The sequence below is a fragment of the Anoplopoma fimbria genome, chromosome 23 (genome assembly GCF_027596085.1).
Source record: "Anoplopoma fimbria isolate UVic2021 breed Golden Eagle Sablefish chromosome 23, Afim_UVic_2022, whole genome shotgun sequence".
Classification (NCBI taxonomy): Eukaryota; Metazoa; Chordata; class Actinopteri; order Perciformes; family Anoplopomatidae; genus Anoplopoma; species Anoplopoma fimbria.
In genome coordinates, this window is record NC_072471.1 from 7,549,338 (window position 1) to 7,621,426 (window position 72,089).

General features: G+C 40.5%; 2 protein-coding genes across 3 annotated transcripts; both read right to left on the reverse strand.

The window, feature by feature from the left end:
* Positions 1-12,386: 12,386 nt before the first annotated feature.
* Positions 12,387-57,959, reverse strand: apaf1 (apoptotic peptidase activating factor 1). 2 transcript variants are annotated; one of them, XM_054625006.1, is made up of 28 exons: positions 57,818-57,959; positions 56,650-56,831; positions 55,576-55,765; positions 55,083-55,280; positions 54,677-54,866; positions 53,838-53,950; positions 53,572-53,703; positions 53,014-53,252; positions 52,652-52,819; positions 52,417-52,548; positions 52,012-52,125; positions 51,077-51,261; positions 50,051-50,177; positions 49,745-49,870; positions 49,464-49,604; positions 48,830-48,955; positions 48,592-48,738; positions 47,675-47,803; positions 47,333-47,458; positions 45,778-45,897; positions 45,366-45,491; positions 41,978-42,094; positions 39,120-39,245; positions 37,125-37,256; positions 36,840-36,965; positions 34,916-35,041; positions 32,527-32,673; positions 12,387-14,095 (listed from the first exon to the last, which is right to left on the reverse strand). In XM_054625006.1, the coding sequence occupies exons 2-28, from the start codon at positions 56,791-56,793 to the stop codon at positions 13,949-13,951; spliced, it is 3,894 nt and encodes a 1,297-aa protein (XP_054480981.1). In that variant the 5' UTR covers positions 56,794-56,831; positions 57,818-57,959; the 3' UTR covers positions 12,387-13,948. The 2 variants fall into 2 exon arrangements, with proteins under 2 accessions (XP_054480981.1, XP_054480980.1); XM_054625005.1 differs by lacking the exon at positions 41,978-42,094.
* Positions 57,960-59,266: 1,307 nt separating this feature from the next.
* tcp11l2 (t-complex 11, testis-specific-like 2) lies at positions 59,267-66,984 on the reverse strand. The gene is made up of 10 exons (XM_054625007.1): positions 66,888-66,984; positions 64,398-64,578; positions 63,982-64,114; positions 62,823-62,943; positions 62,418-62,641; positions 62,131-62,267; positions 61,805-61,989; positions 61,306-61,487; positions 60,710-60,882; positions 59,267-60,584 (listed from the first exon to the last, which is right to left on the reverse strand). Exons 2-10 carry the CDS (start codon positions 64,564-64,566, stop codon positions 60,322-60,324), a joined length of 1,587 nt encoding a protein of 528 aa, XP_054480982.1. The 5' UTR covers positions 64,567-64,578; positions 66,888-66,984; the 3' UTR covers positions 59,267-60,321.
* Between the last annotated feature and the right edge of the window lie 5,105 nt (positions 66,985-72,089).

Genomic DNA, 72,089 nt, shown 5'->3' on the forward strand with positions numbered 1-72,089 from the left:
ACAGCATGCTGAACAAGTCATGTTCACAGCCCCACACAAACCCCCTTCCTTTGTCCTTTTTTTTAAGTCCAAGACAATTTTGTGTTTTAGCAGAACCCTGTAATGTCTTGTAGCATTATTCAATGCTTTGCTGTTGTTTGACATGGCTTTAGGTAATGTTGTCAATGCTGTCAGCAAGAAATGTGATGCCATAACCAAGCATATGCAATAGTGGAATGCCTTACGGCAAATTGTACCATTTCTCTTTTTACTCAGAGAGATGACTGAAAATTGGTTATGTTTGCTAGTGGAAAAAAAACACAAACATATCCAATCATAATATATCTTGATCATTGATTCCATAACAGGAACTTGGGACTTCCACAATCATTACTGATACATGGCTAATCATATTCACAGTCCTACCGACAGAACTCCCACTGTGTACTCCTTCACAAGCAATATTATCTATACATTGTAAAACATTTCTCTTATCCACAGCATGTCCACTAGGGTGCCTTGGTTCATGCATGTCTTTAGATGTGTACCACCATGTAGCAGATCTTTTGTGTCTGGGTAATATGGCGATGTCTGCTATGGCCATTGGTCCAGATTTCACAGTTAGTGGTTATGAATCGCTGCGATTACTTTTCATCTCAGGTGGATGTCCCAAAGTTTGAATAATCTGCAATACAATAGCGACGCTGAGGAGGGACAATAAACACTGTTCTTCAGCCTAGCCCATCCAAATGCAATGTTTTAGGAATAAGGGTATTCCCACTTCCACTGTGTGTGTTCTTATTGGGATTAGTGGTGGAAGACTTTGCTCTGGCCTCAAATGTCCCATCAGGTGTTGAAGAAAGAACTCTTCACCTGTCAGCGACGGATGGCGTTTCCATCTAGCTTGGACTGGTTTGTATTGTTTTACTTCCACCTGAGCAGTTACAAACCTTTAAAGGTTATACATCCTTCCTTTTTGAAGTAGGGATGTTAATGTCATGTCTCTTCGTGCTGTATCCACTGAAGGAACACGGGCCGATGCTCTGGCTAGTTGTGCAGCAACAGAACTTCCCTCAGCCAGGTGTGGCAGTGTCTTGAGTGTTGCTGTCCTGTGTTGGCTCCTCCTCTGGTTCTGGAGCTTTTTTACAGAGGTTTCTGTCATCAGGAGCACCTGGAACGGTCTTTTCCACCCTTTCAATCGAAAGTCTTTCACCACGATCCAGTCCTCTATGTTTAGATTGGCTCCTTCGGCATCTCGCGGTAGGTCGTCCTTCACCTGTTTAGGAATATCACAAAGCACATAGGAGAGGTTTTTACAATAATGCAAAATGTCATCATCACATTCATCAGTGGTAGGGAGTTGTCTTTTCTAGAGGCCAATGAAACCATAGAAAATCTCAAATGGACAAAGTACATTTCTTTCCTGACCATAGCTCTCATTTGAGTGAGGACTAAAGGAAGCCCTTTTGTCCAGCTTAGTCCTGTCATGGAACAGCATTTTTGCCACTTTATTTTCTCAGGTGCTATTCTCTCTTTCCAAGGCACCTCCACTCGCTGGATGATATGCGCAGTTGTGTTTCACATTTATTCCAAAGAATTCACCTGCAGCCTTAAGGGCTCAGCTCGCAAAATGTATACCGTATGTAATTATTCAAAGGGTTCTGATTGTGCTGGGTGGCATTTCTCAGCCCACGTCCCATATTGTGTTGTGCACAAACTAAACACTCTCTGCACCTTCGCTTTCAACCGCAGATTAATTACACAGTGTAACCATCAATGTGTGAAATAAAGTTTTACTGCCAATCGTTACCGGCTGATATTCAGTAAATAAAAAGTCCCAGTCCCCCTCTCCCTCGACTTCAACTGTAAGTACAGCTACATGACTTGAGGCCTTTCTTCAAAGTTGGAACCAAGGTTATTGGTGGAGATTCAAAATAAACTTAGATATGGGTCAAGTTTGTATCACAGAATTTGCACATTTGTATAGAAAGCCAGCACCAAACTACATTTTTATTCATGTGTTTGCTTGGGCAGGCTTAGAGTGCCAAATGGGCAGAGGATAAGCATGTAGGTTAAGTGCTACAAATGAGATTTGACAGCGCAGCAAAAAGGCTCAGAGGAGTATTGAGCATAACCACAATTTGCTAAATTTTGTGCAGCTGAATGCAAAGCGGAAACATTTCTTGTGACGTTAAAGTGTGTGGGAGAGCTGCACCCTGATCAACACTAAAGAACATAAAAAACTACAACTGGCATGTCTGTGATAAGAGCTGACGGGCTCTCGCTAACGTCTTGGCCTGTATGTCTGAGCTTTGAAGTTTGATGTCTGCTCCCAAAAACACCTAAAGCTGAGAAGACACTGTTGGCTCATAGCAAGCCGTCTCCCTGCAGTCAAACCAACATGACAGCGGCGAAGCCATGCACTCACATAAAGCTGCTTATGTCACCTTTCCAATACACAAGACTCAGCATTGAAAAAGATCACAAACTCATCATCTAAGCATGGTGAATTAAGGAAAACACAAGTTTTAATACCAAGGGAAGAGGAGTGGAGGATCATTCTGCACTAGGATGTTTATTATAAAGAAAACACTCATCATATTACCTTTAATTGCAAAGAGGAGCAGCAATAAAGAAGATCATCCACTTACTAGAACTATTCATTTGTTTATTGTGTTGTTTCTCTCTAACTTAACCTAACTCAACTTCGGCGACCGACTGTCCCAGCTGTAGCAACGTTAGCCAGCCATGATAACATGTTAGGATTAGAGAGCTTATGTTAGCTAGCAAAAGAGCCAGCAGTAAATGAGCTGTGCTGTGATTGTAATGCTACAAAGTGGTTATTTCCCTTCAAACTCATTGACACATTAAGTCGCTCTATTTAATGAGCATCCTTCTTGGGGAAAGTTAGCCTTAATAGGCAGAAAGGAGCACCTCAGAACAGGGTGATTAAGCAAAGTCAAGCCATCTGTCTTCATGAATGGTTACACTTAATGAAAGGTATGAAAAACAATCGCTGCCTTTCACTCAATCGTCAAGAGTCAAAATCAGCATGAAGTCTAGCTCCTGTGTGCTTGTTGCTGTTTTTAGCAGCGCCACAAATGAGTTAACAAATGGTTTTTTTTTTGGTTTTTTTAAAAGCTCATGAACAGATAAGCAGATAAACTGCACCAACACACAGAAGCTTCCTGAGGCTAAACAGACTACAAGCCCACACAGCTCATCAGCCTGCTCCAGTGACTCGGCTCCGGATCTGTCTGCCTTCATTTCAGCTCAGCGGCAGAAACACTAATTGTTTGAGACAACTAATGTTTAATGCTGCAAGAGAGCTGCCACAAGTAAATACAATAATGTTTGCTTTATGAAACTATGTTAAAAACATGCTTGGTCAAACCGGAAAGATAGCAGAGACGACCTTAGGGACAAGTAGACTGCTTTTGTTGTATAAAGTGATTTATTTAGGGTTTGTGACAAACCATATACATTTTGATGGTTCTCATGCCATGCTAGTCTAATTCTGACTGATGCCAATAAATGTATTTTATTAAAAAGGGTAAAGTACCAAAAACTTAAATGTCTGGTCAGATTCGTGATTTTGTTTAGGCTACATATGATTTTATTTGGACACATTTTGTTGCTTGTGTTGAGACACGGGCTGCGAAGAACAATTATCATTATCGTTTGGCCTGTAAAACGATAATGATAATAAATCATCCCCAACTGACAACATTAAATGAACAAGAAAAGCAGCAACTCTAATTATTAAAGAAGTTTTTGCCCCAAAAATGATTAAGTGATCATCAAAATATATATATATTTTTTTAATAGTTGCAGCTCTAGTTTAATAAACTTTGGCTTATTCTATTAAATAAAAGAGGGTTTTGTGGGAAAAAATGCTGATGTTTCTCAAAATAGGACACCGAAACTCTGGAATCTTACCAACCTTTAATGTGAGTAATTATACACAAAAGTTTGATTCCAAAATAACTTCCACTCACTGATGTAAGTTCATATATTGCAATAAATCCTGCAAAAGGTCACTCAATAAATATAGCAGACTAGACACTGAGGACAAAAGCAGCCACTGAAAATTTGAAAAAAATTGCTTCAATGGATTCAGCGATCACCTTCTACATCCAAGCGAGAATCTTATTTGAATTAAAATCAGAACGTGTTTCTCCATCTATAATAAATCATTATGAAAGCTGCCAGTGTGCCCACAGCCAGTGGAGTCCCTCCAATAAGAGTCTATTATGGCACCATGTACAGAAGCTTGGCTCTATTGATTCTAGCTTTCTAAATAATTAGAATGAAATGTGTCATGACAATAAGCCAAAGATTTATTCCAAAAGGAAAAGTCCATCGTTTGAGTTGGCAAGGAGTTGGCCTTTCCGTTAGACATTCCAGAGAAAATTAGCATCTTCTAAACTCTTATGCGTATCACAGGTCTTCAGAGCCAGGACCATGTTACACCCTGTTTCATTTGTAAATTGTATTAATATAAACCCACAAACCCCTGTTATTCCTCAACCTATCTGTTTTAAAAATGATCTTGTCAAATTGCTTAAAATCATTGTTTTTCAAGTGTTTTTCCTACAAAATGTTTAGGATTTAATTTGATATTTTAAGCCACCTATACTGTAAATGAATGCTGACATAAGACGTTTGTTTATGCTGTCTCAGTAACATGATGGAGCATGGGGGCTGAGCAGCACTTATCAATGAAGATGAGGATTCTTCTTTGGTCCCAAATGACGAATCACTTCGTTTAGAAGCAAACCTAGAGCAGGAGCTCACAGGGCACCACAAGACAGTGATTGTTAATTGTGATTACAGCGCTGACTCATTTGTGTTAAGTGCCAGTCAGTTACAGTAGCACACAACACAGTGACAAGACATTTTTCAAGAAAAAAATAAATATATATATACAAGGTTATGCTGAAACGATAAGTCAATTGATAGAGAGTCATTTGTATTTGAAATAATGTTTAATCTTGTGAATCATTTTTTCTCTCCAGCTAAAATATAAATTGTTCCAGCATCGCAAATGTGAGGATTTGGTTATTTTCTCTTTTTTATACTATTACTATTATTTTATACTATTTTTTATACTAGTATTTTATACTACTGAATAAATGTTATACTGGACTGTTGATTGGACTAACAATACATCTGAAGATGTTCCCTCAGGATTTAGGAAATGGTGTTTGAAATTGATATTTTTTTTGCATTTTAAACCAAATGATTTATCAAGAAATAAATGGCAAAGCAATTTATGATGAAATCATTACTTGAAGCCCTAAATCTTTGGGGAAATAACATTTTTGGCACTTATAATTATTGGAAACAAATTGTGATGATATTGTTATATACTATAATATTAAGTTTACTAGCTATATTATCTTAATTAGTAGCTCAATCCGTGGTACATAGTTAAAAGTCATAAAAGTGCGATGCATTTGTTTTGACCCGTCACTTGCTCATCCTTTGATATTTTTCTGATAATGACTGCAGCCTTTGGAGTCTTAAAGATCATCTGCTTTTAGATGTACCATGTTTTCATTTCATCTAACAAAAGCCCTTTATGTAATACCTGTATGATGGAGATATTAAAGAGCTCAGGTTTTCATTTAAGTGCAGCTTTATTCAGTTCTCCCTAAGAGGAGTTGCATCTTGGGACTTTAACATTTGATCAGCACACAATTTGCATATCCCAGTCATAATGCTGGTAAGAAAACAACTCATCGTTACTCCACTCAGCCTTAAGAGGCTTTTAAAAACTGCTGCTGAACTTATGATGGCCTGCACTTTCCCTCCCGTCACGAATCTTGTTCATGTGCACAAAATCAGATTTAAGCATACAGCTCTGTCTGGAGTCGTGTGTGTGTGTGTGTGTTTGCATGTATTTAAGGTTTATCTGTTAAGAGCAGCACCTTGCTTCATCCTAAAAACTGCAGCTGTGAAGGTTTGGATGGTTCCAGCCTCATAATTCTTGAACACATCTGAGCTGAAATACATTGATGAGTGACAGAGTCTGAGTGATTGAGGAGGCAGCAGCGATACAGTGGGGACAAATGAGTTGTCAAGCAAGACAGTTTGATTGTCCGCCTCAAAGAAATGTTGAATAATGTCTGATCGCAGGGTGGCCAAGTGATCTAGAGAAACTGTTTTGTAAGCAGACAAGTCAAACAGCCAGTATATGCAAACACATCAACAGCAGGTTGAAGTGCCCTTGAGCAAGACAATGGACTTTTTTCTCTGGATGAATATCTACTTACTGCTGCTTTTATAACACCTCACACAACACTCACAGTAAACTGCAGGCTTTAATGGGACTGAAAACACACATTTAAAGAAGAAAATGTAAAAACTAGTAAAAAAAAATACTCTGATGGACAATCTTGGATATCTTTCCATGTTGTATAATTGTCTTAGCGAAGCAGTTATTCCTGCAGAAAGATAGTTCAAGGACGATCAGAACTGTTTTCTCGTGACCAAACACAATTTTTATCTCAACCCTAAATACTGTTACAGTATATTTCGTATTTAAAATCAAGCCTGTTATGTCAAAATCATTCTAAAAGTACTCAACATAACTATTTTTGATTTTTTACTTTTATTAATCCACCTTAGCTAGAATTATGAAAAATACTATTATATTCATATCTTATGTTCTGTTACGCTACAGCAGGGCTTCTGCAACTTACAAATATTTTCATTATTGGTAAATAGTTTTGTCTATAAAATGTCAGAAAATAAACAAGAAATAACAATTCTATAAAATTTACATTTAATGACCTAATATACAATGGCGGAATTATTGTTTGAATAAAAAACTATTTTACGCAATCTTTTTTCACAGCAGACCTTTTGAGATTTATTTTGTACTTTACTGTAGACTCCATCTCTCTTTCATTCATTCATTCATGCCTTCCAGCTGGACAGATGAAGAAGAGGTAAGCCATCTCCCCCTCCTTCCCTCCCTCCCTCCCCTTCTTCCTGTGGTGTGTCAGTGTGGTGGCTGCTGGTCCGGCTGGGTGAGTTACTAGACGAGGTGAGACACAGGTGACCACAGGCGACCACAGCATCTGCTCTTCCTGGGCCCCATTCCATTTCAATTTCCACTTCAAACCTCTATCTCGCATCCTGACCGGTAATAACCACAGTCTAAATTTCTTTTGACATTCCTCCATCCTGCTCTGTGTTTACGTAGCCACGGCTGTGCTTCAAAAATCAGCCCCGACCATCTGGGAAGGTGGGTGAGGGAAGGTGAGGCAGCTAAGGAGAAATGGGAAGTGCCCCAAACATGGAACGACTTCTGGCTTTCAGCCCTCTGGCTCGGTGAGGGAAAGCAATAAAGGTGGTGCGCAGCTGAGCCAACAGCTGACAGAAACAGGAACCAATGTTTGGCCAAGGTCACGAGACACACACACACACACACACACACACACACACACACACACACACACACACACACACACACACACACACACACACACACACACACACACACACACACACACACACAGACACAGACACGTACATCCACATGGGGTGAGAATGTAGCAGCAGAACAGGGTCAAAAGACACAGGGGAATGATGATGTAGTGACCCAATACTCAAGGGTGCCAGAGAGCCAGACAAACAACACTGGTGTGTGTGTTGAGTTGTGTTTTAGAGCTGGCAACTGAGAGAGAGCAGTAATCAGTGTAGCTGCTGTAGTTGGCAGGCGTCACCAGGCCTGTTACCAGGTAGAGATCACAGTTACACTCACACATAACACACACACACACACACACACACACACACACACACACACACACACACACACACACACACACACACACACACACACACACACACACACACACACACACACACCGAACGGTAGATAAGGTATTTCATAGTGTCCCACAGGTTCATTCATCCTAATGTGTGTTACTTATTCTTTGTGGAATTAATAAATATCATCACTACCCTTTTTAAAAAGAAACATATAAATGATTGTGGAAAAGATTAGTTGTAGAGCCCAACTTTTAAATCAGTTGATATTAGTTTATTGCAGACATATCTGCATCTGCCGATGGGTAAAAAGAAATTGCCGTACATAAATGCCAAAGACTAATATGCAGATATTTTCAAACCTCTAGATAGTTTTTCCAACAGACAGGACGACAACTTTTCAATTGTAAATTTATCCACTACTTGTTCATATCCTGGACAGTATTCTTCAATAACCAAAACTATGGAATTTGGGGATTTTTCCAATCTTTTTTAAGGGAGTTTATGTACAATCTAAAGAATCAAAAGATAAGTAAGCACAATTTTTCTCATCAATTAATCATTTTTGTAATTTTTAAAGCAAAAATACTACACATTAACAAGTTCCTCCTTTATAAATGTGAGGATTTATTGCTTTTGGGTCATTTATAGTTAATCTGAAAATGTTTTGCTATTGACTGCCATTTCATGGACAAAACAATAAATCAATTAATCAGGAGAATAACTGACATGCTAATTGTTCATGAAAATAATGATTAGTGATTCATTATTAATCTTGGTTATTACTCCGACCCACCAAGCACAAACTAACAACTCACACCTCTTTCTCTCCTGACATACATGTGTGATTGTATTTAAGCTCCCCATTCCTCACTTTATCAAAGCGTACGTGTGTGTCGGTATTTCTGGCTGGCTACCAGAAAACTTGCTTGCACAATTGCACTTTTGCAGAGCCACAAGCTTTAGAAACAGCAAGCAGTGAAAAATTAATGAGAGGAAAGAGAGGGAGCGGAGAAAATAATAACAAAATAAGTCTTAGCAGCAGACGGAAAGCCGGAGGGAAGCTAAGTTCTTATGAAACAGAACCTTTTTAAACCTCCTGGGTGTCCACGTGCGACTGCAGACCTCCCACTGTGAAACTAGGAAGGTTGAAATATCAGCGAGGCATTAGCCTACACACCCAAACCGATACTGCTGTTCAGGCAGGCTAATTAGGCTTGTAGGCCTCTGAACTTTACATTTTAAATGGTTTGTTCAAGCAGACGCTGTTATCAAAGGTGCTAACAATCTGATATATCCAAAACAATTCCCTGATTCCATCTTTTAACATGACTTTGTATTCTGTGTTCGCCTTTACCATCCAAACAGTAAGCCTACACATCATTAAATCAACAAGAGCTCGGCATCCTTCATCTGCCTTCACTCTAAGGACACAATCCATTTAATACAAATGACTCTGAAATCAAATAATACAGTGAAACACTTTTTGGAGATTTTAAACGTTTTGCTGCCACTCATGAGTGCAGCAGCAGACTTATTTTTTTAAATTATTTCTCTAATTATTTGTCTAAAAGGCAGACAATATCCAAAGAGTTCAAAGGATAAATCCTAATCTCCCTTTTACTCCCGGTCATGCCACAGTGAATAAGCGCTTTCAGTATGACAGTCATCAGAGACTGCGGGAGGGAAATCCTGGCCCAGCTGCAACCGAGAGGCGAAGGTGGTGTCAGTATAGTGTGTAGACACACAGACAGCCAGATAGCTGTAATTACTTCAGAGGCAGACAAAGATTAATTAAGCAGGAGCGAGCAGAATTAATGAGGTTAGCGCACACTTCAACCAGACTTTAAAAAGTTCACACAAATTCCCCCGGAGACTGCAAGGTGTTTAAATGCATGTGATGACGGAGATGCACCAAAAAAAAAAGAGGAAAAGAGTCATGGAATTGAACATTTCCTGGTTTTCCCCTTTTTAAAAAGCCACATGAGAGATGTTGTTGAACACATATGCACTCAGATTTGAAAGAAGAGTACGCTTGGTTTTGTTGTGCATATAAAGACCCTCCCTCTTCCAGGGCTGAAAGTATCAGACATGTTTCATTTACACTTGAGGGCAAAGGGATCACTGCTGATTATCTTGGCAAGGCTGTCCACACCGTTGTAATTTTGAGAAAAAGATGAGGTCAGCATGATGCTTATTCTTTCCTCACGCATGGCTAACTGCATGCTAAAAACAGACAGCTTAGCTTTCTTTGCTCTAATGCAAATATGAGTAATCATCCTGGCTGGAACATGACTAAAACCTCCTCTAAATCATTTGTGTTGTATGGAGCATTCATCCAATTCACCATCTATGAAAGATGTCACCTAAATTTGGCACAATGATTTATTCCCTTTGTTGAAACCACTTACAAATTCTGGAAATATCTAGCTCAGACGTCACTGAGAATATACTACCCGATGTATAGGTTTGCGCAGCAGAAAGACAGGCCGTCTTTACATCACCCACTAAATGAGAATATATATAAATAGAAAGCACCAAAGTCTAACTGACAGCTGGCGACATTGCATTAGAATGTCATATGGCTGCTCCAAGTATTGCACCACGATTGGACGAGTTCCCAAATCTGACTGGCAGCCATGATGCTCTGCAAGCGCCCAGAATGTCTAAAGACCCCGAGACAAATGGTTTCAAGTTAACTGTCAGGAGGATAAGAAGGTAATGTCGTCCTGTTTTTGGCCAGATAACAAGGCCTCTTGTTGTGTGCTGGAGCTCGCCAGTATTCTGAATCTATATAAAGGACAGATTTACCGCAAGCCTTCAAAGCTGGTCCTCGTGATGAAAAACAGGAGGTGAGATCATGACAGACACGTTTTACCCAGGAAAAGATCTTGATACAAGGTCAGTCAGGTTTTTGAGTGGCCTGTTTTTCAGCTTTTTATAACATCGTCATTCATGTTCCTGCAGGGGATGGTTTTGATTTTGCATAACTGATTTTTGCGGATCAAGTAACCTAAATCTTCATAAACCCTGATGCTATACTTCTACACTTCCTCCTCCAGTAGAATGAGGTGGTAACTGATGGCCACCCTCACCTTCAACGTTAGCCCTCCACACACACACATCTGTCATTACATAGAAATCTAATTAATTAGGCACTGATGAATCACACTCGAGCTTTATCAATCACTTACGCTAACACATAACTCAGCCGAGAATTGGATCCAAGCCTTCAACCAGTGATACAAGTCTACTCAAAATCAAATGATGGATGTGATGACAGGGAGGTGTTAAAGACATACATCAGCTATATTGCCTCGGTAAATGTAAACACCTCGTGTCATCGTGGAGTCCAGTCTTCTCTTAAGCCTGTGTGTAAATAAGTAGTGTGATGTCAGTGTGTTGTGGAATAAAAGCTACACCTGCTGTGTCTGGTTTCAAGAGGGAAGTTTTATATTCAGCTACCATTTAAATGTCATCACCACCAGTGGAGGCTCCAGGATATTTAGACTGCTGTGGCTTAGGTATTTGGAGAAGGATAAACTGTCTTTAGTGCAGTAACATGTATTCATTGAGTCCCTTGGAGATCAGGAAAATAAAGGTCTGAATGGGAAGAATATGACATGGTTTTCCACAGATGGATAAAAGGGGCAACTTGAAGGATTAAATCAAGCTTTTTCAAAAATAATAAAGTACTGTTGACCCATAATCCTTCAGAAAACAGACCAATGATCACAGCTCCTGTGTATTTATAACACGAAACCCTATAACTATTTATTTAGGAGGTAGGCCTCCACCTACATGATCAGGTTTGCAAACACCAACCATAACCACACAGAAACATTCAAAAATCAACCTTATTATATACACTTCATCTCTGCAATGTCTCAGAATGAAGATATGAGGTTTTCACCAACCACACAAAAAAGTTGCTAAAAGAAAAAAAAACAGGTGTTGTGCAGAAGCTCTTCCACGTAACGTTACAAACACCCAACTCATCTTCTTGTTATAATAGTTCATTATTGATGGTGAGTTCATTGCTTCTTTTGGGGGCAGCTTTCACTTTAGCGGGACTAGCTTAGCTAACAGCTAACATTAGCTAAGGAACTTCATATTAGGAGTTGATGTGATGCTAACTTTTTACGACTGTTTCTCTCTTTTCATACGTTTCCCCCCGACTTCGTTTCAGCTAGCCCGCCATCAGTTTTACGCGGAACAACCACTATGTTCGTTACGCCGTGTTTGTGCCACAGCGCCCCCTTGTGGTGGGGGAAGGCAACACAGAATTGCTCAATATGATGACTTAATAGAGGTATTTATTTTGTTTTAACAGGCTTTTATTTTCTGCATAAAGGACAGCTAATTTTCAACCTCTACTGAATATACAGTTTTTTCATGTACATGCGCAAACAGATAACAGAAGACATTTTTTATCACGTTATTAGGTGGAATTTCAAGACCGTTGTCAACTCAACCGCTAAAACACAACAGAAGACATGAAAAGCAGGACTGATAGATTCACAGCTTATTGGTCAATAAAAAGACTGAATCATCAACGAAAAATAAATTAAATAATTGTACTTTTGAACGGGGACAAAATCAAGACAGACACATATAATCATCATAGCATGTGTAGTTTAATATTTGATAAATTACACTCATCACACATAACACACCGTATACAACAAAATCAATACATCCTGAGCAGACATCAATAATTCAGCAATTATGTTGTCATAACCCTCCTCACTTGAAGGAAATCTGTTGATTGAATTTATGCCGACTTTAAAGCACCAATCTGGAAGAGCACAACGTGAAAATGACTGCAGCATTGTTCAGAAATGTTGAAATGCATCCTTACTGTTAGAATATGTTTGATAGATATGTGAAGAGACACTAGCTCCTCTGTCACATACTTGAGAATAAGCACTCATCTGTATTGTCAAAAGCAAGTAAGGAAGCTTTATTGTGTGTCTGAACAAAGCTACATTGGCAAGCGCTTCATGAAAGATTGTAACTCCTGCTTCAAAGTGCTCAGAACAGGAAAAAGGCTCAGTAGTTAGACAACGTGCAGATAAAAATGTGTGTAAAAAGTGGAATAGAGAGATAAAAAAGTCACATTTAATAAAGCACTAAAAATGCCCTTTAACATTAGGAAGTGGAGATTTGATTATGAATTATAAATCGCATACTTCTGAAGTACAAATAGCCTTGATGTACAGATCGACTTGCAGGGTTTCAAAAGATTTTAGATTTAAATTCCAAATGCCTAAATCGTTAAAACTTATCAAAGTGCACCATAAATGTCTATGCTGGTGGATTGAGAAGGCGAAACCCATGTACACAAAACATACATACCCTCCAGTACCTACAGTACTCACATTCAGACTGCTGTGTCAATAAGAGGCCAAAACTGTTCATAACGATGACCAAGTTTAGACCGGACGCACAAAATAAACCCTCAAACGCAAACATGGGAAATTAAAGTTTCAAAAACATCACAGCTTAGACGAGTCAAATGCACTTCTTGACTTCTAACAGATCAGCGGACGAGCTCGATAGCACATATCACATGCGATGATGTTCAGCCCTAATGCAATATGGATTAACATTTATTATTCACATTTCATGCAAGGAATCGCATATCTTTAGCCTGTTGATATTAACCTCTTTATTAGGCATTAACGATTCAAAGGCCTGATCGTCACGAACGCTGCATGTGGCTTCTTTAATGCACTTCCTTGATTTTATAGAGAGAGCTTTTGCTCCATTTTATCTACAAAAGCTATGTATTTGTATCTACTGTCATCTTAAGACTCTTTGAGCTGTGATCGTGCATCTTTACTCCCAACAGCTGATTATCGCTGGTGCAGTTTTTCCATTTAAAGCTGATGTTACTGGTAACTGGTAAAGTCACGTTATGGGAGTAAGAAGTAAAATAGAATGCTCAAGAAAGAGTGCAGTAGTAATGTAAACGTAGTATATCTGAGAAGTGTGTGTTTCTGGGAGGCCGCAGCTTTAAGTTTAGTCTTCTGCAAGTGTCCGTAATGCAACAAAACATTTCTACCTGTGTACAGTCTGTCACACTGTACACGTAGGTTTTGTAAAAATACAAGGTAGTGTTTGGTTGGATTGTGGCCGTTCTTTTCCTTTCTTGTTCTTTTGGGAGCAGTGTGTTTGCGTCGTCTCACACCACCCTCTGCAGGATGTAGAGGATGCCCATGCTGTCAATGGTGACGAAGGTGGAGAAGTCGGATGAGACGTGAATCCTCTTCAGCGCCGTTCCCGACGGAAAGAAGGTCTGCAGGGCCTCGCCTTTCTCCACATCCCACCACTGGACAACAGACAGAGACAGAAAGACACACACACTGTTGAAACGCTTCAGGCTGTTAACAGACAAAAGAGTTGTTGCTTATCTGGAGAGGAAACATAATCAATTCAATGTAAGGATGTTAGTTAGTGAGCTTTGGAGGCGTTTCTGGTTAGAAGTTAATGTTACCTTTGGACAAAGGTACGCTACCTGTTTATGCTAAGCTAACCTGCAGCTGGCTCTAGCTTCATATTAACCGCCATGTTTCATTCTATTGTCAAGATTTACCAATTTTGGCACAAACTTTTATTATTTTTATTTAACCTATTTATTGTCTTAGCCTTGTTTCATGTTTAGCCTTTTCTACATTGTCAGCATAAGAAACTTTTTTTCATACAAGTGAAGCTTTACGATGCTGTTTTTAAGCTTTTCTTACCCAAGATTATTCCAATTGGTGAGATCTTGTTGGCAGCAAATTATCATGAAATTCATGTTTATAGGTGAATGTTTCCCTCTTCTTCCCGCCCCCTCTGGTTTCAAGTTCCACTCTCATTGGATACCGCTTATCACAGATTTTAGACTCGTTTCCAAGATGCTCTAACTATAAGCTCATCTATTTTTACTTTTGGCTATTATAAAATCAAACATGTTTAAAATCTTAACGCTAATGCATGACCTAGTTGATCCATTGTAACAGGCACAAGTGGAAGTTGGCGGTTATTTGATGTCAGATCTCAAAATGTAAATAGACTTTCACATTATGTCAAAAGTTGAGCACTTATCTGAATTAGAACTCTGGACAAAGACAGGAAGAGACAGACTGACTAAGAGCTTTATATTTGCTGCCAAGCAGACCATGATGAATTTAATAGTATTATATTACCAGACTCACACTCACACACAAACACACACACCCACCCTCAGGCTCCCTCAAACACACAGATACACACACAGACACACACACACACACACCTCCACCCCCACCAGTTTTCCTGAGTGATTCCGTTTAATCTCAGTTTAAAGATGACATTTTCCATTGAAGCTCCCTCTCGCTGGGATGAATCATCAAAGGCACATCAAGTCAATCATTTAGTTTGAAGTGAGTGTGTGTGAGTGTATGTGTGTGTGTGTACATTCAACTTTGACAATAACCATGATAGCTTCACATCAAAATTGTCCCTCTTCCATCTGAAAAAAACATGAATTTAGTTTTGTTGTCTGTTTTTGTTCTAAAGCTTGAGTGGCAAGTGTGTGTGTGTGTGTGTGTGTGTGTGTGTGTGTGTGTGTGTGTGTGTGTGTGTGTGTGTGTGTGTGTGTGTGTGTGTGTGAAAGAAAGCAGGCCAACTCCTCAGTCTCTCGACAGACAGGCGGACAGTCATAAGAGGTGGCGGCAACAGATGTCTAGCTTACAGAACAATCCTCACACACACACACACACACACACACACACACACACACACACACACACACACACACACACACACACACACACACACACACACACACACACACACACACACACACACACACACACACACACACACACACACAGAGTCCATTAATCATGCAAAAACATTCCAGATCATTAAACGGGAGCTCATTTGCATATCCCTGATATGGCAGCGAAACACGATGTATGCCTAGGTTTTTGACATTTGTTCCCCCCAGATTGTCATTCTGTACATATACTGCACTGAGTCTATGTCCATGTGTGTGTGTGTGTGTGTGTGTGTGTGTGTGTGTGTGTGTGTGTGTGTGTGTGTGTGTGTGTGCACTGAAAAATGGCCCAGCATATTTTTGATGCTGCAGGGGGTTGGCCATACTTCTGCTGATTGGACTTCCTCCACAGCAACCATCATCACACACACACACACACACACACACACACACACACACACACACACACACACACACACACACACACACACACACGCACACACGCACACACGCACACACGCGCACACGCGTTTGCCTGCCTAAAAATGCAGCTGGGTTAACTGGAAATGGAAAAGGCTTCACTGTACCTTTGCCATCCTTGTCACAACAAATAATGGCTACTGAGAACTTGGTTAAAATAAAGTGGACGGAAATATCTTCAATTACATTAAATGGTAGGGATAAAAACGGTGCTCTGGAATAAATGGTACCATAATGTATTTATATAACGAACCAGACTCCAAAAGAAACAATTCTGCTCTGGTTACTCTAAAATAATACTCATCATCTCCTGGTTTGCTGGGCAACATTTATTTTTAAACTAAACCATTAATTCATGAAGTAGATTCAAGATGTTTTCCTGCACATTCACAGTTTTGTGGGATAAATAAGACTATAGTAGTCTATAGTCCCATTAATATGTTTTTTTTTACTAAAAATAACCCATTATTGTCCCTCCATTTGCTTCTTTCCTCACTCCTGCTAATCAACATTACGGTTGCACTGATTTCTCCCTCCCGTCCAGTTAGATTAGTATGAACCATTTGTGACATGAGATGGTTTGTTGCACCAGCTTTACATGGTGCAAAGAACAGGTCAAGTCCCATCAAATATAAATATTGGGCATGAGCTGGGTTACTTCCTGGTTTGACATCTTTACGCAGGTCAGATCCAACAGTAAACCTATATAAATGTTGTGTTTAAAAAAAGGCCTTCAGAGTCAAAGATCTGCTGACCATGAGGTATTAATAATTCACCGTGCAATGAGAAATCATGGTTTCTCCCCTCATACATTTGTCCTTCTCTGGCCCTTCACTAGAATCCCCCAGGAAAACATTTTAAACAGCAAGCTATGACAAATACTTAATGTAAAGTTAATGTATACAGTACAACTCATAATTACAAACATAGATTGAATCACAGGGCTAAACACGATTAATCATTGTTTTGTGCGCTGTATGACAACATCCTCTGAAGATAACTGGACTCACAGCATGAGGTCTTTGATGTACAAATGGTGAGAAAACAAATACAAAACAACAGCATAGTCATAATTTATGTTAACACGGGTGGCAGCAGCAGTTTCAGCATGTTCTTATTTTATCTCTAAAAGCTGACATACACTATACACTCATTATGACTGATTGGGCCATTTGTCTACTTTTCTTAACTTGTAAAAACTCAGAACGTTTTCTTGTTTCCCCGACGGATCTCAGCTGTTATCAATGTAGTTACTGTATGCCGGTTTCAACGCTCATTAAATACACATTGCCTTTACGAAGCGATGTAACACCACACCTCATTTTCCTTTCAGCTAAATATGCAGAGTTTGATATAATATTGTAACACAATAGCTCTACACTGCATGCTCAACAACTGATTTGAAATTTGAGAAAATCCCTCTTAATGTGCACAAAGTAACTTGCATTTAAAGCTCTTTTTTTCCGTGCGCCTCCACTATTAAATTATTTATATGGACAGTTTTGACGTCTAAGCGCATCCAAGTCTGAAATCCTATTCGCTCACCCTGTGGCGTGTGCAATTTTTAGGTTGACTCTGTTTAAAGAGATCAAGTTAAATCAGAGTGGGTTAAAGATGAGTGCTAAGAGGCTGCTGCACCAGCAACGACAGAGAAGCTAAAAATCAAGTACTGACCATCTGAAAAATAAATAATGGCTGGATTTCATCTCGTGTCTGAGCCTAGAATTTTTCAAGGTCACAGAAAGAAACCTACGGCATCATGTCGGCCTCAATTTTAAACACTGAACGTCACCGTGTATGATTTAGTTGGCCTTGAAAAAATAAAAAATGAGGTAGTCTTTGTTGAAGGTAGATAACACAGAGCATCAAAGGATGCAACATATACTCTTTTTTTTGTACAGATCATTAAATATAATAAATCTAGGTTGTTTTGTTCAGTGATGAAGAAAGGGGGGGAGATAAGAGGCTGGATGAAAAAAAAGAAAAACAAGATAAAAGGTGAGATTGATAGATATAATAAGGATAGAAACAGAGCAGGTATTACAGGAGGGAACGAGACACTTGGTTAAAGCGTAATTGCATTTGAATGCATGGAAAGATGACTGCCGGCTGCTGAAACCCTGACAGCTCAGACAAAGAAATAATACTCAGATGCCTGCATGTATAAATACAGAAATAAACAGCCGAACAGACAGACTGAGACGAGGGAGAGAACAAGTAGAGTCGAAGAACAACAACACTGAATCCCGGGACAAACAAAAGCAACAGACGAATGATGAAACCGTGTGACAAAACAGGAAAATAAAAAAAAGGGGGAAAAAAACACTCCATAACTCCAACTGGCTATAGAAAAAGGATTAGAGGAGAGATTGCGATGCACGGAGAGAAAGGGCTGGTGCAGAATAAATGTTTGAAAGCATCAGTTGGCTCGACGTGGTGGGATGGTGGGAAAATGTGTGGACGGGAAAGTGTGAAAATGATGTTAGCTTTGGAGTAAAGATGGGTTTACTACGAGGGGGGAAAAAAATTACGGAAAATCACTACGTTGAATCTTTTACACCAGAGGATGGTGATGACACTAGACTGGATGACATGCATATTTATGTTCTGAATGCGAGACCTAAATAAGGAGACAGAGGAATGAAGAAACAGTGAGATTTCTTTGGTTCGAGATAAAGAAAAAGCGGAGAAAAAGGGGCTAAATAAAAGGTGCACATGGGATATAATGGTAAAATAGAAGACATACAAACACAGAAAGCTGCACTAAATTCAGGTTAAAGATGTAAAGATGCTGTTAACAGAGAACACACATTCATCATAACAACAGCTACACACCAAGACAAGTCCTTTTCCATAAGGTTTCGTTCTCTCTTATGGGAATACGCAGCAGTGTTTTTGTGTGTGTCACCGGGTGCCAACATCCCAGGAGCAGATGGCTGATGTGCTGATTTCAACACCATCACTGTGGGGCCGCTGATTTATGGGAGAGAGAGCTAGTGTTGCGCTAAGATGCTAAGTGACCACACAGTCGGTGTGTTTCTGCGTCGTTGAGGTTGTGTAGAGGACAAAACCCCTGGACGTGTTTACTCGGTGTATTTGTGTGATTGTCTTGGGTTCTTTCTTTCACGGTTGGACTAAAATATTTCTAAATATCCAGCGCATCATCCTCACTTTACCCCTTTGCTGAGGCTGCTGAATTTAACTCAGAGGATGGTTTCGGAAAATGGGTTTACGACAATGTTCAGCTCTATGCTACGTGAATACTAATGCAAAGTACACACAGGTGGGACTCAGTGGAAATATATATATATATATAGAAAAGTCATGAATGCATTAGCATGTAAATGAGTCAGTCGTAATTTAAGTGTGGAGATTATATCTAGAATTAATTTTACGAATGCAGGTAATAGAACGGAATAATATAATTGAGATTTAATTGACATTCGTCCCAGATGACACATGGTCAGTAGGGGTGAAAACTAAGTCATTATTATCATTTATTGACTTTCGGCGGAACGTAGTGTTATTGATTTACTTTAATTTATGTTTGATTGTTTTATTCTTTAATTATAAAATGACTTTTCGTTTTTTAAGTTAGTGAAGTTTTTGATTGAAATGTCCGAAGAGTTTGGCAAACTGTAATCTAATGCTAATAATTCAATTCTAACTAAAACTGCATTCCATTAAAAGGTCAAATGACAGCAAAACAACATAAAGAGCACTATAAGACCAAAAAAAAGTAAAAAAAAAAAAAAACAATCAACAAAGAATCTTTAAATATAAAAACACCTGCAGACAAAAACACGATAAAAAAAAGAGACAAAAAAACAGTCAAATAGCAACATAAGGACAACACCGGTAACACAACAGAGCTGATCATGTAACAAGGCTTCTGTTGGTCGGACCTGAAGGTTAGTTTGTAGGTTTGTGGTGCTGTTGAATTGTACTGTGTCAGGTGTTTTCTAATATTAAGTATTAATCAATTCAAGAGCCCCACAACCTGCCACACCCAAAATGATCATTAGCACCTCCCTCAACATTTCAACCTTCATGAATTTAGTATTTATTGTTGTAATAAGCTGCACTAATTTCAGCTAGGTGTGCTTTATAGAAAGGCAACCGAGTGCACATCGATATTGAGAAAATATCAAGATATCAATTTAACCCACATCACCCAGCCATGCGGGGAGCAAATGAGTTAGAAAAGCTTTGAGAAAACTAAGGTGTGGATTGTATTTTAAGAATATTGATTTCAACATACTGGTATGTCATCTGCTTTGTTGGAAACGTGATGACAAGACCCACTGGTCACTGAACCCTTATCTGTAAAGCCACACCATTCTGCATGTTCAGATAAGCTCTCCCTCAGTGTCTCACACACACACACACACACACACACACACACACACACACACACACACACACACACACACACACACACACACACACACACACACACACACACACACACACACACACACACACACACACACACACACACACACACACACACACACACACACACACGGGTCAAAATGATATCTGGGGAAAGCCGGGAATGCGAGTAACCCTGATTCATTTCAGCTAACAGTGGAGGAGCACTAAATCTGCTCCGACAGGCCCTCGCTGCTGGCTCTCCTGAAGCTAAATAGGTCTGCTTATTCAAGGCTACCTGAGGGGAAAGTCAGCCGCCGCTTACATAACCGAAATACCTGTCCATGTGTGTTCTTGTGAGGGCCGGAGAGATGCTTTGGGTGTGAGTTGGGGGCTGCGGCGCACAGTAGCGTCTTTCAGGAGGGTTGGAGGGGGAAGTAATTCATCTTCCTCTAACATAAATAGCTTGATACAGAGTCCAGGGGGAATAGGTACGGTTTTCTACACTTTTATAGAAAATCATAACGACCCGACAGCCAGCAGGAGGCACACAATGGATGGAGGCAGGAGGGGAGGGAGATTAAAGAAAGAGGGGGAACCAGCTGGAGTAGATTCAGGCGATTTTGTAAGGCCAATCCATTTTAGAAAGAAAAAGTAGGGGGATTCAGTATATGTGTGTGTGTGTGTGTGTGTGTGTGTGTGTGTGTGTGTGTGTGTGTGTGTGTGTGTGTGTGTGTGTGTGTGTGTGTGTGTGTGTGTGTGTGTGTGACCAGGCCAAGAGTCTTGCAGAGAGGGAAACAGTGTGACACTGAGGTTGAATTATTCATCCAAGGTTCTATCCACTGAAATATTGATGCTCAGACAATCCTTTACGCATAATTCTCTCACACACACGGTCTCTTTCTTTCTTCATTTTTCTGCCACTTGCATTCCTTTATTTCCACGGGCAACACTTCTTCATCACAGATGCGACCAGGAAAAAAGTGGGAGAAAAAAGGAGGCAAAATGAATATGGAATGTAGGGTACAGGGAAAACTAAAACTGATTTTTTTACATCCTTGGATTAGAGAGGATGTTACTTGTTTTCCCAGTATTATTTATTGTTCTTTCTCTCACACATCTTGCGGCACACTGAGGAAGAGACAGATCCAAAAAAAGAAAACATAGAGAGAGAACAAGAGACATCAAAAAGAGAAAGGGAAATGAGAAAAAGTGAGCTGGGAGGGAAAAGGGGAGTTAAAATAGAGATACAGGAATATATAAAAAATCATGGGAGTTAGAAAATGAAGGAGAAAGAAGACAAAGTACAGATTATTGAGCTCTTTCACACCGGAACTTTACTGCTTTTCCCAAACCAAGATGAACCAGGTGAAACCTGTTTCAGTCAAACTGTAGTGACTTTGTCTGGAGTAAAAAATTTTGTTTTGATTAGAAAACTCAAATATGATATAGTTCATTGATGACTGGAACATTTTTCTTATTGGGCTAGTAGAATAGGGGTACTTTTTATACTTTTAAACTATGCAGGTTGTTGCACTCCCTTTCAGTGTATGAACATGCAAGTTTTTGCAAAAGCACTTTAAAAAATAGATGACCTGTTGGGTAATTGGGCTTATTCGTATTCTTGCCGAGCTGGAGCCGGTAGGAGGTAAGCTTAGCTTAGCATAAAGACTGGTAACGGGGGGTAACTGCTAGCCTGGCTCTGTGAATAGGTAACAAAATCTGCTTACTAACACCTCTAAGGCTCACTTATCAAAACATTAGCTCTTTCTTTTCATCTGTACAAAAACCAAAGTGTAAAGATGAATTGAATATTTCTTGGCAAAAAAAGATCTAACTTTTCCTTTAAACAAAACACCCTACCAACACTTTTATGGCAAGAACAACAGCAAAGGAGGCAGACCAGCTGGTTTGTTAGGATGGAGGGTATAGTGTACATAATAAGAATATAGTGTGTGTGTGTGTGTGTGTGTTCGTGTGTGTGCATCCATGCATTTTACAAAGCATACACCATCAGCAGCCCCCTCCACCTCATCCTCCATCACTGATCTCCCATCTCCACTCTGCCTCATTCTGTCTCTGTGTGATTTGCACACACACACAAAGGCCCTTCTTCTCCAGCCAGAGAGACAATTAACCCTGGCTTAATGAGCAACGCAGGGGGAAACAACTACCTCCTAGAGACAGATAAATATTTCACCAGCCTGTGTTTATACCCAAAGCCTGAAAACAAGAGCACGGAAACCAGGGCACATGCATTCCAAGCTTAACTCTTTCAAAGTTATTCACTCCTGCTTTTGTCTCATGTGGAAGCCAAGGACTGTGAAGTCAAGGACATATTAGAAACCATATCTACTCTGGATGCATTTTGACCGCATGAGGAAGAACGTGTGCGTGTTAAAATATGTCTCTGGAATAAGAAGAAGAGAAAATGATGGGGCAAATAGGACAACAGATTCTGAAGGAAAAGATAAATGCACTTTCGTGAGCTGTTTTGCATCTTATGAGCTTGTGTAGGTATTTTTAGAGGCAGATCTCGCTGCTGTGCTGGAGCAGCACTGCGGGGTGCTTACTTCTGAAACTGCGTGACGGAAGAAAAAGCACTGAATGAAATCAAAAGTGCGAACGCGGCCTGAACCGACACGGTGGCCTGTTACACCGCCTCATTTACATACACGTCCCCTCGGAAACAGCAGTCATCAAAATGTGTTATTTCCATCTACGGACCAATTTTGAAGGAGGTGGGGTTTGCAAATATCAAAGTAAAAGCCAAGTGGTGCAACTCGCACGTAAACCAACATACAGCAGCAATAACACCCAAGAGGTTGATCTTTATGTTGCAACGCAAATGTAAAAAGCTGCTGGGGGATCAGATGAAAGGTTAATGAACCCTATGAGGGAACTCAGTCATTGCTGTTGAACATAATGTGTCTAGGAAGTTTTCTTCAAAGCAGAGCTTAAACATTAAAAGAACAACAAAGAGAGAAAACAAAAAAAAGTCAGCCAACTCCCTGGTTGAAACAAGAACTGACGCAGCTTTTAATAGAGTAGATCAATAGACTACTTTTAAAGCTTCTTGTGTTCATGTGTTAAAAAACAATTGCTGTCCCCTTAACTGTCTCCATGTTAAGAGCCATTGAGAGGAAATAGATATGGACAATTTTTTTACGTTAATCAAAAAATGTACTTGACACTGCAGTAGATCTTTCCTTACTACAGCACCAGACATGTGCAAAACTCTCCTGCTGGTCTTTCCTGTATAGACCGCTAACCCAAGGGGATAAAATATTTATATATATATGGCACTTAAAGTCAGCCATACTGTAAAACTGTAACACAGCAATGAAAGGTGAACTGTAGTCTGTAAGTCCAATTCAGTCAGAAAATGTGGCAGTTTTACAATATATCTGACTTTAAAAGCCCGCCAAGATTTTCCTTAAACCACTCAGGTCTGAATGGGAGTGTGTGTGGTTGAAGTACAGGCCTGTCGACATATAGTTTGAGCACTAGAAGTGAAATGTTGACAGGATAAATCTAGAGTCTAAAAAGTGGCATATCTGTATGAGGGGAGAGACTTTTAACTAATGAATTATTACTTCATAAAAATGCACGCCCATTGACAGCTGGGATCGGCTCCAGCACCACCGCGACCCTTAACTGGATAAGCGGTTACGGAAGATGGATGGATGGATGGAAAAATGCACGTGTGTAGTTTCATTTTACTGCTTAAATATGTTCTTGCGTACACAGGGGTTTCACTGTGAGAAAAAAAAAAACTGATCTTAAGTACTACTAGTTGTTCATGCTGGATGAATATACTGTTCGGTACTGAAGGTGTAGCTGCTCAACGGCAATGAGGATGGGGCAATCCATATAATTTAGATGCAAAAACATTTGTTGTTGTTATTCTACCAGTTTTGGCATCACAAAGTTATTTGACATTCTGTCTCTCTGATTCATATTCTGCACTCTGTACATGTTTTCACTTTACTTTCCCAATATTGTCAAGGTGTTTCTCCTTTTTAAAATTGTACTACTGGTACTATGAGATATATTTATTGCATCTCTTTGAATCCTGACAGACGTTCCCTCCTCGTTTGCTCTTCTTCCTTTATTTTTAATGGAATAATTTGGCCCAATATTTACAGATGGCAAAAGGTTGATCATGTGGCACTGTCTCGCAGGTCATTTACCTCTGTTCTCTGTTTCTATTAGCAGCCTTTTTCTCCAAACTTCAGCTGACACTCTTAATTTAATTAAAACCTGAACTACAATGCATGATGTTCATTCAGTGATGACGCTGCATCACAAACAAACTCTTTGATACATTAAAAAAAAAAAAAAGGTCTGTTATTCCCTACTGAAAGAACTTGCATATGAATCAAGTCATATTTCTGACCCCTGGAACAAGACAGAGACAGCTGGGGGCAACATTACTCTAGCGTAAGAAAGAGGAATTCATTCTTACTGATGTGTAGCCTGGAGAGAGAAAGCACTGAGGTCTTTGCCAGTAAGGAGGGAGATTGGATACACATTCACTTATGGCTTAGTCAATCTCATTACACGAGAATTTTGACTTCTCAGTACCCCATCAACTGTGTCTTAATCTTTGACAGACACTCCGTCCATCAAATGTCTCTTGAGGGAAGGTCAACACAACCTTGGCTCCTACATTTCATCACATCTCCCTGCCCACCGTCCCCGCTTCACTTTGAGACTTGCTCAGAGTGACGACTGGCTGTAAACGGTTCATTAGCTGCTGAGGCCTCGTTAGGATGTGCTTAATGGTGATGGCTCTGGCAGAGAAAGCAGGGGAAGAGACGGACTGAGACCTGATGGGTGAAAGAAATCTCAAGCGGTCTGAAATGGCTTTAATCTGTCCCACTGTACAAAGTCAGTATAATTAAAAAAGATATATATTTGCAGGCAGATCCATAATGAACGTGTGGGATCATTTAAATAGCTTGGGAGCGTTAGATTCCAACGAGGGAGGGCGGCTTTGACCCTGATGGTCACCACAAAAAGTGGACAGACAAAGGAAATGACAGCAGAAAGACAATAAAAATAACAAATGCAGGTGTGAAACAGAGAGATAGCATTGGAGGAGAACACAGAAGGAGCAGGTCTGGTGGGAACTCTGAGACAGAAAAATAAGAGAATGAAAGTGAAGGGAGCAGAGGAAGGTGAGATAAGGTGAAATTGTGTTTCTCCCTTTCTCCTCCATCACAGGCTCGGCTGATAAGTGATGTCTGACAACACTGGTGGCAGTGGAGAACTGTCATCTAAAACACTCCCATCCATCTGGGGATACACTGTTTGGAAGAGTGTGTGATCTACAAATGTCAGTGTGGGAACATGGGAGTGAATAAGAAAAAGCAACAGTGAGTCGCTTCCATCCTGTTCCAGTTAAGAGTTGACATGATGTTTACTGGGTTGGACACCATCTATGAATCTACAGCTCAGGTTTCGACATGGTATCCCTTTTGGTCTTTATATTTTATGGGGTTTTGACCATTACTGGCTCTTTGGAGAAATGTTTTGTTGAGCAATGTCTCTCTTTTTTCGTATATTGTGCTCTACTAGCATACTATAAGCATGATGCTGTTGTGAGGCACATTGCTGCCAACTGCAAAAGGGCAGAAAAGGAAATATATAAAGCATATACGCTAGATGTTGTCCTTCAGTTTCAGGCCAACGTCAGGTCAATTGCGCAAATTCTTGTGATTCAATCGAAATTTGTTGATTTTGTAACAAATGTTGCCATTGCATGTGTGATCAGGCCTTAATAATGATAGACAGGTATTGGCAGTTCCTCACCAATAAACAATAAAGTAAGGGAAGAAGAGGAGTGTCGTCAATCCATTTTGTATGCTACGAGTGTCCTCTACCCATAAACTCAGAAGGTCTCCACCCAGAAGACATATAAGATTACCTGGACATAGTTACAGGTCCGTGTAATGTTGAGAGGTTGATCAGCCTGTCAAAAGCTTGCCAGGTCCCATCTGTCCCAGCTGGCAATACAGCAGCACACATTTGACACCGCGGTTGTCTTTGAAATGGCGTACGAGCTCCTCCTTGGGGGTCACATTGCAGCAAACAGTACTGAAGTGACAATAATATTAATATATTTCCACAGCAACATCCCTTGGGAGACCGGGTACAGTCAGTGAAATCACACATTTTCAAGTTTGGCTGTGGCTGACTAAAATAATCTGTGGTTTCCTCACATCTTTGCTAGAAAACTCTCATCACTAAAAGGTGTTATTTTGAAATTGAGATGCCAAAATAGTTTTCCAACAGCGAAGGACACAAGTTGCTTTGACATTAACAGATTATTACCAAATCAAATGGATCATATTTCCGCAACGGTGGCTTAGGTTGAGACGGCGTTACCAGTTAGCAATGCAGAGAAGCGCCGCACCGATTAGCTAGTCATTGGGGCTAACACGCAGGGATTCACATGCACTAAGAAGCTTGGATAAAGGATTCCTCTCCCATATTTGAGGTCTTTTAAAAAAAAAATTCTAATAAAAAAAATCATTCAAGGTAAAATGGTTGCATCAGTGAGTCCAATCAAATTGAAACAGGAGGACTTTTGTGTCTCTGTTCTCTCAGTAAAGACACATTTGCATCTGAGAAATTGTTCATAATGTCAAAAAATAAATAAATGGCAGTTTGAAAGCTCTGTGTCAATATCTACAGTGTATTGCTGTTTTGTTGGAAACCTGACGACTTGGTGTGAATTACTCTGGGCTGCAGTCAGGATGAGCCTTTTCACACCAGCCGCCTCCCTCTTGGATCATGGCACTGTGACAGATCGTCTCAAAGCTTCTTCTTTTTTCCCGAGGTTGTGTGTTTGCGTGTCCGCGAGTGCGTGTGCGTGTCAAGGCCAGGTGTGAGACAGGTACAGCATTTCCTGGCAGGACCTGTAGCAGAAGGGGGCGGAGGACTGATGGGAGTCAGTGTAGGATGTAACAGCCTCTCTCAGAGGGCTGGACCGCATCACTTCATCACACCCCTTACGCACACACACACACAGAAACACACGCACACACTTATCTGCTCAAAAGCATGTGAGCTCATAATTTGACAATCAAATGCACCACTACACGCCCATGTGTTATGGTTTTTATCATGTGAAGGGAAGAATTGGTGATAAGAAGCGTAATAAATGTTTAATTAAACACTCTACACAGGTACCTCCACCCAACAGGGGATTGGACAAGCACATATACCCCCTCACAATAGCCCCGCTGCTTTTAATTACACTCACACCATTCAACCCGACCATACAGAGAGTGGAGGGACTGATGAAACAGTGGAACAAGAGAGGAGGAGACGAAGCGAGAAAAACAAAAAACAAAAAAGGAGCTTGAGAGATGATTAAGGCAGGAGTCCTGACAGATCAGAGTTAAAAAACCACAGGGACAAACCAAAAAAAACATCACGTCAACACAAGGAGCAAAAGAGAGAGAAATGGAAAGAGGCAAACAATAAGGACTCGTCACGCTACAAGTCTCACGTTGCATCATATCAACGAATCAACTAAGAGAGAACCATGGGAGACATCACCCGCTGTCACTTCTCCTGCTCTTTTGCCACCAATAACAACATCATTCTGTTGAGCAGCACACTGAGTCATTGTGTAGAAGGGCTTCTGATTTTCAGAGCTGCGACATGAGAGGATCTGAGGGCCGAAAACTCTCCACTGAGTAACGTCGGGATAACAAAAACATGCCTGCTCTGCCATGTTCTGCTTATTTCATTTATTTTTCAAACAGTTCTCTTCAGGAAATTAGTCGAAGAGCAAAGAGTGTCGGTGAATTCTTAACATATACTTTAGTTAGTATATGTGTTTATGGATCTTTAGAAGACTGCCTTTTCTGAATGGTGTGTATTTCAGGATTAGGAGACAACTTTTAATGGATCTAAATTATAATCAATGAAATTCGTTGCAGTTATTAAACCTAAAATGCTTGAACACGTAATCAAAATGTATCCTATCTTGCTGGTTTTAGCAAATGACTAAACAGATTTGCCAGATTCTTCAAATTCTAATTAGTTTTCTTTCTTCTGTATATGCTTAAATATTCACTGGAGCTTAGGGCTATAAGGTAATTGTTCATGTTTGCTGTCTAATGAAGTCTCCATCTTCACTAGAAAATATCAACTCTAACACAAGCTATTAAACACAACGCTGACATATCCCGTTATAAAGTTCACTCTCCTTTCAGCTCTGTTTTGTTCTCCACCATTAGGCCTGTCATAATAATTACATTATCGACCTGTCGTACAATATAAGGAAATTACTTTGATCATTTTACTGACTGTGATATTGCTTGTTGTGTTTAGAAGAACCTACCAACATTTTTAAGCCAACATGATGGCAGAATAAACAGCAATGTTTTAACAATAAAACTCGGACATTGCGCAGACATTGTACTTTTTTGTTAACAGTGCCCAAATGTCCATTTAATTTATTGTTTTGGTTGGTTGGTATTAAATAAAAGATCACTTCCCTTTGAAGGGGGGGTCCTTGCATTATTAGAGTATATTATCATTATAACGGTGACATAAAAATGGTCCTAGGACGTTGTGTCATCCAACAAAAGTATTTAGCGTAACAGGTCTATCCACAAACTCCTGAAGGAAACATCTGATTCGTTAGCTGCTAAATGCTCAGCAATCTTTACCAGCTAGTTGCTAACTTTGTCCATGATTGCTACTGGTGCTGGGCAGGCACCGTAGAGTCGGGTTTAAGAACTTTTTTTACTGTAAATCAGAAAATGACACTGATGAGAGCTTAACAAAGACAAAGAAAAGAGCTGTAAAATGAATAAGTGAGCTGAAAGATGCTAAAACGCTCTGTTAAGCTGAGGGGAACTGCAGAGTGGGAAAATCATTATCTGTTCATCAGAACAAGAAATATCATGTCCATTACAAAGTCTTTTTACCCACTGTTAATCTAAAGGTATTTCATAGAGATAGATGTATAAAGATGTCTTATCATTCTCTAAATAATGTGGTGAAAATTGATTTCCAACTTCTACTTTCTAAGAAGAACAGAAAAAGTTTGTACAACACAGCAAAGCCATTGTTCTGAGCTTTTACAGGATTCAAGCCAAACTTCAATATCAATCAGTCCCCACTATGATCCAAATGCACATTTAATACAATCCCACTGATCCTCCGTAATGAAATCTCTTCCTTACACCAGCTGAGGATGAATACAAACCAAATACCCTTATGACGGCATTCAGATCATTGCCAAGCTTTTTTCCCCAAGACTGACAGAAAAATAATTACCACGTTCCATGATTTATTTAGACGTTGGTAAATATTTTATTTGAGCACACTGGTGTTCTTGCTTCATATTTATATGTGAATAACCTTCCCTTTTCAACATGGAACAGCCATGGGATGAAAGAAGATTTATTTTAAATATTAACTTACTTACTAACAAGTCTTTTCAAAATGTTGTGTTTAAGCTTAAACACTATGATAGTTGCTGGTTGCAAAAACAGGCGAGCACAGAGATACGCCTTAGCAATAATAATTATTATCATGCTTCCTCACTCAGCAGTCTATATCGTCTGTCATTAGAGGCACACACTCTGTCAGGGTAATTACTATGACAGACAGGATGGCCTCTAATAGCTGTCCGGCCAACACACAGTACGATTAATCAATCAAAGCTCACGACTCGGGGGGGTTCACCCTTTAAGACAGCCATAATAATCCATCACTGCTCCTCACATCCACATGCTGATCCATCAAGTCAACACGCCTCGCTGAAGACGAGAGAGAGAGAGAGAGAGAGAGAGAGAGAGCGAGAGCAGAATAAAATAGAGGGAAATAGAGTAATGGAGTGATTCAAAATCCCCAAATAATTATGACTGTCATAGTGATGTAACGGAACACCAAGCTGATGAGCGCTGAATTGATGCATCTAGCAGAGCAGCCATGTCTGTTTATTTAAATATATGAAATAAAAAATGAAATTGAAATGTTATGTTTACGGTTTCCAGTTTGGTCACAGTTTCAAAAAAGGTAAAAAAAAAAAGCACCCCAAATGTGTTAATTTTACTGACTTAAGTTGGACAGAGACAGACCTGCCTCTACCACACTGATTCCAGTCTTAATGCTAAGCTAAGTTAAGCTAATCGCCAAATAGAGTGATCTCAAGGTTCCCATCTTACTCCGGGCAAAAGTAAATAAGCATACTTCTCAAAATACAGAACTATTGCTTTAAGCTTCAGGGAATCTTTGAACTCAGCAGAAATATTGACTTAATTTATATCAAGATATAATGCATATAAATAATGATGGACATGAATTATTAGAACATTTTTGGACAGCCATAATAGTTGACAACCTGGAATCCAGCTAAACGTGGCCCCTGTGATCCAACATCCTCAGTTCCTCGTGTATTTCACATTGATTCTAGTGTGACCTTATGCTCTTTCCTGTTCTAAAGGCACTAAATTCAAACCTTTAAGTCTCTTTTCTCACATATGATGTCACGCTTCGGTGTCTGGTGTTCTTTTCTAGCACCTCATCTTTCTTTTTAATAGCGTACTGAGAACTTTTCCCTTTGACCTTTGAACTGCATTGGCTATGAGAACCTTAAGAAAAAATACGGGTTTTCTGAAAATCTGATCTGAACACTATTTCTAGCAATAATTAAAAGAAATACATTATGCTCTCATTAAGTACGAGCTGATATCCAGGATTTGTGACGAGGTTACGATGTGTTTTCGGCCATTTGTCTCTAAAAAAGCAATAACGGCGGAAACTACTGCCTTCAACAGGAACATATCTGTCGGCCCACACAAGCAGGTAAAAACAAAAGGCGCGCATGCACATGTTCACGCGCACACAAACACGACCCCACACACAGTATCAGAAGTAATCTGAGATATAAAGCCTCATCGATCAGAACCACTCTCCCTTGAGAATTACATCATTGCCCAGCAAATAGCCAATCAGAGCACAGCTGAGACTGTCCGCTCTGTGAACCCGTCTCCTGTAAAAGTGAAGGGAGTAAGAAAAGAGACACACACACACACACACACACACACACACACACACACACACACACACACACACACACACACACACACACACACACACACACACACACACACACACACACACACACACACACACTATTCCGGTCACGTATCAAAGAGGCATTGATATCACTCCCTCAGGTATTGAGTGTTTTTAAGTAAACCTGCACCACTGCAGTCCTCCTCTGCTTACTGTAACAATGGTGCATGTTGATGGCATTTCTGTATTGTTTATTACCGAGACACATCTCACTAAACTTCACCTCTCACACACACAATGATATATTGTTTCAAAAACAAAGATACATGCAGAGAATTATGCTGCATAACTTCGATGAGATGACTTCATGTGTACAGTACATACTGAAGTTTGAGCGTAGGCAGGAAGAGGCTCACAGTGCATTTAGGTGCCAACTACCAGTCTGTTGCATAATGCACTATGCTTAAATTGTGATGCAGTGAAAACAATAGAGTCTTATACCAAGAGGTCATTGTTAAAACGTTACACTACTTGATCTTTTGCGTGACAGTCTTTCACTGGCTATGCTAGCCTTTATGTATATTAATCTTTTTTTTGTATTTTACATTTCCCACAGTAATCATTCCTTTTGCACTGTTTTTAGTTTTTAATCACTTAACATTTGCATAACCACTATTAGCATATACCAGTACTCTATTATAGTGAAAGTTCTCTGTAGTAGTTCTGGTGGCACAGGGATCAACAATGCATGAAACCAAAACATCACTGGTTTCAAACTGACTAGGGGCCTGTGTTTAATTTGTCAATAAAAAAAAAATAACTTTAGTTCAAATAATAAAACCATAGACTGCAAAATCCTCATTTCAAGTCCGGCTGAAGGATTTTTTGGGGGTATTATTCCCCATCTCTCTTTTGCCCCTCATTTTCTGCTCTACTGTCTATTCTCTATTGAAGGCATTAATTCCCAAATAACAGATTTTAAAAAGGTGATTATAGCACTCTGGAAACGACTTATTTCTACTTTCCAAACTGTCTTCTACTTCCCTGTGAGTCCATGAAACCAACGTAGACTTTGAGTACCCATATGAGTCTGATAGTATTTGTTAACATACCTTGATGTAGCCGCCAGTCGAGACTAGAAGAGAGTTGTCCGAGGAGAAGTGCAGGTCGGTCACCCATCCTCCGTGGAGTGAGTCCATGCCGTCTTTACCGTCACGGGAACAAATCCTTAGCAAAGAGCCGTCCTTGACGCTCCAGAGCTATGATTGACAGGGGTACATAATACACAAATAAGAAAGTTAATGTCACAGATGAACAATAAAGATACCTGACTAAACTTAGACACTCAAGACCCGACGTACAGATTAGAAAACCGCATGTTCTACATTATTAGTGATTATTACATATATTTGCTAGCATGTGTTGATGGGAACTGTGTTGGCTTTTACATATCTAGCTGCCTGTGCTGTCAAAAAATGGTACTGGTAGAAAAATGAATAAATTCCTTTCACAAGGTCGTCTTACTTTCAGCCTCATATTGGGGTCTGTATCAGCAGCTGGAGGTTGCCCAAATGTTGTGGATGGTTTAATTATTATTATCACATGACAAGTATGTAATTTTGATAATGTGATAGCAGGTGGTCGTATAAAAAGGGGAGATCATAACCGTAGATAATTTTCAAGGATGTTCTCTTGCATCAGATGTGACCAAAACCCCCATGCTTAAGTCACATGATAAGGACTAATGGCCATCTGTGTATGAAGGTCATAATAGTTTTTTTCTAAAGATCAAGATGATCCTTTATGCGCTATAAAATGTAGAATGAAGAGAATCTGCACTGATATTCACTGTGAATCGAAACGAAAAATGACCCATAACGCACCTTGAATATAACAAAAACCATGGATGTGCGGCACATCATGTCGATTGCAGCTGTTATGCAACTGTTCACATGCCATGTCCATTTGACAATGACACATCACACGTACAGCTATATTTAACACTTGGCATGCCTTTGTGCCGAATGACTCACATTTGTTGCCATAGAAACAGGGCTGAGATTTCAGTGTGGTTTATGTAATTGGATCTGATGGATTGGTCCATTTCTGGATAATGGAGCGGTTCAGCTCAGAGGCCACCAGAGGGCATTAACCCCTCGTTGACTGCAGGGTGACCGGCGCCAAATCCAAATCTCCCTCTTTAATTAAACTTTTCATTTACGTTGTGTGTGTGTGTGTGTGTGTGTGTGTGTGTGTGTGTGTGTGTGTGTGTGTGTGTGTGTGTGTGTGTGTGTGTGTGTGTGTGTGTACAAGCGCTGCGGATTCAGAAGCCTCGGGGAGCCAATTTGGCAGCCCGAGTCCTCTCCTTCACCTCCCACTGTCAGACATCTCCTCCTCTTCCTGCTCTCTTCATCCCAACTTCCTCACACAACCTGCACCTCCTGCAGCTCCCTCTCTCCCCCCATCTGAGAAGGAAACCCCGCCTCCTTCCTTTCATCTTCACTCAGACTCTGTGCGCTGCAGCAATCACGGTGCGTTAGTAAGCACTTTATCTAAATGAGTGATGAAATGTAATTATGGGGTGATCTGTGGAATTAATGTTGACTGCTATAATTGCGTTTTTTTGTATGTTGCATTGCAAATTAGATGGTTTCATACTAGGAACACAGCAACATGTCAGTTGGTGTGTGGACACACTGATGTGAGTGTCTTGAGGCGGGAGGCTCAGTGGGAAGTCTGTCCTCACCTCTCATCTGCAGACTCTGTACTTTCTTCCAATTTACCTCCATAGACGCCTCTACTCTGCTCTTAACTACTTCATTTCCCCCATAACTCAATGTTCTGCTTCCCATTTCCATTTTCTCCACTTCACCTGTTTGCATTAAAGCACTGAGCTGAGGTTGATTTCCAACAATGCAACAGCAGTACAAGCCTAATGGGTCTGAAACCGACAGTAAGAAATGGAAAGGTTATAGGCAGAATGAGAAGGATTTGTAGGTTGTGGTTTATTAACACAACATTCAAAGTTGGCCCCACCTCCTTGGCTCAACAACACCAGAAATACACGCCCCCTGATCGTGGTCAGGGTTAGAAAGCTTACCAGCAGGTAAAATCCCACCCCAGACCTATCTCATTTTGGAACGAGCTTTGTCTGCTCAGTGTTCGTCTATCTATATTTGCGTTTTTTTGAGCTGTGTTCACCATTTTCGTAGCTTCCCTTGGATGCATGCTTTCAATCTAGCACCTCGTGGCTTTTTAAAAACATTTTTTTATAGAGGTTGACACCCAATAAACGTCTTGAACCCAGCAAAATAAGAATATACAGACAGAGGGCAGGGTCTCTGCATATACAGACAGAGTCAAACACTTCTAGTGGGTCATAAGTGATATTTTAGAAGTGGCTTATTTTTATATGAGTCTAAACATTCTAGTTGTTGTTTCTTTTAAGAAAGTCCTATTCTTTCTGCCTTGAACACTACTCTGTATGTTTTGGACACGCACCCGAATCTCTCCGTTGTCATCTCCCGTTGCGAGGCGCCGGTTGTCCCAGGAGAATCGGCAGCTTCGGACACACTCTTGGTGGCCGCTCAGTGTGTGGACACACTGCCAGGTCTCACAGTGCCACAGCTAGGAGCAGAAAGTAATGCATTAAGAAGACTGACAAGAAGAAATCCGTTAAAAAATAGTGAACAATATTTTCCAAAACAAAAATGTACACATTCTGACTGCAAAAATCTGCTGTATCAGAAACATTTACCTCATTTTCACATTGCAGTAGAAGTTAATTAGAAGTGAGTGACTTACTCCCCTTGGAGCGTAATTATGAATACCAAAACAGCAGTGTATACCCGAGAATAATAGGTAATAATAACAATAATATTTTATTTCTGATCATCACCTGTTAATAGGTCTTACGGAGATAAATAGGAGTTAATAATCGTGCGAAATGCTAATGTTGCTTCAAGGTTGCATTAGAATGATGAAACTGTTAATGAGTTCTCTCTCACTCTGCTGTTTTGTTTCTCTCACTTTGTTTGGATTCCTTTTCTTTACTTTCTGTCTCTCATCCCTTGTTCCCTTTCTATTCCTCCATTCTCTCCCTCCCTCCTTCTCTCCGTGTTCCGTACTTTACCCCCCCGATCACATCCTGTGCCGCACAGAAAATAACACGGCTCATAATTAGACACTTCATTTGGCAGCCGGCTGACTATGTCTGCACACGCAGTCCAATTCATCTGAAGGTCAGTAGAGAAAGAGAGAAAGAAAAAGAGGAAAAAGGAGTGAGCCGAACTGGGAACTGTGCATCTTTTTGTGGCGCTCAACAAAGACACTCATGGCTGAGCCTTTTGGTTTGACCTCTAGATAGATGGAGACCGGGGACTTTTTTGTTTGTGTGTGTTTTGAGCTACCAAAGCCTCTACCCGGTCTGGAGAGCGAGGACTATGTGATTGGCTGCTAACCAGCCCCACAACACACACAACACACACACACACACACACACACCTCAATTATCATCTTTGCCAAATCCATAAAACACACATTCTCTCTCACTACCATCTATTGACAGAAGCCAGGTTGGCTGCCGACCCAGAGGCTGTTCTCTACAGTAAGTGTCGACCAAATCCAAATTCCCGTGTGAAACTCTGTGGCGGTGGCTCTACATCAGCTGCTATAACAAATGCCAGGAGGCGGCTTTGCATTGTTTCTAATACTGGACTTTCAGGAACAGAGGTCGTCATCCGTGGTTGAATACTGGACCGAGAAGTATAACTCTAACGCCGAACCACAGCTGTTTTCATGATCCAAAGAAAATGAATGACGTTGGGAGTGAGCCAGAGTCAAAGAGCGTACAGTCTCAGTACAGTTCAGCGTGTACAGTGCTGTTGAGTTCCTTTTTCTGTGGATGATGAATAGGAAGAGAGATGATATTAGAGCTGCTAGGGGAGAGGTTAAAAAACACATCTCCAGCCCACTGAGGCTGTCAAAGTCACGCCAAAGTCAAGAGCAGCAGTGTTGGTAAACGGCAACCTGGATAAAAAGCTACATCCACACATGGAGCGTGGTTTCGTTGCCAGGCTGGCGGGTCAGCAAGTCCACGAGCTGCAGTCAGACTGAAATGATCACTGGACTCGGGTGTAGGAGGACAGACTGACCTGCAGCTTGCTCACCAGGCCCAAGGCCATCTGCTGCACGCTAATCTCTAAGGTCCCTCGCCTCCCTACCGGATAAAACGTACTCTCAGATATCACCCGCAGCGCCGCCGCCGTGAGTGTGTGCTGTAAGTAATGAGCTCGGACGGCGGGTTTCGAGGGGGGGAAGACGCTGATGTGTAATAGGTCACGTTGTTACTGGCGGCGCAAACAGATATGTCTCATCCCATGAGTGTGTGTGTGTGTGTGTGTGTGTGTGTGTGTAAGTGTTGAACCTTAGCAGTCATGTCAGCAGAGGTGGTGGCGAAAAGGCATCCGTCCGGCGAGACGTGACAGGATAGGATGGCTCCCCGGTGAGCCTCGATGTCCCGCAGCTTCTCGCCACTCTCTATGTCCCACATCTAACAGTGGGAAAGAGAAAGCAAGAGGTTCTTTTTCATGGTTTGATTTCATGTTAACTGTATTTTGAGTCTGTGTGTGTGTGTGTGTGTGTGTGTGTGTGTGTGTGTGTGTGTGTGTGTGTGTGTGTGTGTGTGTGTGTGTGTGTGTGAGTGCTTCACCTTGACAGTGCCATCGAAGGACCAGGACAGTAGTCTTGTGTCAGCAGGCGAGGTGGAGAGCAGAGAGAAGCATCTGACCTGTTCCTTGTGACCCTGCAGTACTTTACACTCGTTAGACTGCCACCTCCACACCTACAGGGGGCGACAGAGAAATAAATAAGAATCCTTTAGCCACTTATCCGTTTTATTGCAGCCCATTTCAAATTTCCACCCTTTGATAAGTCCCAATGAGCGATCCCCGCATGTGCTTGTGCGGCGGTCTGTGAGTGTGTCATTCGGCAGACTTATTGGGGTTAATTGCCCACAATATTAAGCATCCTAACAGAAGCCTCAAACTCCTCTGGCCTCAGAAATGCCTGTATGTAAGGTTTTAGCGGCTTAAACCTTAGGACATTGAACCTGGGAGAGTCAGACTTTTCTGTACTTTCAAAAACATAAATTATTATTTAGTCAGGGATGGTCTAAAGATCGGTCTATTATGGTTATTTTTAGGATTCATTAGTTTTTTGTTGAGGGAAAATTCTAGTATTTTTCAACCCCTGTCATATCTGTTTCTAAAATCTTTACAGGGGAAGTCAGAATTCTAAGAAAAAAATCCAGTTTAGGAAAAACGAATTTACCATTATTACTCATGAGTATCCAATTAAATGAAAGGACATAAAAACAGTGTCAAAAATATTTCTTGTCCTTGAAAGTGAAGAAAAGTGAAGAAAAAAGGAATTGCTTTCCGATAAGAGGCCGGTAATTTGCCACTAATTAGCAATGTGGCCTCATGATCTGTTCTAACATGTACAGGAATTACTTTTTTCACTAACTTTTAGAGCACCGAAATGTATGTACAGTAGATCAGAGTATTTTGTTCTGTTCTTTGTGTCAATTTTTTGATTTTCTGTCATGCTGATCAAATCTCTGCTTAGGTGGGCTCTTGAAAGCATCTGTGGAGTTGGAACCCTGCACATCTGTCTGCTTGTTTTATGACAGGTAGGTAAATGAGCTGAAAACAAGGCTTCAGCTGAGCTCAAAGATGAGGACAGGAGAGACAGAATCATCCCAATCATCCTATCAATCATGCCCTTGTGTGCAATGTTGCACCTTTTCTCCCTCTGAATAGAAGCTGTCATTGGCCCAAAGGTTAGAATCCATCACCGGCTAACATCAATGTCATTACACCTCTTTACATTCACCGTGCGTCTGCATTAACATCTAAATACACACTTCCATTTCTGAGCGAGCACATGTCAAACAGCATGAATTTGAATAGCTTCTGAATAAGCGGCGGACGGCGCGAGAATAGCGATGGCACAGGCAGCAGCCGCATGAATACGGAACAAGGTGCTGCGTTGTCGGAGAGGAGAGGGATGGAAGTGCTGCAGTGGTCGGTCTGTCAGCAAAAAAGGAAAGATGAAGGAGGAAGAGGAGGAGGAGGAGGAGGAGGAGATGAGAGGAAAGGGGGGGAAATGAGCAACAGAGCATGAACGTCGGGGGTTGACAGACCATAACGGTCCGAAATACACACACATACCGCCACGCAAACACAGATAGCTGCACACGGTCAACACGAGAGACGGACGGAGATAAAGAGCTATCGAGAGCGGCATAGCCGAAGGCAAAGAGAGGGGAAAGAGGATGGAAAGGAGACAAAAGAGGGGGATGAGGAATGGAGAGGTGAAGAGTCAGACAGAGAAGGTGGTAGAGTGTAACAGGTCGGGGGGAAAGTGGAAGCACCAAGGAGGCCTGAAACACTGGGGGTGAGTGATTCAGCAGAGTAGGCGGTTTTACTCAAGGTGAGGAATGGGGATGGATGGGGGGGGGGAGAAAATAATCAATAGCCGGGAAGAAAAATGAAAGCAGGTTATGGCAGGAAGTGAAAGATCATGCCATGAATTAGGCTGGAAAAGATGGCGAGGATGAGGGAGAGGATGATGAACGGGAGCGAACAGGAAAACCAAGAGATAAACAAAGAGCAGAAAGAGAGGAGGGGAGTTTAGCCTTTACCCTTATGGTGGTGTCCTCGGAGGACGTGATCAGTGTTTGGCCGTTCTGGCTGAACCGGCAGTGCAGCACTGTCTTGGTGTGTCCCTGCAGAGTGGCTAGGAGCTTCCCGGAGGGCACCTCCAACACCTGGAAGGAAGAAGCGAACTTTAGCACCACACGTATCTAAATATTCAGCAACGAGACAGAGAGCTCTCGGCCATGCTAGAGGCTCTGTGAGGCTTTAATAGGCACAGTGGTGCTAACGCTAATGCTTGTAGTATTGGACGAACTGAAATTTTGAAAAAGATGATGGTGCTGGATGAAAAAGTAAGAGGTACACCAAAGTTATTCTAATTCATCCTGAGGGAAACATGAATGTTTTTGTGCCAATTTTTTAAAGGCAATCCATCAAATAGTTTTCAAGATATTTCACTAAACACCAAAAATGGAAATGTTCTGTTGGTACTAGAGGAGAAGTCAACGGGCCATCAGTGGGTCTCATCTTCTGAAGACAACAACTAACTACAACACTACATATTAATCCCTCCAATATTGTCGAGATATTTTAGAATCAAAGATCAACGGTCAAACAGAAAGATATTGACAACCATACAGCCACAGCAATATTTTTGCTACTACTACTAAATTGGCATGGGTGTACAGAAAAATGTGAATGCAGGTCACTGAAAGCTCTACAGTACCAAGAATTCCCACTCTGTGTCTAGAATATCTATGCAAGCCTCAAATGATAGTTATGTCCACCAAGATATACTCAAGAGAGGAAAAGATCCCCAGAAAGTTTCTGGAAAAATCCTGACATAAAGTCCCATGTTGAGGGGGAGAGTTGAAGTGCTGCTGCTGGCTTGATGGTGATAAGCAGATCAAAAAGAAAGTAGAGCGAGACCATTCAGTCCGGTCAAGACCGCACAGGGCTGTCGGGGGTCTGACGGCCCTCAAAGCTGGTTTTGAGGGAGATTTTGCAAATGCCCTCTAAAAGGTCAACGGGATGGTTGCTAACACTACAACCAAGAGGATCCAATAAGTCCTTAATGCGGTTTCAGGGAGGTCTGTAGCAAAATAAATAAATAGCTCAGTCGTGCTAGCGCCGTGGCTCTAGGCACAGCTCAGTTCAGTGCCGGCCCTAGGCTTAGGCGGTATATGCAAAAGCTAAGCGGGCCAAATGAGGGGAGAAAATGTGTTTAAAATGTACAACTCCTACTTTTATTACACATACTATTTAGAAAATATTAGAAAAAGCCCACAACATAACAATGTGGCCTATTGCCCTCAGCACCCATGTTTGAGGAATAACCACTAACATCATTTTGAGGAAAACTAGTTTTCTTTTAAATGTGATCTTTATAGCTTAATTATCCCCCCCAAAAAATTCAAAGAAATAAAGCTATGCCTTCTGATTTATGTGTGAGTTTTCAACACGATGATTGTTGGTGGAATTGGCTGCGATTCAAGGGGCACCGGCTGAAATCTCACCTGGTGGTCCACACTGAAATATCTCCACACCTGTTGGATGGGTTGTCATGAAATTTGCTTTTGGACATTCATGTTACCCAAAGGATGAATTATCATAACTTTAGTGATACCTTAACTTTTCATCTAGCACCAATCAGAACTTGACCCCATGCAGCGTGATGGGAAATATTATTAGTGTTACAATCATATTATCATAACTCGTTTGATAATTGTCATGTTAACATCGTCATTGTGAGCATGTTAGCGTTAGCTCAAAACAACGCTGTTCCTCAGTACAACACAAAGTCAGTAGCATGGCTGGAGAATCTTTGGTCTTATTTTTTTATATACTACTAAATATTATGTCAGGACAAATATCAGACATTCCTTCGAGGAGAATTGTTTTAAAAACTATCCATGGATAATGTTTATCTGTTTGTGTTTTTCTGGTAGCATCCGGATTAGTTGAATAACAGAAGTTTTAATACGACTACAATGAATGTTTTCTAATTATCAATAACAAAGAAGGCTAATTAAGGTATTATGAGGTGAAACTTGGGTATAGATTACAACTGCAATTATAAAAATCTTTGGCAGCACTTCCATCAAAGACTTCCATTTTTCTAATTAACCTCAAAATAGATTTTTCTAGTGATGTAAAAAATACTCAAATTCAGCTAAGTCTGCAACTTTGTAGACGCGACAATAATAAACTACTTAAAGTCAAACAAAAAAAAATCGTTCAAATTGATTTAAAAACAGGGAATAAAGCACGAAATTCCCATGTGAAAATGCACCTGTAGTTTAGGAGGTATAAGAGAGAGACCCATAGTGCTCGGGATTTTACCAGACTCTAAAATATTTACATCCCAGAGGAGAGGGTTAAAATGTCTGAGCAGAACAAGCCTCGGGGCACGCCAACCATGTTTGTCAAGCTCCACGGACTGAGATGCAAGTTTCAAAGCCTGAGAGGGAACAGTTTGGGCGAGCTTTACACATACGGCGCGAGGATTTATGGGATGGGGCAGTCAGCAAAAATGCCTAAAGGGTGTTTGGTAAAAACAAATATAAAAAGCAGGCTATTGTAAAGAGGAAAGATGGGGAACAGTTGTTTTAAATACTTCTACCAAGGGAGCAAAAAAGTTACGGAACAGTTCAGAAATTAGACATAGAAATAAGAAATTAAGGAAATATGATAAAAGTGGTGAAGAATGAGATGGTCCGAGTTGAGGTTGTACCTGCATGACGAGGCAGTAAGAACAGTAAGATCATCAGGAGCGTTTTGAAAAAATGAAATACACACGTATACTTTGTACTCACTATACATATATGTGTGTTATTTTGGGTGATTCCTGAAGGGTCTGAAACACACACACACACAAACAGATACTACTCTTTCCCTACCATACCTCCACGCTGCCTGTGTGCAGCCCTACGGCCAGCATCAACCCCCTGAAGGAGGTCAACAGTCGTCGGATCCTGCAGCCAATTTTCCTCAGTATCTGACTAGCTGTGAGCCCTGCTGCCTGTCACAGAACACACACAAACACACACACGCACTTTTCCCAATCATAAAGAATCACACAGTAACTTTCTGTCCTCGCCTGCACATCTTACATGATATTCCTCACATTAGCATAACAAAGCTAGTATGTCAGACTGACACTGATGTTGATGAATTATGACTTGTTACTTTTTTAATGAAGTTACCACTGCAGTGGTGAAAGGCAGCAGGAATACCTCTATCTAACACGGGGGCTCCCTCTGGTGTTTGCTCAGGGGGACTACAACAGAAAAATCTGTGTGGACGCCACGACGGTCAAAAAGGAATTAATTTGTATCTAAAACTGTTGGAGGTAACTGATAAAGTATAATAAACACAATATAATATAAAGGAATGTTTGAACAAGGGATAAAAAATAATTTGATTGATTGCACAATTAGTTCTTCATTCATTGCATTGGAGTATAAAATTAAACAAAACAATGTTGGTTTAATTTTGACGAATATTCGATTTTTGGATGATTTTCATATAATAAATTAAGATACTAATATGGTGCCGGAGAGCACAAACTGGCAGTGATTACAGGAACCACTACCGTTAAATTATAGTGATCAAACTTTTGATGAATTGCAGTGCTTTAATGGGGAAGCACCGGCTAATGACACTGACTGGGTAACAAGATCCCTTTCAATGAACCAAGGTGACTCACTGACAAATATATGTCTTTACAAATATAATGACAAACTGCACATGGTCAGAATTAATACAGTTAAATTGTCAGAAGAATCTTAAGATATAATAACTGTTTTTGTTGAAGGACACTGTTTGACCTCAGAGCTCTGTTCACTTCAGTCAAGTCCGTCAGTATTGTGTCAAATGTTTCAATACCAGTGCTGTCAAGTTTTCAGGACAGATACTAGAAAACTAGTAATCCCTTACTAAGATATGAAATATTAACAAGTTTTATACAAATCTTTTTTTAAATAAGTAAAGAAAGAAGTTCAAAAAATGAGCCCCAGAAAATAATAAATAAAATACTTGGTGCATTTCAGTCATAACCAAAAAAAGTACTGAGGCGCGATCGGCTAATTTGTCAGAGCATGAAACGCAGCACTTTGGTATGCGATGAACATAACTATAATTCTACTGTAATAATTGCTGCTGTTATTATAAGTAGTCTTATTATATGAATCATTTATGTCATATACATTGAATGTGTTGTATCTCTGTTATGCTGTTCATTCTGTACACATGACATCTATTGCATTCTGTCCATCCTGGGAGAAGGATCCCTCCTCTGTCGTTCTCCCAGAGGTTTCTTCCTTTTTTCTCCCTGTTAAAGGGGTTTTTTAGGGGAGTTGTTCCTGTGCCGATGTGAGGGAAGGACAGAGGATGTCGCATGTGCACAGATTGTAAAGCCCTCTGAGGCAAATTTGTAATTTGTGATTCGGGGCTATACAAAATAAACTGAATTGAATTGAAAACTGAACATAAGCAGCCAGCTATGTGTTGGCATTACAACACTACTAGTAAAAATTGTGGCTTTAGCACCAGAAGTGACTTCAAATCAGAGTGATGCACAGCCACAACTTCTGCGGCAAGATAAATTGTTTGACACAGAAATAAATCTTTAATCGATTTGTGTGTATTTTTTCTGCATTACTCTTTTCATTCCCTCTTAGTTTGACGAACTCAGATTACTAATCATTTGTTCTTCTTGAAGTCCTCGTGTCTGCTAATCCTTGCCTCTGATACCTCTGGGGCCAGGAGGACAGCTGTAATTAAAATGATTAACCCCTGTATTCATTATGACTGCAGGACCTTTTTCATTAATTACAGTTGCTCTCTGCTGTAGGATGCTGCCCTGGCCACAGCACGCATAATTCAGGGGACTGTGTGGATATATATGTGTGTGAGTTTTAATATACAGCATGGGAACTTTCCAGGGATGTCCGCTACAGTTACAATGTGTGCAATAAAATGCGACAAAAACATGCAATCATAGACGAGAAACGCACACCTGCCACAGTGCAGACTAGGACCTCATTCTCTGCCTGCAAACAACAATTTATCACCGCGACAAAGAGCGCTGGAGCGAGGAGAGCAGGTGGGACGGGCAGAACAAAGGGGGGAAGAGAGATAAACAAAACAAAAGAGGGAATAGAAAAGGTGTGTGACAGAGATGGTAAAATATGAAAGGAAGGAGTGTTGAGAATGCCAATCAGATGTTAAAAAAAAAAAAAAAAAAAAAAAAAAAAAAAAAAAAAAAAAGGGAAGGCAGAGCAGCGAGGAGTGGAGGAAGAGGGAGATGAAAGAGGTGCTCTGAGTTGACTTGACGCACAGCTGACAGGGCAGATAAAGAGGGTGATGGTGCTAATGTCAGATCTCATGACTCAACGTGGTCTGAAAAACACCTCCAACAGCCACATGGAATGGCGGTGAGGTTGCAAATTGATACTTCTCCACTCACTCCTCCCTTTCCAAGCGTGTCAGAGGACTAAGGTGAAAACTCAAAAAGGCCAACTCTATAGCCAGTCTTTGGTTTGTCCGTTCTGGGCTACTGTAGAAACACAGCATCGCAACATGGCCCTGCTCTGTGCGTAGATATAAAACAGCTCATTAAAAGCTTAAAATAACACAATGATTCTTAGTTTCAGGGAATTAAACACTGATGATATAAAGGTTATAAAGGCTCCTTTAAGAAGTGCTGGTAGGTTGGAGCAAATTGTCAAAAAGGTGGTATCAATCTTCACATCACACACTAAAACTAAGAAATATTTAATAGTCTAAAAATGTCACCTAATTAGACCTTAGATGACTAGTTGAGCGATTGATTAGTTGATCTACAGAAAATTTATCTGATAAACGATTCTTAATCGGGTGAGGATTTGCTTTTTTCTGGTCTTATGTGATAGCAAATTTAATTTTTAACATACCGGTAGATATAATTTAATAGATAACAACGTTTAAAGTGCACATAAATTAAAATGTCATAGTTTCAAACTACAATGTGAAGTTTAAAAATCCTTTTTTTTTTCTCACCAACTGTCCAAAAACATATTCAATTTGCATTTATTTAAAAATTACAGAAAATATTTATAATTTAGAATGTAGAACCAATCAATATTGAGCATATTTGCTTGATAAATATTGTCGTTGGTCAGGTTTCTGTTGATGAATCAAGTTGTCATTTCAGCATCAGCATTAGAATGAATTGAAGATAAGTAATTAAGTAATTTTTACTGCCATATTACACATACAGTATGTACCATAGGAGTGAATGTGTTTTCTACCTGTACGGTGCCATCGTCCTGGCCCAGGGCCACAGCAGAGGGCTGTCTGCACAAACACGTACACCGGATCCTGGACGACTTCTCCTCCGACTGGAACAGCACCGAGCCCGTCCTGCCATCACGCACCTTACACACACACACACACACACACACACACACACACACACACACACACACACACACACACACACACACACACACACACACACACACACACACACACACACACACACACACACACACACACACACACACACACACACACACACACACACACTTTTCTATGACAACCTGATATTGTACAGTAAATACTTGTCTACACTTGAACTCAAAGAAAACATTCCCGTTTCATCTAGCCCACCACCTATTATTCAGTCATTCATTCCCTCTCTTTATTTTCCCTCCAGCTCACCTGCAGTCTGTTGCAGTTGTCTGCAGCTGACACAATGATTTCTTCATCATTGAAAAGAACGTCAGAGTCTCTTTTCAGGCAGACAGCTGAGGAGGTGTGCACCTTCTTTGTCTCCCATAACTACAAGAAACCGAAGATAGGAAACAGGATTGAGTATGACAGAATGTCCTAGATTTCTTCTTTGTTACTTGTATTCAAGCAGAGGATTTAATGTTTGGTGAGAAAAAACCTTGGCATAAGATTTGTTTACGTAGTCAGTGATGTAGCTCATCAATCTTTTGCTTGTTTAGCTGTAGAGACAAACTGGGATCAAACTGTCTGTGGCAACAAATGAGTCAGATCAGTATCCGTCTCAGACATGCTTGTTCAGTACACGCTGGTAATGGACGCCTCAAAAGCAACTCCTGATTCACCCTGGATGAACATTGATCAGGTCCGCTGGGGCTTTTTTCTTCTTGATGGATCAGAAATGGACCAATTTAACCCACATTCTCTCCCAAATGACATTGCTCCTCGTCCATATAAATGGTTCTGTGTACTTGGATGGTATCAGTTGCTGTTTGGGATGGATGTCGCCTCAGTGGTCACATTTAAGCAGCCAGTATACTCATTCAGAAATGCGTGTCTTGGGTCAAAGTAATTCATGAAGTCTACTGTACAGTGCTGTCTCCAAAATAATGATAATTTGGGTGAAATCGGGAATCCAAAGTAGTATGTGCAGAATCCCACTGCAGCTATATTTTGTCATTTAGATTCACATGGCCTGTATATTGTCAGCATTCACTTGCATCCTAATATTATTTATCTGAATAAAAACACAATTTTACTTCCTTGATGTAACACAGTACAGTACCAGTCAAAAGTTTGGACACACCTTCTCATTCAACTTCTTTGAAGAATCTAAAATATAAAACATATTCTGGTTTGTTGAGCATTTGTTTGTTTACCACATAATTCCATATGTGTTCCTTCATAGCTTGGATGTCTTCAACATTAATCTACAATGTAGAAAAAAATAAAAATAAAGAAAAACCATTGAATGAGAAGGTGTGTCTAAACTTTTGACTGGTACTGTATATCAAAAGGCCATAACAACCATCCTAAATTGCAAATAGAGAGTTCATATAATGACGTTTTGTTCTCGGGCTGTTTTACATACTGCTTTGTTAAAAAGGGAGAGATGAGTCAGGACAAATCAGTTAACAACCAATGTTTACATAACATCAATAATTGAGACAAAAGTTTTAAGCAGCAACTCAAGTTTTTCAGTTTCTTTCATGACACATCACACGGTAGCTCCCTATCCTTTTTTTACATTGTTGTCTCAGATGGATGGTCTGTATACAATGATTTCAATCTCAAAAAATAAAGCTCGATAGGATTTTTGCACTAAAAGCTACGAAACTTAGCAGCTGGCAAAGAGGGAACCGAGAGCAATACGTCAACTTGTGATGTACAGTGTTAGCACAGGCTTTCAATACTGACAATATCTGTGCAAGAAAATCTGGTACGTTAATGCAGACACAGCTCATCACACTCGCTGAGTCGGTCTTACCCTGACAGTCTGGTCGTCGGAGCAGGAGAGCAGCTGTGAGCCATCAGGAGAGAACTGGACACGCTGCACCCAACTCAGGTGACCACTGCAGTCGGCCATCTTCTTATTGGCCTCCAAGTCCCACAGCTGGAAGACAACCACACATATTGACCACTGCATACTTATTCACAAGTATATTATTATTCTAAGACACCCTCGGCACAGTAAGTACAGTAAAGAGTTCAGCAATGCACAAAAATGGTCAGAAAGAGAAGAGATAATGCATTTAAAAAGTAAACACTATGAAAAGGACACCAAGTATTTAATGTGATATGATTGTGTGTATGTAATTATGTCCTGTACCTCCACAGCGTAGTTCGAGAAGGCAATTGCCAGCAGGTTACTGGTAGGGCAGGCGTGACAGTATTGCACCGTGCTCAGACGATTCGTTCTGATCTCCAACAACATTTCCGATGTCTCCACGTCAAACACCTGAGAAACAGCGACAAGAAAACAACAAGTCAGACCGTTCTCAGTCTGAGCACAATATGGCTTCCTTTTCCACTTAACGCAAGCTTTATACAATTTTAAAAATAATAAACTTTGATACACAATATAACATTACAGAAACTTACTGTCAGTTCTCCCTGGTGGAAAAACTAAGTAATGGCAAAACAATTTCTAATTGAAATATATCAAAGTCAGCTGATAATATCGGGCATGCCAAAGTAAAGGTTAGATCTACTTTAAATCAACAAAATATGTATTGTACAAATTGAGTGAGTGTATTGAGTTTCTGCCCAATAAAAGTATTATCTTGTGCAAACTTGCAACATTAAAGTGTAAATGTTTACTCTCCTTAATTATAAAAGGAACAAACGCAGACGTCTCTGCCGTGTTGCTTCCTAGAATACAAATAAACGTAGACGTAGAGGACACAGACAGACTGATTGCAGGACAAGACTGACTGATTTTGGAAAGCTCAGGAGGAGAGGGGGGGGTCACATTTATAAACCAGGACACACTGTTCAGACTCTCTGGAAGACAAAGTGACAAACAGCCTCTCTATCCTGTCTCCTTCATTAAAATGACATCATGGGCAGGGAGGACGAAGTGAACCCTGTGGTGTTGAACAGCTGAGACACGTACGACAAGACGGATCCACATCCAAACCATTTACACCCTTTATCAAACATTCGGTACTTTCCACGATCAGTAAACAGTGGCCTGCAGCTCCACTTATTAAAATATGAATATACCCTTTCAAAATAAATGCTCACCAGAGCAGCGTTCCTCGCTGCGCAAATGATGCGTTTGCCGTCAGCAGTCCAGGTGCTGCACTTGACGAGGACCTCTTCATCGCTCTCTGCAAACATGTCTCTCACATTGATTGTCTTCCACTCATTGGCAGACGCCACCTGGAACAGCTGCATGCACACAGATAAGTGTTTAGTTATTAGCCCAAATACTTAGTTACTTCGGACAGCTTTAAGAAGTATCTGGTTTCATGGCGGTCACCTTGACGGTGCCGTCGTTGGAGGACGTGGACACATAGGAGTCATCAGGGGAGAAACAGCAGTGGTTGACCGGCTCAAAGTGGCCAAACATGGTGTTCTGGGAGGAGGGTTTGTTGAGGTTCCACAGCTGCAGAAAAAGAGAGAAATACAGTGAGGTAGAGAGAGGTAAAGTCAGACGAGAGAGAGAGAGAGAGAGTGATAGCAAAAGAGGTAGAGGAAGAAATGCAATCGTTTTTTGTAGTCTGTTATAACAACATTTGTGCAGTAGTATTTCTCTCTATTTTCTCTCTGTTTTCTTTTACGATGGCCCTGAGAGTGAAACCAAATATAGAAATACAGAAGTACAGAGAACACAAAAATAAAAACGAATACAGAAACATGTTTGGTTGTGTTTTCTCACTTTGCAGCATTTTCTTCTGTTGACAGAAGTTCCTCTGTTTTTTTCTTCAATTATATGCGTTTTGCAGTTGCATTGCATTGAGCTCTCAGGGCCACCAAATAATTTACTTTGTTAGTACTGCAATACTTAGAAGGAAGGAGGCATAGCACTCAAAGAAGGGAAGGTAAATATAAAAAGCAAACATAAGACATTTAATTAGCTTTCAAGTCAGGGCAAAACAAACACACTTGCCTACCTTGACATTCAGGAACTTGTCGTTGGAGCAGGTGGCCAGCAGGAGGCGTCGCGTCGTGTTGGTGAACTGACAGTGGTTGACCTGCTCCTCGTGCTCCTCCTCAAAGACCCGGAGCAGCATGGCTCGCTCCACGTTCCACACCTGCAGTAAAAAAAAACACACAGTTTCAAAGATTTTTAATGATAGAAATGCTGGACTTTGTGTGTTCTTTACTTGTGTGTGTTGCTGTAATCAAGTCGGTCACAGTGGGTGAATGGACAGTTTGACAGTTATCTGCTTACCTTGACTTTCCTGTCACTGGAGCAGGTTGCTAGGAGACCGTCGTCAGGGGAGAAGGCACAGCAGAGCACCTCGTCGTCGTGGGCCTGGATCTCTGTGAGCTTCTCACCTGAGGTGCTTTTGAACACCTGAGTGTAAAGGCAGTAACACAACGATATGTTTATTCAGTAAAAGCATTGTCTCACCCAATAGGAACATAAAATCATCTAGCAGATCAACCTCCATGTTTTCAAGTATTTGGTCTCCATGGAAATAATTTGCCCTTCGTGATTTTACATCACACACATCTATCAGCATGCTTATGATACCTTGAGTGTCTTGCTGGCTCCACTGGAGGCGATCTTGGCTCCATCATGGGAGAAGCAGGCGGAATAGATGGAGCCCTGGTGGGGGTGGATCACCAGACGGGACAGACTCTCTACACTGTTCTTATTCCTGTTAAAAAAAAACACAAACACAAATATCAGTCCACCCTGGGATGCACAGCCTATGATCACTTTTCTTGAAATGTATTTCTATAACTTTATAATATAAAGCTTATATACAGGTTATTGGTCTGTTTTCTAGAACAATTTTGTACTGGATGAATCCAAGTAGTAGACAAATGTAATGCATTTATCCCCCTATATCACTTTGAATTTTCATAACTATAATTCTACTATAATAATTGCTGCTGTTATTATAAGTAGTCTTATTATATGAATCATTTATGTCATATACATTGAATGTGTTGTATTTCTGTTATGCTGTTCATTCTGTACACATGACATCTATTGCATTCTGTCCATCCTGGGAGAAGGATCCCTCCTCTGTCGTTCTCCCATAGGTTTCTTCCTTTTTTCTCCCTGTTAAAGGGGTTTTTTAGGGGAGTTTTTCCTGTGCCGATGTGAGGGAAGGACAGAGGATGCCGCATGTGCACAGATTGTAAAGCCCTCTGAGGCAAATTTGTAATTTGTGATTCTGGGCTATACAAAATAAACTGAATTGAATTGAATTGAATTGAATTGAATCAGATCATTTGTTTAAGATGAATTGTCATCAATGTTACACACAATAACTGTGCAAGTTTCAATGAAATGTAGTTGTTTTTTTCGCCAATTCTTTTACAAACATTGGCCATAAATTGAAGCAGGAAAACATAACAAACTTAATCTAATTAGCTGTTTATCTCAAAACAGCTGCAGGAATCTTCAACATAACATTGTTTGCTGCAAACAATTTAAAATATATCCATAAATGCACAACAAGGCTTATGCATAACTTGATTTTAACTTCATTATTAGAACATCCACACATCAGAACACCACAGTATAATATTTGCTTGTCTTGCATACAGCCAGTCAAAGTAGAGTTTCCCTTTGCTGGCCCGGTCCTGTGCCTGCAGCAGAGCCTGTCTGTAGACCTCCGACGTATGTGGCTGAGACAGAGCCAGCTGCACCACGTCGGGGAAGGGACGCTGCTCCAGCTGGTGGCCGTTCAGAGAGAGGAACTCCTGGAATTGACTCCGCACTTCACTGTTCTAGGGGGACAAAACAAATAAAATCTATATATAATCTTTTGATTTTAACACTTTTTTCTTATGACGAAATCCCTATTCCAGGTCCAGTCCGGTTTTGTTTTTAAATAATTGCAAGAGTGACACAGCCTTTTAAGAAATCCTCATTCTCATCCATTAATTAAACTTTTCAGTTGTAGCTGTATTTGAATATATCTGTAACTTGTATGGACAACATACATTGATTGAAAAATACCGATGAAAACGCACACATTGGACACAAAATTAAATTGTTACTTTGGCATAAAAATCATAGGAAACTGTTGCCAGGGTCTTCCTACTATGCTTGTCCTTGAAAAACAGGTAATGGAGTTACGCATCATAGCCTCATGCTTCCACGCTCGTGTCTGACAAAACATTTGCCAATTATCAAATCTGCCCTTGCGAAGATGAAAATTAGAAAGGGAACAGGGGACAGCTAAAAATGAAAGGGCAATACACTTGTGTTTTTTTTAAATGATATAGCAATATGTCTCTAAAACAACTTGTGGGAAGATAACAGAGGGACACGACGTCTTATGAGACAAGGACAAGAAAGACAGATGGACTTCTAAACCTCCACTTTCCCTGATGAGAAAGTTAATATTTCAATGAAGGACAATGGGTTTCACCTTCAATTGCTATAATGTTAATTATTCTTATGACCATGAAAGATGACACACAAAGTAACCACACTAGCTTCATTTCATACAGAAAGTTTTTTTGTTTACTGACCTCTTTGTCCAGAATAGGTCCATACTCTACGTAGTCATTGATGAGGTAAGCTGGACCCATTAACTGGGCCTTGGTGCTGACCCAGTCCAGAGAAAACATGAGTGAGTAGAGCTCCTAGTCAGAGAAGGAGACAGAGAGAGAGACACGGTGAGCAAGAAAGAAAGAAACATAAGTAATGTAGATACCAGCTGTGCAATATCAGTATATCACATTATAAAAAATATTCATAAAGGATCACAATGATGTTCAGTTAAATGAACTGTGTTCCACTGATAGGCAGCACTTCAGGTAAAGCCATAAACAGGCTAACAACAACTTCACAACATATTTGGTTTCTTCTGAAGTACAATTACCTCTCCTTATAAATTTAAGTGATGGACATTTGTAAAATTGTCTTTGTGTTACCTGGAAGAGGTTGGCTTTGGCCATGTGGCAGGTCAGAAACCTGATCCAGTAGAGACATTCCTCATCTCCTGAGGTGGGAGGACCATCTGTGTAGTGCTGCTGGTACTGATGCACCACCTTATTGTGGAGGCTCTGAAACACACACATATGATTGAAAGTCTGCCCACTAAAACAAAAACAAAAAAAGATTCAAATCAAACAGTTTTAGCTCTTGTAGGGTTGCATCCAAACTCACCTCGAGCTGGGTGCGATTCTGCTCCACCAGGAAGTCCAGCTGGAGGTCATGGAGGTAGTACAGGTAGGGTTTATTGTTACTGTCCACAAAGAGCAGAGACTTGTTGACAAACTCCTCGAGGATGTCCTCCACCTCCTCCGGCACCAGGTCCCACAGAACAGACAGCACCTGGAAGGAGGAATAACACTGTAGCCTGTGCATCTTTGGAGTGGTGGACCATTTCCGTGTTTTAATTACTGTGAAAAAGCATCCTGATAATAAGTCCAAGTACTGAAATATAGAGGGTTGTTTTTTTTCCTTCAGATCTGTGAAAGGTTTTGGGAATTAAGAGAGTGAACATTGCTCTTGTTTTGCAGTCAAACCTTTGCAGGGACTTTGAAGTCCTTCTCTAGCACCGTCAGGTCCTTGTAGAGTTCCTGATGTTCCTCAGGTAGGACTTCAATGCTCGCAGACATGGCTTGGTCGAGGGCGTCGTAGTCGTATGACGATGACTTCCTTATCCGCTTGAACTGCTTCTGCTGCAGCTGGTGGAGGTAGTAACGCCAACGGTTGGGTTTCTCTCGGAGTAGAGCCCCAATCAGGGACACCACCAGTGGGGAACCTGAAATGGTGCCACAGAGAATCAGAAATGTGTTTTTGAAAAGGCACAACATGTGAGCAATGGCATAGCTCCATAAAACACAAGATGGAAATCTGCAGAGGACAACATACTAATATTTTCTGACGATGTTATAGGCTAATTTACTTCTCCGATGTTAGTAAATGCAGAATTGAATCAGGTCACTGTTTTCTTTTATAATCTTTTGAGAAACATTAAAATATTTTAGATGTATACGCCAAATTATATTTGTAACAATATCTGGAATCATATTGTGGAGCGAATCAGAGATTGCATGTAAGGAATGTTTCAGTTTACAGACCTTTGCATTCTCTGACAATGCTGCGAGCCTCCTCAGGAAGTCCATGAAGTTTTGTTTTCGTGTACAGAGCAAGGATCTCTAGTCCCTTGTTATCATCCAGACCACTCTCCACTTCCACCTCGTATTTGGCCCCTACAAAACAAAAGGTGAAGCACATTCGTTTTTGTAGGTACAGGAGTCTTTTTCCAGTGTTTAAAAAAACATGGTTTAATTCAATCAAGTGTGCATGTGTATGGTGTCCAGAGTAAAACAAATAGGGCACATACCACTAACAGAGTCAGCAAGGCTTCTGTTTCTGGTGGTCAAAAGAATCCGACAGTGGATATCAAACGCCTTCAGCACTGCACTGTCCCAGATGTCATCTAGAATCAGCAGAGATCTGGAGCCCAAACAGAAACAGATAAGGGACCAGAGACACGGAAACTATGAAACAGTGTTAAGCACGGCACCTTCAGTGGCTTGTGTAGATTAACACACATAAGAGTTTAACAGTTGAATAAAAGCGGGAAAAAATGTCTGCAAAATCTAGTCTGCAGTTATTCGCACCACAACAATACCAATTCTATTCCGGATGAGATTTTAAGCTATATTATATCATTTACGGTAAATATCCTAGTGGAAATTTTCACACAACCAGATTTATAGCAATCCCTTTTAATGTGTTGGGTTCATTAAATAAATATACAATATTCAAATTTGCCTTTTAATTTGGAGTAAAGCCATTCATGGTTCTCAGGTTTTAATCCTTTACTCATCCGTTTTTTATTTTAAAATATTTTAAAGTTTTAATAAAGCTTTTTAATGCTACCAAACTGTTATCTTATTCTTGATTTATCTTGTTATTTCAACAAATTGTACAGAAAACTTGGCACATGGTTTATATGCTTGTGACTACCTGTCTAAAATGAAATAAAGGAGTGGTATCAAGTTGGTGCCATTTACTATTCTCCATATTGCTTTTCGTTTTGTATGTATTGCTTAAATTATTGCTGTGGCATTATTCCATGCTTTAAATCAAGAAGTCTATTTGCCTTGCGTTGCCGTCCAATTAATATGCATCTTAAAAAACACAAAGCCGATCTTGTCGATCTGAACATATAGCAACCTTGGATATCTGCGCAGCGTAAGGAAGCGCAGACGCTCCTTGGCCTCGTCCAGTGTGTTCGGAGGCCGGTAATGGCTCTGGGAATCAAGGCTCTGCTCCAGACGGAAACACAATGACTGGATCTTCACCAGCAGGCCTGGTTTGTCCAGCTGGCCGATGGACAGCCAGTGGATTCCACCAGGAAAGCACTCTGCAGATGGAGGAAGAGGAGAGGGAGCAAAAAGATATGTAAGAGAGGCAAGAGGTGAAATCTACAGAGAACTGACAATCAGGTGTGAGATTGTAACATTATTGAGAATGAAAATCAGCCCAGTTAATACAACATTTTTTCATTCCATAGTTTCAAAGTTAGGTCTGCCCATCATAGCTAGTGTTAGTTAGTGTCAGCCAATCAAAGATGAATCACCTTCGATGAGTCCGTGGTGTCGGACAGCCTCAGCAGCCAGGACCGATTTGCCCGAGCCAGCCATGCCGAAGACAGTGACCCAGCCAGGCTCCTTCTGAAGCCGGTAGAGTTTCTCCCTGATGCGGTTCACAAGCTCTGGTCTGCTGACAAACACCACGGGCCTCTGAGGCACGCCGCCTTCACTGAGCATTGCCTGGACTGTCAAGACAAACAGGAAAAAGATTCAAAGAAATTATTAAATCAAAAGAATGAAGACAATGAAGGCAGATAAATTCAATACATGCTTTGAAAACAAAGAATTGACCAGACAAGATGTTGGGGAACCGTCAGCATTATTTTTATCTGATGATGTAATGAGCTATTGAAGTAGCAAAACGTGTCTAACCAAAGTAGCACATGCAACTAAAAGCCACTGCAACAAGAAATGATTTTCCTATATTCGGGGACCCCCATTCTCTCCACACTGAAAACACCCACAGCTCCTCTTTCTCACCATAAGGTGTGCAGCAATCAGAGGAGGGCGTATGTGCCCCAGGTAAGACGCGGGGTAGGTCATGATGAAGCAGATTGGCCAGATCATTGTATGCCTCCTTGACCATTGCATTGTAGAAGGAGATGTAGGCACGGTTGTCCTTCCTGAGCAGCAGCTCCAGCAGGGCCACAGCCTGATCCTTCCTGGTGGGCTGGAGAGAGAGAGAGAGAGAGAGAGAGAGAGAGAGAGAGAGAGAGAGAGAGGAGAGAGAGAGAGAGAGAGAGAGAGAGAGATTACAGATGAGACATACACTTCATAATATGCATTTTACAAGCTGCTATTTTGAATATTTTCTTAAGAGCTGGTGGAAACATGCATGATATGCCATATTATTATTATTACTATTATATTCCTTTATTGATCCCCATGGGGGGAATTCGGGTGTTGCAACAGCTCAACTACATAGAAACAGATAATAAAAAGTTTTTAAAGGCGTATGTATATTTTTTTTAATGGTATGTATAGAACAACAATGTATAAAAATATCTGAAATCCACCATGTTATGTAATAAAAGTATGAAACTCCTTATAATTCCTAAAGTCATATAAGCTAGTGATAGTCATAGACTATAAATATACACAGTTATGGTCAGGAGCAGGAGGTGCAAAGGTCAGAGACGCATAACCAAGACAGAAGATTAAATATCCGTATGATTATTGATGCTAAATTCAGAGGTCATGGGATATAAATAAAGGATTTTTTTTTTTACACACATACTGGCTTTGCTGCTAGTTCTCTTTTCTACAGCAGCTAATATGTATTCTGTCAACGTGTCAGCTCAGCAAGAAAAGGTCAATCTGCTCAATGGTCATTTTGTAAAAGAGTGCCAGACTCAGAGAGCAGCAAGTTAAAGGCAAGGGGAGAAGAGGAGAGCTTCGTGGACATAGAATAAGAAGAATAAGTGTGAAAACATAGAAACAGAGTGAATCAGGAGGACTGGGACTCACTACATGGACAATGACAAAGTCCAAGAGGAGTGGCTCCAAATCACAAATAATTTCTCCTTCATCTTCCCACCTTAAGCAGAGGCTCACCTGGGTCTTGATCCTCTCCTCCTCGTCCACAGTCAGCACACCATCACTGATCATGTGGTCCATCAGGTAGGAGGGCTTGATGTCCTGCTCCAGTTGGTGGCGAAAGCGCAGCAGACAGCTCCGCGCCCCTTCCTCCAACGCCATCTCTGCACAACACGCCGACCATGCAGGATCCTGATGCACTGCGAAATATTGAGGGGATTACATGGAATGATGAACTTCAGTGCACATACACTACAAAAGTATGTGGACACCCAAACACTACAACCATGTTAAAACACTTCATTCCAAAAACATGTACAGAAATACATTTCTATAATAGCCTCTACTCCTCTGGGAAGGCTTTTTTCACAAGATTTTGGAACATGGCTGCAGATTCTTTTTCCCCCATTCAACCACAAGAGCATTAATGAGTTCTGCTACTATATGCATCTATCTTTTTTTGTGCAAATCTACTTTTATAAAGTCTAGTTCATCCACACCAAACTGGGAAAAACATTGCATTACGCATCCCACTTTACTGTCATGCTACGACAGGTAAGGGATTTCCCCAAGTTGTTGCCACACATCTACAATCTACCTGTATGCTGTCGTATTCATTTCTATTACTTTGGGCGGTCATGGTGGTCTAAAACATGCAGGCCTATCTGTAGATGCACAAACCCAGGTTCAGGTCCAGACCTTTCTTTCATGTGATCCACTTCATTGCTCTCATGTCTTTACACTGAAATAAAAAGGCAAATATTTCCCAGAAAAATGCTTAAATTAGACATACTGGAGAGCTGTAACTGCATTGAACATTAAAACAATTGTTAGTTGCTGATCTACATGACAAACATCCCCCCAAAAATAAGCACACGTGTGGGCACACTTCTGTTTTATGTACTTGTAACTCTGTTCCATAAACAGAACACAAAAAGGGGAACAAGGAGATCCTGAAAGTGAAAATACAAGATGTCAACAGAGGCCTTGCCTAAGTAAAAGTTGTCATTTCACAGAGTTTAAGCAGTCTCCAGATACTTTGACACAGTTCTGATCCACCTGTCACTCAAGGCAGGGCTACATTCCCCTACATTAGACTGACACACTTTCATTTCAATACTTGTCTCGACAAGTTCACTTCTGCTGTTAAATGAGACAAAGAAAATAACCACCATTAGATACTTACAAATATCTTTTCTTCTTTGCCGAGGAAGGTACACGTTGAACTGTATATATTTGTAGTTTTTAAAGAATCCAGTGAGTGGAAAAAAGGCAATTTAATTCAGTGTTAACGTTGTGCTACACGCCCAATTTTGAAAGAAGTGAGCTTCCTGGTTCACAACAAAAACAACTAACCCTGGCGTGAAGCAGCCAATGGCGTGGCGAGGTTTGAACCACGTGACGGGTGACGTCATGCATTGCGCGAATGTGTAACTAGGCAAACTGATGCTGCTTTCACGGACTACCCATCTGCTCGTAATTTACAGTGTTTTTGATCATTTTTATACCTTTTTCGCGCTCCTTTAGCCTTTTACTCATTTGTAACTAGTTTAACCAGAAGTTGTTGTGTACAACACTTTGCATATACATTTTTTAACACACTGCCAATGCTTCCCGTCAGCTACATTTCACATTGTTTGGTAATCTAAAAAGTGTCCATTTTTGTTTGTAACTCCTGTATTGCGAGGTTTTTGGATTGCATATGAAGGTAACATTACTGCCTAGTGACAGCAAATGATGACAGCATGTTGTTTATTCTGCAGTACAGTAATTAACTGATAATGCAATTATAAGTACCCATAAATAGATTAACTGATCCCTACGTCTATTTATTTTTTTTGCAAGATTTCATATTGTAATGCAACATCAGAAACATGCAAATAAAAATAAAAGTATTTTTCTTTTTGCATCATCATAATCAATTATTTGGTGATCTGTGGTGTATATGATTTTAAAATGCTGTCTATATTTTCTGAGATTTGTCTTTATTGGCAATATGTGAAGTATAGGATGTCTAATGTCTTTTTTTTAACTAAATAAAAAGATAAATATATTTAATGTGCAATGCTCTGAATAAATCAGAACCTGCAAAGCACTAGTAATTTCTGAATAAAAAGTATGTAAATCCAAATTGTACTGTATCTCCATTTAGTGATGTCAGTGACCTGAAATTAATTTGGTCCATATTTTATCAATAAGGAGATATATCACAAGTGGGTTTTTTTCCGAGTTATTGATCATAACTTTCCTCCTAACATCAACAGTTGCATCTAATCAGGGATGATTTTAATGGCAAAATCATTCGTCATTGTTTTGCAAAATTCAGAATGTTTGAGTTATGACCTGTTATGTAATGTTATATACATCTACATATACCTCACTTTTTATTTCAATTTTGTTCTATACATTTAATAATTCAACCGCCTAAGAACCAGTCATAGACAACTATTGAGGTTAAAGTATTTGAAAAAACATTTGATCAAAATTCATGAACAAAAACACATTTACATTAACATGCCTACATTGCTACAATCTCTCAGGCCAACATCTGAATCACATTTGCAGCACACACATCATCTTGTCAGAGTACTTTAAATATGACCTCAAAAAAATTAAGACACGGACAGTTTTCTTTTTCAAGTTTTATTATATTAATTGTGGTACAGAAGAAAAGAACAACAACTTCCAACATTTTATATAAACATACCTATAACTTTTCTTTGTCCAGTATTGGGAGCAATGCAACTTTTCGGACACAAACTCACTTTGAGTTCAGCACCTATCCTTCAAGTTCTAACAGCCAACACAGCAATACTGTAATAACTACAGTACCTCAACATGTAACACACATAGCAACTAAATCAATTTAACCAGTATTCCACTGGCAGAGAATAAGTAAAAGTATAGAACATACATGTAACAACAAATGACTCATGATGAAATAACCCAAACACAAAGCTACTCATGCAGACCTTTTTTTTCTTCTTTTTTTTGAAAAGTTACAATCCTATTTTTTTCTACTTTTATTTTTGCTGTAAAGTATTATTAGTGGATTAAAAAAGAACACAGAAGGTTAAGTTCTATGGCTGATAAAGAAGGTAAAGGGAGAACAATCAAAAAGATAAATTCCATAGGAAAAGGGCTATCTTGTGTTTTGCATTAATATGTTCAAAGGCTGTCATAGTTAACTGTAGTTATACTATATAGTTACCGAAGAATTAAGCAGTGATAAATCATTTGTTATACATAAGGAATCTCATGTGCTACTTTTCTAAATATAAAAGCGTCTTCCTCTTTACTTTATAAAGCTTCCTGTGTTGGACAAACTACCGTTTTGATCTTTGGACAATGTAGGGGTCACCTTAAGGTTCAGAAATGGATCTGTGTAGCACTTGTGCTCCAGGTTTGGAGGTGTAAATATTCACAGGAAAGCATATATTTTAAAAGATTTATCACAAAGGATGCAGGTCACATTAAATGTCTACCGCATGGCGCCTACACTGCAGTGCCTTCACAGCTAAATGTAGTGAGAAAAACTACATTTGCAAAACAATGAAGGTAACTCCAACTATTGGAGTACACTGACTTGAGCGAAGCAGTTGAACTGCCTAGCTATTGTAGCACGTCCTTAGCTTTAGCTAGGTCTAGTAGCAAAAAGACTCTTTAGACGGCACAAGCCAGAGTTTGGTTTTAATTGGAGGTGACAGAGTCCTGAACGGTGTCCTGCTGAGGATTTGCTGCTGGTAGACTGCTGCTGAACATCAGCTTCCTGATGATATCGGCGTAGAAAGGTCCATAGACAGTCTTGTTGTAGTTAACCAGGGAGATGAACTTTGCTCCCATCAGTGCTAGTTCAGGCTTGATAGCAGTCAAGCCAGTTGGTACCTGTTCAACTTTGACCTGGGGTTTAGGATCGCAGATGAGTGCTGTGAAGAACTGCTGCACCCGATCCTCTGCACAGAAACAAAGTGAATGAGAAAAAAAAAATCTGAATTTCACTCCTCTTTATACAAAAACATCTGTACAGTCCATCACAAGGCTTAAAAAAACACAGTCACTCCTGCTCACTCTTTCTTACCAACGAGAGTGCGGATGGGATTGTCCTTCTGCGTTATGCTGCAGATCTGGCCTGTGAGGGTGGCCTGCAGCGCCGGGCTCATGGCAGGGTAGTTCCTCTCCGTTAAAGATTTGTTGAGCTCACAGCAGATCTGAGCGCTGACACTCTCTAGTGCCTCTTCTAGGTTAAAGTCCCTGCAGATAGAAGGAGAGGAGAGTTCTGGTTTGAGCTCTTATTTCACATTAACCTGTGATGATCAGATGTATGTTTGAATACAGATTTGGGATTTAAAAGGTAAAGTTCAGGTGTTATGAAGTTGGATTGTATGAGGTACTTATCAGTAGTCTTTGTATTATCTACAGAATAGATTTTCAACACAAAATATTCTAAATTTAGGGTACACTTTTTTTTTTGGCGTCTTAAATACATGTAGCTGCAGCCCCCGTCCACAGCAGTAGGCTTTATTGCTTTGCTCCCATTCTGGTACTCCTGCAAGTTTCTCCAAATTGCTGGTGTGCTGACCGCCATCTACTGGCTATGGATAAGTACCACAAACAACCCTACTTCAAAGCACCCGGACTATCCCTTTAAGATGGATAAAAATAAATTGAACTGACGGGCTGTGCATTCCATCCAGCAGCACACTAATCATCCTCTTCAGGCGGTCGGACAAGGAGGGCAGACCCTGGATGGGCCCCCCTATGGTGCTGTAGATAATGAGCAGCACCTCGTTCACTGCCTGACACCGCTGGAGATGCCTTTGAATCTCTCTCAGACGTGTCTCATCAGTCATCCAGGTCTACAGAAGAAGAGATTTAGGGGATAGTTTCACATTGGATATTGCTCTTATTTATCTTCTGGGGAAACAGCTAGCCTGTTTCTGTCTAAAACTGAAAAAAATCTACCAGCACCTCTAAAGCTCACTATTTGGTTACCTCACTAACTAACTCATGTTAAGACTCACTGCTTACAACAAGAAATATTTACAGCATGCAACAGCCTGCATATAAAAATAATATTTCAATATGCATATTTCACAAATAATGAAACCAGATATACAAAAGGTCATAGAATCTCTTTCTCTCAGTTACATACACAAATTCAAAACACACTCACCTCAGGCAGTTGGCTCTTATCGTAGTCCCATGTGAGGATGCGGAGGAAGGCAAGGTTGAGGACCTGAAAGGGCCCGGGGACTAGTCGCTGTCCTTTTACCTGACCATCAGTCTGTTCTTTGGGGATTGAGGTCAACAGCTCCTCAAGTGCTGACTTGATCCACGAGGTGGTGTGATCCAAAGCGCCTGAAGAATTTTTATCAAAGTAACCGATTGAGGATTTTGTTCTTAGAACTATTTTTGACAACAATACACGTTTTGTAATAATCTGGCGTCAGAAACGATAAAAAATACTTAGTAGAGACAACTCTGTCCTTGTTCACTCACTGGGTGTTTTGTCCAGTATGCTCTGAAACTTTGCCCTCTCATATTCAACACTCTGCCTCTGCAGCACAGGCCTCAGATTATCGATGGTGAAGTTAACTATGTCAGCCTTCATCAGGTCAAGCACACGGAAGATCTCCCTGGGGTGTAAAAAAAGAAAAAGCCCATGTGATTGACTTGCTTCTTATAAAATAGCTTAATAATTTAACTTAGGAAGACTATTACTTCAGACAGACAATAGAATTAAATCAAATGTTTTTAAAGGCTTTAAATTCCATTTGTGAACGTACCTGAACAGTGTCACTATGTTATCTGGGCTTTCGCGGAGCTTCTTGATATCCTCGTCCCTAACTGGTGCACACATCTTGCCCATGGTGGTGATAATGTAAGAGGCGAGCCCCTGAATGTCTACAGCATCATTGTCAGCCTGCTGACGAATCAGGTCCATGTCCAGCACCTCCATGATCTGGGTCCGCATCCGATTGGCGCCCGGATTAAGGAATGACAATAAAATCTGTCCAAATAGGAAAATGATATTAAGCATTATTTATAACTCATTTAATCAGTGATGTTGCTTAATTTGTTCCTGGTTTTCTACCAGTCACAAAGGAGGAGATAGAGATGAAGAGAAGCAGATACAAAAGTCATTTCTGCAGATCTGGTGAAGCTGTAAACATCACATGGTGTGTGCTGACCTCTCTGATCTCCTCCAATAATCTGATGGCTTGCCCATACTCAGGCGGGTCGTCGTTCAGCTCGGACTCCAGGATGTCCCAGAAGGCCTTGTGGACATTATCTCTAACTATCTTCCATAAACTAAAAAAAAGAAAATGGAAGATTTAGTTTAGCTGAGTATATAATCTGTCAGGAAAAAATGTCCATTTATGAAATGGGCTTTGGTAGAGATAGTGCACAAAGTAGTAAACAACTGACATCATCTAAAGAATGATAAAAAAAAAAATCACTACTTTTGATGTATCTTGTCTGCTACCCGTCTTTACTGTTCCACTAAATACATTACTTTCATTTCCTTTCCCTTCATCTCCTTTTGTCCTCTCCACTCTCTTGTTCAGTTCAGTGTTGTGCTAAAGATAAGCAGAGGCAGACAGACAGTGACGTATGGTGTGCCCATCTTTTCTCTTTACTGTAAAATAAAGTCCAGATTCACATACATTACATAAATTTGATGAAATTATTGTGTCTCTATATAATTTCTACAATATTATTGATCTATATACTACGAAACAAGGTAATGTTATTTATCAGATATGGAGACAAAACAATCAACATAATTTATTTTAAAAATGTCAACGCTTCTCTTTAACTGAAGAAATTGGAAGTTTGAAGCTATTCTGCATAATATTTTTTAATAATTAGTCAGTGTTTTTATTAAATTCACATGCATTATAGTCACAAATAATGGCGTCTCTTTGGATTTCTGCTATCTCCCGTTCCTTTGAGGACTCACAGATCACTGTCTCACATTTCAGTTTGGATATAAAAGTTTTCTTCCATGAGGTGTACACATGATTTTGTAAATACTGTGAAACTTTCTATTCTATAAGAAGCATAGATACAATATGCAGTTCTGGCTGAACTCCAACTTATTCCAGATTTTAGGATAAATGTTTGGGAGCAGAGCTAATAATGGAGTCTGAATACTGCGAAGCAGCTGCAACATTAAAGGATTTGAGATGTAAATCTTGACATTTGGAATTTAGCTTGTTTTATCCCACTCATGTGCACTTATTTTCAAATTTGTTTGTAAAGCCCTTACCTGACAAACTGATGTTTAAATTCAATGATAATCCACAAAACATGATCGGGGTGTAAAATATCTATTTTATAGTATACCTGTCCTGAGGTAGGCTGTCTGGTTCCAGATGGAAGTTGCGGTTTACAATGATCTCATGGGCAATGCTGAGATTGGACAGGTCTCTGCCGGACTCCATGACTTCATCCAGGGTTATGGTTTTGGGTGGGCTTGCTGTGGGAACCAAATATTGAACAAGCTTTGAAAAAAGATGAATGAAAGAGCCGTAACAAAAAATGTGGAGCACAAAATCAACCGTTGAAATTGAATGATGACATTGGTGAGGTTGGTAATTCCTGTGATTGCAGATTAAATACAGGCTTTGAAACCTACAAGAGTGTGTCTGCTTTAATGGTTTTGTTTAAATACATTGCTGTCCTTAATTATGTCTTTTAATTGGCTACAAAAATGAAAACAGTAAATCAGCTGTTGTCAGAGAGTGAGGTGGCAAACTCACAGGAGGGTGTACACTGTTTACTGGAGCAGTCGCTGGTGAAGCTTTCACGGGAGCAGTCCAGGTCACTGGTGGACGTCATGCTGTCGCATCGCTCTGAGGACGACTCCACGTCACTGCCTTGTTCCTCACTGCTGGATGTGGAGGCAGGTCGCTCATCATTCAGAGGCATCTTGGGTTATAGCTGCACAAGAGAAGTTGATTACTGCCATTAGCTTGTTGGCTATGACTTCAGCAGAAGGAAACTTTATTTCTCCTTCTAAACCTGTTAAGGGGAATCCTACTATTTTAACAGAAACACCGGGACAGGTTTAGAATTGAAGTGGAACGTTTATCATTCCTTTTTTATTTGGAAGCTGTTCTTCTGGGTTGGTTTCTAACAGGATCAGTAAAATGTCTCTGGTATTTGATGTCTTGTGATATTCAGTATTTTTATTGTCAGCAACAAATCCCATAAAAAGAATGAAAACCAGCAATAAATGAATCCTACAAACAAGTACTGTCTGTGTTGCCAAAGACATATTTTTTTCAGCGCCATAGACATTGATATCCCAAAAATATTAAAACAAATTGGTTGAATTTGTTTTAATAAAAAGCAACCACCGAGGTTAATCGAGTCGATCAAACATTCAAATGTGTATTTTTCCGTGAATGAAAATGGTCACCAACATTTGTTAGTCCCTCCTGTTTGAGTAGCCAAAAATGTAACAAAAAGAGTTTACTTAGAAGAAAACCTTAGGCTTTACCTTACCTGTTTTGGTGTTAGAGGGAGAAAGAACAGCCGTATCAATGCAATAGTTGTTGTTGCCAGGAGGTTAACATATTGTAACAAAAACACCAGTCACACTCAGTAAAACAGCTGGTGGGCCAGTCTCCATGGAAACAGAGATAGCTGCCTTGTTGCACAATTCTCTCAATAGTATCAACAACCTTTTAATCTCAACTGACGGTGCATAAAGTAATTATTTGTAAAAGCATTTTCAGTGAGTGTTTACCGCCACAGAGGTAGACAACATTATCCAAAGGCAGGACACAAACAGAAGAACCAATTTCCATAACTGGCTTTAAACAAACGCTGGTGTGCCTCAAGGACAAAGGGATCACTTTTCCAGGCCAATCCGAGATACATTGTGTCACCAGGGCAACATGGGACAACAGAGGGCTTCCCAATGGCCAAAACGATCCTGTTACACCTGTCCCTCTGTTGTCTGTTTTAAGGTATTGTTTGTTAGAAAAATACAAGCTAAATCCAAACTGAGTTAATTCAGAAAAATCTAACTTTATCTACTGTGGAAGTTGTGTACATGTTCTTATCACACATAAACAAATCACCACACTTAATAATACATAAATAAAATGTATTTTAATTACTGTAACACCTTCAATTTAGAAGGCCTCTGCCTTTCTATTATTATCTGCCCTGGCAGGGGGACCCTTGGGTGTTCCTTCCTGTCCCCGGCCTCGGTTATCTGCTGCCAAAAGTGAATGCACACTCACTCGCTGCTCATTCTGGTTTAAAGATAGCTTAAGGGGTAAGGGTGGGTGTGTGACTTCCATATACCCCTGCTGTGTCCGCAGCTCATTCATTACATCATCTGCTAGACTTGACAGCTAGGTCACAGCAACACAGCAGGCCAATTTTCAGAGATTATCTAGAGTGATGGGAGCAGTGCAGTCCAGAAATCTGATTACGGATTAGGGTCTACTCTGTCATCTGCTGCTTCATTATAACAAATCCTCTTAAAGTAGTCGGAATTCTAGGTAAAATAAAATGCAGTATGCAATAACATTATGATAAAACCTAAACATTTGACAAAAAAACCAAAAAAACACAACAACAATAACAATGTTTTTGACTGGTTTATAAATAGTCGGTTCATTATGCAATGTGCTGGTAACACATCTGTCAATATCCATATAACTTGCCCAGGTGTTATGGCTTAATGCAACATGAGATCCAGATAAGCTACATGTTGTTACAGTAACCTCTGCAGGAACAAAGACAGTCTTCACTGTATGCAGTATAATGTAAACAAAGCAATGGACCTGGGAGGCGGGGCTAACCACAAGGGGACTCTCGCCATTGGCTGCAGCTCCCTGTCCATCACCCTGACAAGGAACATCTTTGGTTACATTGCTATACAAGTGAGATAACCTATCCACACATGCTTAAGAAGAGGGTACACGTGATCTGAGCAGCAGACAATAACAAGAACTTCATGCACATTTAATATAGTGAATAATAATATAATAATAATGTAAATAATAATATTTACATGGGCCATGTCAGAAGCCCCCCCCTAAAAAAAAGTGCAGGAAGACGAAATGCATTGCGACATATGATGGCAATATATATATATATATATATATAGACGTCTGCAGCCAAGTTTCCCAAACTAAACGTGAAAATGAACATAAAGTTGGAAACAGAACCAGCCGAGTGATTAACAATTTCCATTAAAGTAAAATGAGCTCAACAAAAGCGACCTTTACCTCATTCGAGTCTCCGGAATAAGACACTGACAGCCGAAATAGCTCAACTCTTTACGGACGCTCCGCTGTTGTTTTCACGCTCGTTTCTGTTTAAAGGTCTTTCGTTGCCCCAGCTGACTCTGACTCTGACAAATGGGCGAAACCATTTCATACACAGGGTCGACCAGTGGCCAAGGATAAGCAAACAGAAGGTTTTGAAGAAGTGTTTTGATTAAAATGCAAGTTTTAAACTGGTACAACTAAATGCACACGTCTAGCTTCGGGAGAGCTTCTTGATACGGTATTCTACATTGAACTCCCCTTGGTTAGAAATGGTACGCTCCACTCTGTTTCACGTGGGACGACTGTGTTTACGGAGACCTCAGTGTGTTTACAGCAGTGTGTGTCTGTTTGTCTGGAAGACATAATGGGGACTCACCCTGCACCTGAGGGTCTATAATAGCCATTTAGGGTTAAGACTTGTTTTTAAAAAAAAAAAAATATGAATATGAATTACATTTCCCAGCTAGCATGTATATAGCGGACCACTGGTGGCGTTAGGACGGTAAGCCACCGGTGGTATGCCAACTGTGGCTCGACATCGGACCACTGACAGTTACAAAACACATCGGGCCATCGGCGGATTTTGGTAGGTAATCCGCGATGGTGTGCGAGTACAGCTGCACTGTCAAGGCGGTGGCATGCCACCTTCGGACCGCTGGAGGCCCGCTACTGTTACCACTGATCCCCAGATAGCATTAGGTTAGCGGCCCACTGGCGGCCCACCAGCGGCAGAGTTGGCGGTCCAACGGCGGTACCCACCGGTGGCCCGCTGGAGTTTTGCTCATCGGTTCTCTGGTGGTCCGTCGGCGGCTCAAAAGCGGCTGCAGATAAAGGGCCGCCCTTGTGCCGCTTTTGAGCCGCCGGCGAACCACCAGAGAACCGATGGTGGGCCACCAGCTTCGAATTGGCCTTATTTATGGCCTTTATGGTCTTATTTATGGCCATAATAATTCAAATGATGTACTAAAATAGTCATCTAATACATTACAACACTTTCCATTTGCCCTCAATCAAAAAAATTACAATTATTTACTGGGCTTACCAAAGTTACCAAAATTTACCAAGGTAAAGACAGCCTGCTGATGAGAAACCTTATAATGTGTTCTATAATTTAGTAATCCAGTACAAAAACATATATCCTCAGCAACTATTACACAGACTCACCACACATAGGCTATTAGGTTCAATACATTTTGTTTATTTCATAAGCATATGGCCAACATGGGCTCAACACTCCCCATCCCCATTCACCACCCTTTTCTGCCTGTCTTTTCTCCCTCCCTCCCTGTCAGCTGCCCCCTTCAAATACAGGGAGACTTCTTTTGAAGCTCCTCTTCAGTGGCTGTGGTTACCACTCTCCGAACGGCTCCTGTAGTAAAACAAAGAGTAAGTGAGATGTTGTGTATGGAAGAATATACATGGATTCACGTGTTTATAAACACGGTGTTGTGAGGAGGGGCAAGACACCAGCAGCCAACCACGTAAGCTAATTTTTTGACCGACAGCGGTTTCCAACAATCAGAGGTTGAGTTGTGCGCAGCTAGTGTCGCGCAGCTGGGAGAAAACAAAAATGTAGAACCCATGTAGTGTATATAAACTTCACTTCCCCATAATGCCATGCGTTTAGGCGGGGGCTACATAAGCTCCCCATTCAACACTCTTCTGTACCGCAAAGATACGCAGACAGCCTACATGTATAATAGGATGCAGTAGTTAAATAAAGTTCAGTTTTAATGTTCAGCACTTTCATGTCTGCCTTCATCAATGTGTATGCGTGCCCTCACAAAATGCTTTTTTTTTGCCAGGGGTTATATACTTGAACACATTCACAATAGTTTCACAAAATCACTTACTGTGCAACACACTCTTCAGGTTTAGGGACTTGAAAGCGATCTTTCCAGCTGCGCCAGTCCAATTAATTTGGAGCGCCAGGGACCTCCTGAAAGCCCGGCCCAGCATCCTCTTCACTGCGTCTTTGGTGGTTTTCCCTCCCAAAATAGCAAGTATGTTCACCTGAAATGCAAAGACCAAAATTACAGTGGCATAACTCCCAGTCAAACATTTTAGCTGTTTTCGGCTTAAGCTGTTTTGCTATATGGTGACAAAAATGGACAACATGTCATGTATTCAGCACACAACGCTCCACTTGGGAATGAGATTCAAGTTTAACAACACAACAAGGACGTGGATAGCCTGGCTTTTAATATGACGTGGTCAACATTTAAATGTAGTGGGTAAGGGAAAACAGATGTGAAACGCGACAGGTGTTTCAGATGCACACATGGTCTCAGTTCCCGGCATTCATTCCATGATTTGAATGGCATTTTTGAATCATTGAGTAGTCAACATTAAAGCAAGGCAGAGCCACATTCATTACGAGAGCCAGGCTAGGAATTGTATAGCTACAATAATCATATTGCAAAACATTTAAAAAGACATACCAGTTGATTTTTTAGGTCCACATCAGATATAAGCCGCCTCTCCAGCTCGTCCAGGTCCTCGGCATTGCTCAATGGCATGTTGGTGTCTTCCACAAGGCCGAGATCTGCCACACCACCACCACCTAGTCTCTGTATCATGGCTGTGTTGACCGCCACCTGCTGCTTCACCTCCTTCAGCTCCTCCTCAATTGTGCGGAGGTGCTGCAGAACAAGTCTGTAAAAATCTATGAATAAAAAAATATATATTAGAATTGGTATGACACAAAAAGTGTATGTAATGTAAAGAAGTTGAGACTGAAATTGCCTGACTTAATCAGGGATGAATGTCCTTCCCACATAATGAGGCCTTCATGGCTTGTTTCTCCCTTAATATTGGCGCCAGATTAATGAAAATGCAGTTCTACCTTGCTGGGGTGGTACTGGCAGAGATGTGGGCGAAGTTGACGGAGGAGTGGTGGTCTGACTTGTTAACTCTGTTGAACAGATTGGAAATGAAAAGGCATACTTAGTGAGATGATTACTGCAATGGCAGGGTTCATACAACAATTTGTGCTAAATTTGTTCCCTTTTTACTACCATCAAGATGTTTTATACTACCAAAGCAAAAGGTGGAGAGTAAGGTAATGCAATACCTTTCCAAAACACAAACACATTTAACTACACCTCATTCCACAATGAACAAAGCAGCTGGCATTTGGAGAGGGAGAGGGGTGTGGACTGTCAACTGTTGTGCACTGTATTATGTATTTACCGGCATGGCTGGAGCGGAAGAGCGGTGGTGCTACTGGCAGAGCAGTAACGGTGGTCAACTCTGTTGAACAGATTGGAAAAGTAAAGGCATGTTTAGTGAAATGATTACTGCAATGGTATGACATTACACTTAACTGGCACTTTTGTCCAAAACAATGAACAAAGCAATTGGCAATTGAAGAGTATTTACCGGCATCGATGGAGTTGAAAAATGTTGCTGGGTGCTGTGGTGGAGGTGGCAAAATAAAGGTCGGACCTGTCAATTCTGTTGAACAGATTGGAAAAGTAAAGGCGTGTTGAGTGAAATGACCAAATGATAACCAAAGGTAAAAAAGAGGTGAAGATTTAATTGATTGTACCTCCACAATGTCTTCTGCCAGGCTCACTGTATGCTGTTTGAAAGAGATTAAGATTATGGTAAAAATGGTTTCCAACGCGACACGGATTTCAGCATGGACAAAGTCCCAGAGTTCATAAAGCAAATTATGTATTTATCCGCATGGCTTGTGCTACATTTGTTCCCTTTTTACTACCAACAAGATGTTTTATACTACCAAAGCAAAAGGTGGAGAGTAAGGTAATGCAATACCTTTCCAAAACACAAACACATTTAAGTACACCTCATTCCACAATGAACAAAGCAGCTGGCATTTGGAGAGGGAGAGGGGTGTGGACTGTCAACTGTTGTGCACTGTATTATGTATTTACAAAATCAAACAAACAACATTCCAATAGTTAACCTGAAACATTTTCTCCCAAAGCAAAACACTACATTATGATGTGTAAATATACACAAATCCTACCTTTAACTTTAAGTATGACCACTGGATACAAGGTCCATGTCTGGGGGTCAGGGGATTCATTTGCTAAGGCAGCCTTCTTGACTTTTTCTTGGGATGTGTAAGGTGGCCAGTAGCATTTATTATTGGAAGCAATCCATGTGTTGGGAACAGTAAAAATGAACCCCTCCTCGGGGAAGGACACAACTAAATACATTTCTTAATAAATAAAAATAAATAAAATAAAATAAAATAAATAAAAATATATTTTCTTGTATGATGTATCTTGTATGTCTGTTGAAGGGAGAAATAGTGACATGTTAATGCTCAATACCTATATAATAATATAATAACAATTGCTACAGCAATTCCACATGAGTTGGGACACTTGTGAATACAAAATGATCTACTATAATTTCTAAAACATTCAATCCATTCATCAGATTTAGGATATGGGCAGATACAACATATCAGCTGTTAAAACTGAACAAAACTGTGACACTTACGCAAACATACAAAAACAGCAGTCCTACTGGTGTACCATTGGTAGCCCAGCAAAACCATCCTTAACTGGAAGGAGGACATATTTCCTCTTTATGTGGGCAGCTAGAGTGTGGTGCAGTTGGGGTGTCAGGGCAGATAGATGATAGATGCCAACTTCAGAGGATTCAAGGGGACAGTGGAAGAGGTTGCAGAGCTTTGTGAATGGCCTAAACACTATGTGGACGTCTGCCTTGTTGTCAACTACGATGTTGTCAATTACCACTATCCTTCCCCCAGCTAGCTCCACACAACGGTCACTGGCTGAAACCTGGATGACGGCCCCCTGAACAGTCATTTTTTTGAACTGCTTGATTACACTAATGTGAGGTGGTACAGGGCCACTGAAATGCTCGATGGATAGACTGGACGTCACACTAGTAACACACTCGCTGGACTTAAAGCTCCTCTCAGACAAGCGGCGGATGACCTGTTCTAGGGGCTTGTTTGGCTTTCTGATCATGTGTTTTAGTTGCCCAAGGAAGTTCTCAAATGGGAAGCATGATACGTTGTCTAACACTCCATACTTCTCTGTTTGTGCACTAAGGTGAACTAATGCATGCATGTTGTACCCAACGTACTCCCTACCATAGACTTCGCTGCAGTGCTTTACAAATGCCAAGAGTAGGGTGTGGGCATAGTCTGCCTTA

Coding starts and splice junctions, on each gene's coding strand:
- apaf1 (XM_054625006.1), bottom strand. CDS start 56,793: ATGGCGTTGGAGGAAGGGGCGCGGAGCTGTCTGCTGCGCTTTCGCCAC. Junction 48,739..48,829: donor CCAACGACGGCACCGTCAAG/GTGACCGCCATG, acceptor GTGTGCATGCAG/CTGTTCCAGGTGGCGTCTGC. Junction 45,492..45,777: donor ACAACTGCAACAGACTGCAG/GTGAGCTGGAGG, acceptor TGTGTGTGTAAG/GTGCGTGATGGCAGGACGGG.
- tcp11l2 (XM_054625007.1), bottom strand. CDS start 64,566: ATGCCTCTGAATGATGAGCGACCTGCCTCCACATCCAGCAGTGAGGAA. Junction 62,944..63,981: donor GACAGCCTACCTCAGGACAG/GTATACTATAAA, acceptor TCTTTTTTTTAG/TTTATGGAAGATAGTTAGAG. Junction 62,268..62,417: donor AACATAGTGACACTGTTCAG/GTACGTTCACAA, acceptor TTTACACCCCAG/GGAGATCTTCCGTGTGCTTG.